Source organism: Dama dama, chromosome 23 (genome assembly GCF_033118175.1).
Source record: "Dama dama isolate Ldn47 chromosome 23, ASM3311817v1, whole genome shotgun sequence".
Lineage (NCBI taxonomy): Eukaryota > Metazoa > Chordata > Mammalia > Artiodactyla > Cervidae > Dama > Dama dama.
Window position 1 is genome coordinate 44072489 of NC_083703.1, and position 72089 is coordinate 44144577.

A 72089-nucleotide genomic window follows, 5' to 3' on the forward strand; every position below is an offset into this window, starting at 1 on the left:
TGAAAGAATCATGTGTACCCCAATGTTCATCGCAGCACTGTTTATAATAGCCAGGACATGGAAGCATCCTAGATGTCCATCAGCAGACGAATGGATAAGAAAGCCATGGTACATATACACAATGGAATATTACTCAGCCATTAAAAAGAATACATTTGAATCATTTCTAATGAGATGGATGAAACTGGAGCCCATTACACAGAGTGAAGTAAACCAGAAAGATAAACACCGATACAGTATACTAACGCATATATATGGAATTTAGAAAAATGGTAAAGATAACCCTATATGCAAGACGAAAAAGAGACACAGATGTACAGAACAGACTTTTGGATTCTATGGGAGAAGGTGAGGGTGGGATGATCTGAGAGAATAGCATTGAAACATGTGTATTATCAAGTGTGAAACAGATCACCAGTCCAGGTTGGATGCATGAGACAGATGATCAGGGCTGGTGCACTGGGACGACCCAGAGGGATGGGGAAACACATGTGGATTCACGACTGATTCATGTCAATGTATGGCAAAAGCCACTAAAATATTGTAAAGTAATTAGCATCCAAATAATGAAAATAAAGGAGAAAAAAAAAAAAAGAATTGACTCCTTGGAAAAGACCCTGATGCTGGGAAAGATTGAAGGCAGGAGGAGAGGAGGATGACAGAGGATAAGCTGGTTGGATGGCATCACCAACTCGATGGATATAAGTTTGAGCAGGCTCCAGGAGTAGGTGATGGACAGGGAAGCCTGGCGTGCTACAGTCCACGGGGTCACAAAGAGTTGGACACGACTGAGTGACTGAACTGAACTGAGGTTTTATAATGTGATAATTAGGTGTGCATATATGTGGTGTGTTGTGTTAGTTCCCGGGTCCCCATTTTAAAGTTGAAGTGAACGTCCCAGGTGATACCTGAATACTCAGTGCGTTGAGTGACCTGAGAAAAGCCTTGAGTCTAGGGATCCTGGATCAATGACTGTAGGCACTCAGCATCCCTCCTTTTCTCGGGAGGGAGGTGTTTTCTGTACATTACATGGTAGCAAACATGCCCTACATGTCTCTGCAGGGTAAGGCTATTTGTTATACAGATGAAGTTGTTTTGGATGAAGGGTAGTTAGTGCCTCTTCCTGATAGATGTACAGAAAAGTGAGAGAGTGTGAGAATTATCTCAACAGGCACTTACTAATTTCTAACAGCTAAATACTCCTGATTTCATTCATAGTCTCACCCTCCACTAGACTATCGACTCAAGAATTTAATTTGTTGTCCATTTTATTGATAAAACAGTCTTACTAAAAATATTCAATAAACTTGTGCTGAATGAATGGCTAAACATATAATAACTAATCAAAGTGTTTAGCATAAAAAAGAACGCATATATATACATATATGTGTGTGTATATATATACACATCTGAATCATTTTGCTGTACTGCAGAAATTAACACAACATTGTAAACCAACTATGTCTCAATAAAAATGTTTTAAATAAAGAACTAACAGTTTTTAAAAATTAAATAAATTGAAAAGATGTACTGCTTTATAAAATGTGTGCATACTCAGTCATTAAATCCTGTTCAACTTTTTGCCACCCCACAGACTGTAGCCTGTCATGATCTTCTGTCCCTGGGATTTCCCAGGCGAAATACTGGACTGAATTGCCATTTCCTTCTTCAGGGACTCTTCCCGATCCAGAGATCACACCTATGTCTCCTTCACTGACAGGTGGATTCTTTACCACTGAGCCACCTGAGAAGCATTATAAAAAGCTAAATATAATACCGTAACTTTTTAGTTTATTTTCTATTGAAGTATAGTTGAATGACAATGTTGTTTCAATTGCTGATGTACACAAAGTGACTCAGTTATACACATATATACAATCTTTTTCATATTCTTTTCCATTATGGTTTACCATAGATAAATATTGTTCCCTGTGCTATACAGTAGGACTTTCTTGTTAATCCTTTCCATATATAATAGCTTGCACCTGCTAACTCCAGCCTCCCAATCCAACCCTCTCCCAACCCCTTGACCCTTGGCAACCATCAGATAACACTTGATAGCTTACAAAAATCTTATGCGAAGTAAAACCTAACTATACAACCTGCATATTGAAGATAATTTCAAATTATAAACAGAAACACACGTTTGTATAGGGGAGTCATGAAGGTATGAAATAAAATTTATATTTTATGGCAGAAATTTAAATATGAAAAATTCTTCTGTGCCCTTTGCACCCCTCTTTCCTCACTGTGGGTTGTGGGTCTGCATTATACATATGCTGGACCTCTTCCATCAATGTGAAGACCTGCTCAACCATAAAGAGTCACATTTCTCCTAGCATCAATAAGATAGCTCCTTAAAAGATAAATTTCTTCTCGATCTTATAAGGGGTCACATGACTCAACGTGATGACACTTAGATGTGTATTATGTATACTGTCAATAATACGTTTTTTCATGTAGAGCCCTCTGTCTCCAAAACTTTCATCCCTGTACCTTGACTTTTAGAAGACAGAACAGCTATCAGAGTTTTCTGGGTTATAGTTCTCAAATTTGGCTCAAATACAATGTTCTATTTCTTTCTTAGATTGATTCATTTTCAACAAAGTAAAATGCACCAAATTTATTAAATGGGTTAATCGGGTTATCTTTATTTTCTATCTTTTCTCCTTTATTTTTCAAATTATTCTATTATCAGGAAAAAACTAGTACCCATATTTGAAATCTTGATTAGTTCATAAAAGATTTTTAAAGAAAAACAAGCTTTCAAAAGTTCAGACACTTAAACATCTCCACCAAGTATAGAAATGCTCTTCACAGCCCTAGAAGCAAGACGTTCAGGTAGAAGGCATGGTGGACACCTCACACAGTCAATATTCTTCAGAAAATGGATACTCAGGGTGACCAATAGCCCTGAAAGGGGAGGAGAATTGATTTATTAAATCTGTCTTGTTGTCATAAAGAGCACATTCCTCTGTTGATGCAGTCAGAATGGGTTCAAACTCGAAATCTACAAAACATTCCCTCCTTCTCCCCCAACAGGCACACACCACGTGTCTGCTTCATGTGCACACTGCACCTCCATGTCCAACCCCAACATTCATGTGTAATAATTACTCCACAGTGACTTATATAGTATATAATTGCATACAATTTATATGGGAGCACAAGACCTAGGGCTGACTTTGGAGGTCATTTCAGACACAGGTGGAACTTTCAACCCTAAGTGATGAGAATAATCACAGTTAAGGAACACCTTGCTCTTTTTCATATAAACATTCAATGAAAAAATGTTGAGCATACCCAAAATACAGGATGCCTCCACTGAGGAATTCCTATTAAACTGAAGAAATACCACATACACCTAAATAATCATACCTATAAATTGTGATTATTATTTTCTTATTTTATATGACAACACATTATTTATTCATTAGTATTACTGCTGTTATCTTTACTTATGGCCTGATTTATCTTTCTAACATGGTCCTTTTCAATTCAATTCATTAAAGAGTGCATTCAGAGCAATTCCATGTGCCAAAAGTTGTGCTCTTGACATAAACCCACAAGGATGAGTAAGTCTAGGCACTCACAGCATAGTGAAGGAGAACACAGAACACACTTAAAAGCCTTTGAGAACAGAAGAGTAACTTTCATTTATCATTATGTCTTTTCTCAGAATCATGGTATACTCGTAAACACATGTATATGTGCATATAAATATCTTCTTTAAGAGCAAGAAGGAGAGCTTTGAGATCTTTCATTTGAAACTAAATATTCATTTTATCACTAATTTGTATTTGCTTCTCTCTAAAATGTTTTCCAATATCTCTCTGGTTGATTAGCCCTCTTTCTCTTCAATCCTGACATTCTCCTGCAGTAATTAGGCAGCTGGAATCCTAGGTTTGTGACTAAGTCAAAATCAAGGAGGTAGGGGCTCCCCAGGGGATGGACTCCTGTGGGACAAAGGCAGCACTAGATTCAGTCTGGACTCAAGAAACTAGAGACCTAGATGATCTTACCAGGGTGTGTCCTGCTAAGGACACAGCAGTCACTCTCTGGAGGGTCAGTTAAGCTCATGATCTACTTGCACTTCATTTGGTGACATTACAAGGATGAAGAAATGTTTTGTAACAGAGGGGAAAGAGATCGATTTGATTGAAATGGATGGTGTCTTGGTACCAGAAATGCTCATTAGGGAGAAAAACAATAAGACACTAGGAGGAGGGGGTGCAAGCAGGCCCACTGTGACTACTCAGTAATAATGCTTGTTGGCCTTCGTGGGTCCCTCCTCCAAAAAACATCAGCAATACATTTACAATTGTGTTAGGATAAACATGTGGACTCCCGGGTGGCTCACTGTTAAAGAATCCACTTGCCAATGCTGGAGATGCTGAAAATGTGGGTTTGGTCCCCGAGTTGGGAAGATCTTATCCCCTAGATAAGAAAATGGCAACCCACTCCAGTATTCTTGCTGGGAAATCCCAGGGACAGAGGAGCCTGGAGGGCTACAGTTCCTGGGCCACAAGGAGTCAGACACAACTGACCATACACATACGTTAGGATAAACATGATCGTAATCCAAGATGGATTCTTTATTACACAGTCCTTATTTATCATTTCCTCCTGATTCTACAGCGATTTAAAGGTGAAATATTCATGTAGGTGCCTGGAAGAGCAGTGGGCTACAGGCACTGTGCTCTCGGTGTCTACTAGGTCCCTCAGCCCTGAGAGGAGCTACACCAGGCACAGGATTACAGGCGCAACGTTGTGAATTCACCACAATGTCAAATCTGGGGATCTTACTTATGGGTTGTCCTGGGCCCCAATCACATTTCTGTTGGTGATAAATGGAGCCCTGGAGGAAACCTCTGGTCTGAGGTCTGCAGGAAGACCCTGGTTTCCTCCTATGCTGGAACTCAGGACATCCTCGCTAAAACTAAGTTTTAAGAAAGCTTATTCCTCTGCTGAGCTATATGCTAGAGAAAACAGTGTGTATGTGTGATATATACAAGTCACTTACTGTTGAAAATCATGGTATCTTATATTACGATTGAGGCCATCGATTGCTTTCATATCCTCTGGAGTCAGTTCAAAGTCAAACACCTGGAAGGAAGGAAGAATCACATTAACCTCTCCCTCAAGGAGCTGGCCTCCCCCTGGGGACTGGAGGACTTCCAGATGGATGGAGACAAGAAGAGGGGACAGGGAAGCCATGTCTGTCATCAGCTTCCAGGTGAATGAGCCTGGGACCCTCTGCTGAGTTCTCACCTCTCCTTCCTACACCTTCTCCTTTTCTGTCCACCTTAAACAGATTATAGTGCATCAGTCTCTTGTCTTTCTAAGTGAATTATTTGAGACAGAAAATTAAAAGACACATATCTTATTTCAAAAACAGAGGGGCAGTTGGACCATTCAGACAAAATACCTGCATTTCACCATGCATTAAACTGTTTTTCTTCTTCCCAACACCCCCTAAATATAACTTTGAACTTAATAAGAATTGTAAGGAGGACCCCTCCCTCCGAAAACCTACCCAATAATCCCATATCAAACTTACTCATTATCTATGAGTAAATCTAACCAAAAAGGATTATGTAAAGTCTTTAAGGAGATAAATTATGAAATGTGCTTAAAATATTAAAGCACACCTAAATAATTAGAAATTCATCTCATAACCATAGCATGGAAATCTTAATTTTGAAAAGAAATCAGTTTTCTCCAAAGCATTCTAGTGTTTCAAGGCACCATGAACCTAAGACTTAAACATGCAGTCTTTTGTGAGAGTTGGGAAAGTGATACTAAATTTACATCAAGGAACAACTAGTGAAAAGTAGCAAAGATCTCTTTAAGGAAGGAGAATATACCATTCAGAAAAGCAAGACTTATTTTCCACTATAATAAGTGCAGAAAACTGAGTAGTTAAATAGAAGAGAGGTCAGAAATGTACTTATGGACACTTGATATATGACAGAGTTGACAACGAAAATCTGTAGAAAAATATGAACCTTTAGTTTTCTATTTAAATATATATATATATATATATCCCTTTTCATGTCTTATTAGACAATCAGTTCCAGCTATATTACAGAATCAAATATTAAAGGAAACAGTTTTTCAGGGGACAATTTCCCTTACCCTTGACTTAACCTGAGCTGTAACCTGCCTTGGACAGTGATATCTGTATTGGACTGTGATATTTGCCAGAAGTGGTGAGTCAGTTCTGATTCCAGACATGAAGAGGGTTTTTCCCCACTCACTGACTGCGGATCATAGCACTGTGCTGAGATGAAGACTAGGTTAGCTGACCACAGTCTAGCCAAATATATATGAAAAACTAGATGGAGAGGCGTGCAGGCTCCTCTGACAAGAGCCACATCCACCTGCTAAAGCAGAACTACCGGGCTGCTCTGCACTGAACTGCAAATGCATGAGAGTGCCCAGCCAAGAGGACGACAGCTGGGCTGAGTTCAGGCTGATCGACAAACTATGGAAACAAGAGAAGCATCACTAATCTCTGCATTAAATCCTGAAACTGGTGGGAGTTTCCTTATAGCTATGACTAAGAGTACGATAATGGTTACGATAATGGTCTCCTACACACAAGTCAAAAGAGAACTCCGCAAAAATGGGCACAGCCTTGAATAGGAAATTTGCAACAACAAAAACTCACGGAGAGTAAATGTATAAAAATGAAGCTACATTACTATCCAGGGAAATGTAAAATAAAATCATGATAATTTAGAGGTTCAAGATCACTGCCGTAACTTGTGTGTCCCCCAGATTTACATGTTGGAAACTTCACCCCACTCTGATGGTGTTAGAAATGGGCCCTTGAAGAGTGATTAATTAGGTTATGACAGTGGGGCCCTCAAGAATGAGATTTAAACAATATCATATTCATATAAGAGACTTAGGAGAGCTCTGTCGCCCCCTCCACCAAGTTAAGATACAAGGAGAAGCCTGTGACCTGGAGGAGAACCCTCACCTGACCACATGGGCACCCTGATCTCGGATCTCCACCTCTAGAACTGCGAGACTACAAAGTTCAATTGTTTCTATGCCACACAATGTGGTGTCTGTTAGAGCAGCCTAAATGATCTATGAACATCACATAATGCAATTTTGTCAATTGAGAACAAAGAAAATGAGATGTCATTTGTACAAGGTGATAGAATAAATGGTTGATGTAATGCAGAAACAAAAATCTGTTTTCTGTCCAACCTGAACACTCTCCAGTGATGCCACTTTTCCTGTTGCCATACAACACATTCATGCATTGAGAAGAATAGGTAACTTGTCTTGATTCAAGAAAAGTCTTGAGAGATGGACAAAGAATGACCCTCGTGAAGGATATTCCTTAGGAGCCCTCTGCCCACAGCCCCACTCATCACCTGTATGTTCTCTTTGATCCGCTTCTTGTTGAAACTCTTGGCCAGAACCACAACCCCACGTTGTATCTGGTAGCGAAGGGCAACCAGAGCTGGCATTTATTTGTGCTTTTTGGCAATGGCAGAGAGAACCGGGTCCTCCAAGAGAACAGGATTGTTTGAGTTCACCCTGGAAGGAAATTCAGAAATGCTGAGGAGCTGAGACTAAGTACTCAGTTCCGAACGAGGCTTCTCAAACAGACCAAGTAGGTTCACTCTAGACCTATGCTTCTCAAACTGTGCTCCCTGAGCCAGCAGCATCAGCAGCACCTTGGATCTTGCTAGAAATGCAAACTCCATGGCTTAACTGCAGACAAACTCAATCAGGAACTCAACTGTGGCACCTGGCAGTCTGTGTTTATAAAGCTCTCCCAGGCATTTGATGCATGCTTGTGAGAGCAATACTGCCAGTCTTGTGGAATTTGTTTGTTGTTATTGTTTTTACTTCTCAGTAGTTGTTTTCCTCTTATAATTACAGCTCTAAAGTACAAGGGCATGAAAAGAAAATGAGATGGAGAAGACCAGGAAAATTAAAAATTTTTGCTGTTCTCAAGTGTTGATAAAAATTGAGTTGTCCAAAAATGAGAACTATTCATTTCATTGTTGTTTGAATTATGCAATACTCCTACAAATAAATGTTTACTAAAATGATTCGACTTGTTATTTTTTGATCATCATAGACCTGGGAGGTATTTAATATTATCCTGATTTTAGACATAAGGTAAGGGAAGCTTGAAAAGTTTATTATTCATTAGTAATGTATTCATTAGTTAATAAATAAGTAAATCATGACTTAAGTTTATATCTTAGTTCTCTACTATGGAATTATATATAAATTTCTTGCAGACTTGCATTTTAACATTTTACAACAAGATACATGATATGTAAAAATTGGCTGGGTGATGGATGGGAAGACAAAAGAGAAGGGTTTCTCCCATCTCTCTTCTCTTCCCCTGCCAAATAAGAGTTATCTCCAGAGCACTGTTACATTATGATAAAGATAGTTCTTCAAAAATTGAATTTTAGAGAATCTCTTTGTTGTCTTCAGTGATGTTCATACCTTTCTGGTAATATTTGGGATCCCAGAGCAGCATAAGCAACTAGGACAATATCATGGGACTTGCAGAACTCTAACAGTTTGCTCTGGTTGAGGTAAGGGTGACATTCCACCTATAGAATGGAAGATAGATGAGTGTTAATTTATATGAAAAGAATATATTAACATTATGAAGATCAAAAGTTTAATAAACTCTAAAGAAAAAACTGTGTCACATCAAATTACAACTTAAAACATCAACCTGAAGTCATGATATTTTTTAAAAAAAGAAATTTTATTGCTGTCCCCTGAAAAGATAAAAAAAAAAATAATGACATTCTTGAGAAAAAGCAACTCTAGGAACCAGATCTCGGTTGCTGGACACCACTAGGACACATGCCTAATTCCAGATCCGGGAGAGGAAAAGAGCTCTCAGAATGGTGGACATCAAACTGTGCCAGACAGCAAGAAATTGCACAAAGGCTTATGAACAAATGACTTAAAGACAAAGGAACTGGTGACATTTGGGTAGACTTGAGCATCAGAAGGAATCATGAGTGAAAACAAGTATAGCACACAGAGTAAATAAAAATCCCAGAAGCCCTAGTGATAAGAGAGTTGGAAAGAACAAAAATATTTTCCTCCAGAGCTGATGATTATTACAATAAATCCTTTCTCAGAAACTGACAATTAGTGACAAGGAGTTAAGTTTTACCCTGTCTTGTAGGAATAAGTGTGGAGGCTTCCCAGGTGGTGCTGTTGTAAAGAACCGACCTGCCAATGTGAGAGATGCAGGTTTGATCCCTGGGTCAGGAAGATCCCCTGGAGGAGGGCATGGCAACCCACTCCAGTATTCTTGTCTGGAGAATCCCGTGGACAGAGGAGCCTGGCAGGCTACAGTCCACAGGGTCGCAAAGAGCCAGACATGACTGAGCACATGCACATGCATACTAATTAATGTCAAAAACAACGAGAAATACAATGCATCTGTCAAAAGCTCGTCTAGATATTTTGGTAACAGAATGCTTCGGTGGTCATTCTAGGTGAAAAGTGTGAGGCTGTCACGGCTAACACCATGGCAGGCAGCCTAGATTAGGAGTAGGCCTGGTTTCCCAGGGTAACATAATAATCAGGCCTCCTAGAGCCAGCCAATCAACATAAGCCTAGCCAGAGAAAAGGGAACCTATCAGGGGAAAGCTGAAAGCCCCATGTTGGGCCAACAAAAATTACCTTGCAACTGTGTAACCTATCAGCTTGCGCCAACTACCCACTGTGTAACCAATCCGATTGCACCAACTACCTGCTGCTTATTTTGACCTAATAAATACCCGAGAGAACTGGGGCTTGGGGCCTTTCGTCCTCACACACCTGGTGAGGGCGGGGGGCCCTGGCTCGAGTCAGTAATAAATTCCCCTATTGCGAGTTGCATTGTTTCGAGGAGTCTTCTTTCCCGACCGGAGACTCGGACTACGGGCAGAACAAAAAGACCTCGAGAAACGTGGCTCAGTGTGACATGGGAACCACATAAGATATAGGTCAACAAAGTGTTATAGATCTTTATTTATTAAATATATAATACATAATAAATACATAAAATTAAATATATTTATATTCCCTGTTGTAATCTTAACTCTTCTAATATCTGACATTTATCATAATAAAAATATGGACAAAATTGATGTTAGAATCACATTAATATTTTAATTTCTAAAATTGAAAAAATATATAATTGATATATGTATATTTCTTGAATTTTATAAGCTACTCAGCTTGCAAAGAATTCTGCTGTAGGAGATTCTTTATCCTTGACTTCAAGTTGTACATTAAAGACATTATGGTACATTTGGAATAAGACCATTTCACCAGGATAAAGATTACATGACATATATATCACATCTCAGTTATATATGTAGATAGGTCAAACTTAGAATTAAACATTAGAGAGATGGTCACCAGGGGTTGGGAGGAAGGAGGAATCCAGATTTGCTAATCATGCGTGTGAAGTCTCAATTATACAAGATGAATAAATTCTAGATCTGCTGTACACCACTGTCTGTATAGTAAACAACACTGTATTGTACTGAATACTTAAACATTTTTTATGAGGTTAGATCTCATGTTTTGTCACCACAATAAAGTAAAAATAGAGCCAAAAAAGGAAGAGTGCAGAAACAGACATAGACAAGGTGTGCTTAACCAGTTCATTTTATGATGGACATTGATGGGAGAACCAGTCCAAGACTGAGTAAATGATAAGATGTGCTCTAAGCTAAGTAAATGTTCCTGAGTGAATATCTACAAATAGTATCACCATAAGCCTTTAACTTCATCCATCTGACTTGACAGACCTTCATCATCTCCAGCAAACTTTCCTGTACTGTGCTCCATGATGAAGACCAATGAATGTAGAGACACCAAGACTAAGTTTTCAGGCATCCTATGGACATAGACCCCACACAAACACTTAACACCTATCTCCGCTGATTTTTCCCTTTGCTATTTACTTCTCATTCCGTGTTTTCATGGTCTTCGATCCTATACACAGTTCCCTTTGAGGCACTTTCCCATCTGATTAGTGATCAGCCTTTCAACTCTAAGGACCTGCTTCCTCTAAGTTCTGGAGGACTAGTCTAACCCCCTTTCCCTCACCTCCATTACCTTCCCTCAATTCCTACCACAACTTAGTGGGAAGTCCTCCCCATAAGTTCCACCCAGATTTTATCAAAGATACTGTTATGGATTCTATTCACACCATCCAGACAGAGGCTCAGCTGTGTAGAATCTTCTGTCCACAAAGGTCGGATGAACAGGAGGGGAGGACAGACAGACATCAAGCTCCAGTGCAAGGAGGAGGTTCTGAAGAGCAAGAGGGAGAGGAGCTGAGCTGCTCACCTGGTTGCAGACAGGCTTGTACTTGAGCCCCGGCTTGTTCAGGATCTTCTCCAGCTGCTTGTGGTTGAAGTTGGACACCCCGATGGACTTAGCCAGCCCTGTGTCCTTACACTTCTCCAGGGCCTGGGAGGGAGGGGTGGTGAACAGTCACTTGGAGTGAATGATAGATCAAGAATAAATGTTGGAAAAAATCTGTAAAAAGTGTCTCATGTCAAGAATTAACATTGATTTTAAGAAAGAAAAAAGGAGAAGAGGGTCATGACACAAGAAGAATTACCATCTCTTCGTTAGAGAAACCACAGAGAAGACATATCACAAGGAAGGAAAGAGATGTCTGTCTTCACTGCCCCATATTCTCCTCCACTGTTCTTCTCTGTGAACATTTCAGCAATGGTTCCTCCCCACAACCCCAGCATCCCAGCCCTTAAGTTCCTGAACTACTGAGTCTGATGGTCCACAGCCCATTCTCACAGGTGGAAGAAATGAAAGAATTTTCCCCCACCTAGCTCCTCATCTGGGCTTTCTTCTCCCCAGACTCACCTCCCACATGTGACAGAGATCCACCGAGTCAAATATCAGTTTTCCACTTTCATCTTTTGGAACAAATTCATTCCCTGGCTGGAATAGAAGCAATCATTGCAGAGCTGTTACCAAATGATTTCTCTACATTTAGCTAGGCTGCCGCGCATGTCTAGACCAGGCACTAAACCTCTATGAGATAGGTAAAGCAATATTCTAGATACCAATATCAGAAAAGTGATTTGCAAATGGAGTTATGAGAAATGTCTTCAGGAGGCAGGCTCCCACTAATCTCTTACACCTAATATATCTTTTAATGAATATAATTTTCATACATTGTAATGGGGGCTATCAGTGACTTATGTGAATATTTTTCTGCTTCTCATACTTTGCTCTTGGAAAATGCCTCTCATGCTGGGAATGGGAGTAAATTACATGGCTTTATTTCCAGATTAAAGATTGCAAACTTGACCTGGGCTAGATAATCAGACTTCCTTTTCCCTCTGAGCATCTGATGCACTAGGACAGGCACATGAAACAGCAAGACTCTGTTTAGGTGGATACGGAATGTAGAAGATCCAGACATGCTCTCAAATTTCATGAGTATGAACCTTGAGTTGCCCCCAAGGCTATATTTGCCACTAATGGAAAGTGTTCAGTGAAAATAAAGCAAAGCAAGAGTAATGACAGGATAACAGATTTTTTAAAAGGGTTACATTACTGAAGAGTATTGCAAATCCTTAAATCTATCCATGGCTGGGATGTGCCATCTACATAGTCAAATAGACTCTTCTGCATAGGATGGCTTGAGTAGATTTCTGTAACTTAAAATCAAGAGTTCTATGTAATACATTTATTTTGTTGTTGCTGTTGTTTTGTTTTTGGATACAGCCTGCCAGATCTTAGTTCCCAGAGCTCCTTCCCTCAACTTGACTTGCCTCAGCAGTGAAAGCATGGAATCCTAACCACTGGACTGCCAGGAAATTCCCGTTGCAGTTCTTAATGGCTAAGTACAGTCTATAATCCTCATCATGAAGTCAGGCAACAGTGTAGGCAATATTTCTTAAGTCGCTCTAAAGGCTGGGAGGTTTAGACCCACCCAGAGGGAGCACCACCAAACCTGTTCCCCTTGAAAGAGTGAAAGGGGAACAATTCAGACTGTGCAAGTGTGAGGTAGTGTCATTGCTCACCACTCTGTACCAAACTGTCTTCATGAAATCCCCAAGAGATTCAGAAGTCATAATCAGGGATGTGTGCTAAAAATGTCCATTTATATTTTCTCAAGTTTTTGAGCAAAGCACATGAGATTATTATTGAATGCCTTTCTCTGGGAGGCATGTAACAGAATTAAATATTCAAGGAAGCTCAGTAAAAAGATGATCAGAAATGATTATTTGGGGGGATTCTACTCTAGTGCAATCATCTCTTCAACCTACTAAGAAAATCTTAAGTCAACCATCCATCCAAGTTTATAAGCACTCTGAGGCAAGAAAAAAAATGATTGAATACAAAAGCAGATTGCTAACCTTCAGCACACTGGAGAATGAATAATATAGAGATCAACATAGTCCAGTTGAAGATTTTTCAGTGACTTTTCCAAGGCTGGTCGGACCAATTCTGGTCGAAGGTAAGTGCACCAAAGCTGCAGAGGTTAAACAAAGGAAGCTGCATGAAATGAGTGCTGTAGCTAATTTTTTTTGTCTCATTTCACTTAATAACTAGACATTTTTTATTGGTTAGAAAGGGATGACAACTAAAATATTGCCCCCTTTCTTCTAGAGTTCAATTTTAAGTCTACCCTACCCATGTAAACTTCATTATTTGAATTTATCATCATTCTACTCTTCACAAAAAATGAAATGAATCAAGATATAAATAACCTAATCAAATAATTACCAAGCCCACCATCTGAATTATGTTTGAAAGATATTCAGAAGACAAACAGTCTATTTTGATCAAATAGTCAATCATCTCAGAAATAATTAGTATTACATAACCTAGGGGAAGGTGCTTTGAACATATTAACATGTGCAAAACATAATTCTACATACTTTGGCTAGATCTTGTGTAATATACAAAGTGAAGCCCTAATGCTCTCTTACTGATGGAGCTGAGGTCTGAGATTCAGAATGTGAAGAAATTTGAGAAAGTCTCCCAGATGATAAGGAAACTATAATCTAATTGTACTTCTTTCTGTTTGATTCATTAATCCATACTAAATCACACCACTCTGGTAGGTTCAGAGAAGTAAAGTGATTTAAATTAAAATTAAAATTTGAACACAGCAATGATGAAATAGTTATAATCACTCTCTCTTTTAGGAGGGGGAAGAGAAGAGGATACTAGATTTAAGATGTAAATATGTGCAAAAAAAGCTGTATCAATAAACAGCATTCACCTAAGTACTGATCCTATTACCTGTCACCTTCACACAATCACTGCACACATGTGCACACACACACCACACACAGCACCTTTGAAGTGTAGAATATGTCTTCTCTCTTCACAGTGCCATCTGCAATCTTGCTTCGAATGGCCTGGCCAACCTGCTCCTCATTTTGATACAAATGAGCACCGTCTACATGGCGGAACCCAATCTCTATAGCAAATTTGGTGGCCTCCAGAGCTTCACTCTTAGGAACCTACATGAGTAAGAAAAGGAGAAGTTGAATATCCACATGATTAAGAGATTGCCAAGCCATGAGACTGATCATCCCAAGAACCAACTTTTCTTCATGCATTTGGTTCATTCTGCAAGTGTGTGGTGATGAACCCATGACAGTTTCTCTGAATGTTCCTGGTCAGTGCTTAAATGGACACCCAGGAACCCTTCAACCCCAGGTGACCAGTGGATGATCTCAGGCATCAGAGGACCCAAGACCACCTCCAGGTTCAGTCATTTGCTGATACAATCCAAAGGACTCAAAATAAAGTTGTAGTCATGTATACAGCTTACACTGTGAGATGTCTGGGGCAAAATCAACTAAAGTATGAGGGCATGGTAAAAGTATCAAAGGCTCAGCTTGTGGCTCAGCTGGTAAAGATCTGCCTGCAATGAGGGAGACCTGGGTTTGATTCCTGGGTTGGTAAGATCTCCTGGAGAAGGGGAACGCTACCCACTCCGGTATTCTGGCCTAGAGAATTCCATGGACTGTACAGTGCATAGGGTCACAAAGAGTCGAACACAACTGAGAGACTTTCACTTCAATTCACTTTAAAAGCGTCAAGAAACCAGGTGAAAGCTTTTGAGACCTCTGTCTATAAGTGCAGCCACACAGAATACACCTAAAACTATCTATTCAAGCTGTAAAAAGTGATGTTCTCATATAATTATCCATTGCAAATGATTACCACAATTAAGCTACCAGAAGATCCATAACCGCGCATACATTACTTTTGTGTGTGGTGAGAACATTTAAGATTTACGCTCTTAGCAAATCTCAAACAGAATCTATTATTATTAACTAGAGTCACCATGCTGTATATCCGGTCTCCAGCCTCATGTATCTTATAAGTGAAGGTCTGTACCTTTGACAAACATCTTTCCATTCTTGAGAGCCTTGTCCTTAGTTTCTGAGCATTATGTCTCTATGCTTCTATGAGTCAATTTTTTTAGATTCCACCTATAAAAAGATCATGAAATATTTGTTCTCTATGCCTGGCTTATTTCATTTAATGTTCTCCAGGTTCATCTGTGTGGTTGCAAATGGTGAGATTAACTTTCCTTTTAAGGCTGACTAATATTGTATGTATGTTTCTATAATTCAGAATCTTTTGTTTTCAAGGAGGTAGATGTTTGGTCTAACTTTCCTCTGTTGGGTCTCAGTCCTGGTTTTCCTTAAGATCACTTGCCTTGTGGGATGTACTAAGAAATGAACAAAAGAGCTTCAGTAATGACCGGGACCCTTCCCTCTCCTCATCACACTTTGCACTATGAATAACCAAGCCCTGTATTCTGTCTGCAAAATGTCTCTGAATATTGTCTTCTGTTTTAGAAATTAGAAAAGTGAGACTCAAAGTTTAAGGACCAGTTCCTTGTCACAGCTACATACTCTAAAGACAAGATGGACAGCAAACTTTCTGGGGTCAGGTCTAGAGATGTGTTCACTAGCACCTCTTATGCCTGAGTATTGCAGACTATAATAAAAAGACACTGAAAATCCCAATAGTTCAAAGTTGGATGTAAGATAGCTTATCCCCTCAAATGATACTAAAGCTTCCATTAGGAGATGTTTCCAAGCAGGAACAGATGTACAGGGCAAAACACAACTAGTGTATCTTTCCTGGCATGGATCAGGCACCCCACAGTAGAAAATCAATTCTTCCCATTAGTTTTCTGTCATCTCCTCTTCAGTAAATTTTACCTCAATACTTCTCTGGGTTATGTCTTTTTGGAAAGAGGAAAGAGTTCTGGAATTAATGAAATATACAGAGAAACCTGGCCATTGCAACCTCTCTCAAAGCAAAGTAGCTGACAGGCAGTGTTCTCAACAGCCAAGTCTCACCTCTTCTGCCAAGCTGGGAAAGAGACAGAAATTGGAGGGGAACTCAGAGTATTCTGCAGGTAAGCACAGCCTCAGACCCTGATGCAGAGTGGAGCCTGGGTCTTCTCTCCTGGTTAGTGGAACCATGTGATCCTCCCAGGGTCACACAGGAACTCAGTACTTGACAACCCAAATCCCTTTCCACTCATGTCACATCCACTACTATTTATATTATATCTCAACCCCAAACCACTACTCTTACCTCCTCAGGTGCATAGGTTCCAAATCCCAGGACAGGAATGAAATGGCCATCATTAAGCTTCACCTTCTGGCTTTTGGGATCCATTGCTTGTTGCTCCTCTGAGTAAGCAGACTCTGATTTTTTTCTTCTGCCTTCAGAGGTTATAAATAACAGGAAGTTAACACGCCAGCTGCACTGCCCAGTGTTTGCAGATACATTGTAGGAGGAGGAGCATGAATAAACCAATAGCTTTGGAGATAGAAGAAGATTGAAGTCAGTTAACTTGTTTGATTTTTTTTTTTTTTATCATTATAACCTTAAGTATCACATAATGATGAGATGGGCTAACAATTATTGACCATATGTTACATGGAAACTTCCACATAACAATCATTTCATTTTTCTGATTATGAAGCCCAATCTTGATTCAACACCAACTGAAACAATTATCTTACAGCATTAACACCCGCACATATACAAATCACACAGTTTAAAAGTGTTTCATATTAATAAGCATGTTTCAAAATGTAATCCCTTAATAAAGAATCAAAACATCAAATGAGGAGAAATTTGCCTTTTTATATTTCCTAACAGCAAGTTATTTTTCTTTACAGACCTGAGAAGGGTGAAAATCTGTAAAGGATTCTAAAGCTGGGCATTTCGTCAAAGTGCTTACTGATGTGTGCTGTGCCTAGTTGCTAAGTCATCTCTGACTCTTTGCCACCCCATGGACTGTAGTTTGCCAGGCTCCCCTGTCCATGGGATTCTCCAGGCAAGAATACCAGAGTGGGTTGCCATTCTCTTCTGCAGAGGATCTTCCTGACCCAGGGATCAAACCAGGGTCTCCTGCATTGCAGGCAGATTCTCTACTGTCTGAGTTACAAGGAAGTCCCCTGCAGAGAAGGGTATGTATTATAGGTATATTTACATATGGGGCCAGGGAAAAAGGAGTAAGGGTGGAGACATAGACTAGACCATGTATAAGTAAAACCCTGAGTAGAACTGGGGTGTGGTTTTGGGGATAATAAGGCATTCAAAAACAGCCACAAATTCAGGAGAATCAGAAAGCTACCCATGGGCCAGGCAAGATGTTGACTCAGGAATGAACTGAGTTGCTCTTAATTTTCCTGTTGGGCTGATGCCTGGACTAGGAGCATGGCAGGACAAGGAATCAATCTGCCAAGAGCAAGTATTTGCCTCATGTTTCAAGTAGCCAATATGAACACACACAGACACACAAGAACATTCACACTCAGCATAGAAGAAAGGAAGGAAAGGAAGGAAGAAGGGAGGAAGAAAAATAGAAAGGGAGAAAGAAATAAAGAAAGGAAACAATGATCCAGGAAAGGAAGTGTGAGGCGAGCAGAAGTAACGCAGCTTAAATTAGGAGTAGGCCTTCCTAATTGGTAAGATTATCAGGCCACCTGGATACAACCAATTAGCCAATTAGGACCAATTAGCTTTCACTTAATACTGACCACTGGTTGCCAATTAGGAAATTAGGAACGGGGCAGAAACCCCCAGGAAAGTCCCGTGCGCGCGAAAGTATTGACCAATGAAATTGCTTTGCAAACGTGTAACCAATCTGCTTCTCACCCTATAAATTTGTGTAACAGCTTGGGCTCGGGGCTCTCTGACCCGCACCACTGCGTTGGTTGCGGGCGGAGAGTCCTGACTCGAGTCAGTAATAAACTTCCCATCCTGTGAGTTGCATTGTCTTGGAAGCCTTCTCTCTTCCCGCTCGGGGATTCGGACATCGGGCATAACATTTGGGGGCTCGTCCGGGATCCCTTTACCGGGGGAAGAGAACACTTCCAGGACAGAGGGGAAGGATAGATAATAGCACCGGTGCTCAGGAAAACTCAGGGGGCCCGAAAACCCAGCACTGTGTTGTCAGCTGTCCGTGTGTTTGTCTTTGGCTCTCCGTGTTTGTGTGTGTGCCTGCATTGTCTCAGGCAGGACAGGAAGTCCAGAGTAAAACCGGGGCTCTGCTGCAAAGCAGGGAGGTACCTGGCACAGGAAAAGCCCAGAGTAATTCCAGGGCCCTGCTGCAAAGCAGGAAGGTATCTGGCACGGGAAAAGCCCAGAGTAATTCCGGGTCCCTGCTGTAAAGCAGGGAGGTATGTGGCACAGGAGAAAGCTTTCTCTAGCCGGTGTAAGGCCGAGGCCAGAGAGCGCGCTGGAAGGCAGCCGGCTCTGCGGGAAGGAGAGTTCCTCTCCTGATCCCGAGTCTGGTCTGGTCAGGGGGCCCAAAAACCCAGTGCTGTATTGTCGGCCGATGTTTGTCTGTCTGTGTGTTTGTCTTCGGCTCTCCGTGTTTGTCCGTGTTTATGTGTGTGCCGGCACTGTCTCTGGTCTCATTCCTACTCTGACTCGAGTTTCAGTGAACAGGCGAACGGTTGTGGGCGCAACTGATGAGTCCTGGCCAGGACTACACTCTGGCGGACTCTGAAGGCCCTACAATAAGTGAGCCTCAGTGACTAGAGCCCAACCAGGTGAAACTCTCCTTTCACTACGATTGTCAGCGGCTGTTGTAGGAGAAAATTCTGGCAGAAGTGTGGAAACGGGTCCCAGGGGTCAACGGGAGGCCAACCACCCAGCCTCATCTCATGGACGAGGGGTTTCCTCTGTTGCAGTCTAACTGGGATTTTGAGCGAGCGGAAGGTAGGGAGCATCTCCAAGTGTACCGCCAGACTCTGATGGCAGGCCTGCGGGCCGCAGCAAGAAAGCCGACAAATTTGGCAAAGGTAAATTTAGTAAGGCAAGAGCCCACTGAGAGCCCGGCAGCCTTCCTAGAGAGGTTAATGGAAGTTTCAGGCAATATACACCTATGGACCTCCTAGAGAGGCTAATGGAAGCTTTCAGGCAATATACACCTATGGACCCCCAGGCTGAGGAGTCACGTGCTGCAGTTCTGTTAGCGTTTGTAAATCAGGCAGCCCCAGATATTAGGAAGAAATTACAAAAGATAGAGGGATTGGGAGAACAGACGATACAGGATTTATTGAAAACAGCTGAAAAGGTATTTAATAATAGGGAGACCCCAGAAGAAAGGGAAGAACGAATTCGACGGGAGGAAAGGGAATTAGCTGAGAAGATCAGGAAGGAAGATAGAGAATATAGAACAAGGGAAAACCGGAAGAACCAGAGGGAGCTAGCCCAGATTCTTTTTGCGGGGATAAGAGCCAGAACAGAATTGAGGGAACCTCGAGACCCCTGGACGGGAGAGAAACAGAAACCAAAAAAGCAGGCCCTAAAGAAAGATCAGTGTGCCTACTGTAAAGAACAGGGGCATTGGAAAAACGAGTGCCCTAAGAGGGACCTGAGGAGAGGAACGACCCAGAGAGAGAAAATCTCCCCTAGAACTCGAGTTCTATATGCGGGGGAAGACAGTGACTGGGGGAGTCAAGACTCGGCACCCCTCCCCGAGTCCTGAGTAACCATACATGTGGAGGGGAAACCCGTTGGCTTCATGGTAGATACTGGTGCCCAACACTCTGGTTTAAATCAAAAACTGGGACCAATGTCTAAGAAAACCAGCTTGGTGCAAGGAGCCACGGGGACAAAAAGATATTATTGGACCACAGAACGAAAAGTAGATCTGGGGACCCACCAGGTGTCCCATTTGTTTTTGGTGATACCAGAATGCCCAGCCCCTCTACTTGGAAGAGACTTGTTGACCAAAGTTAATGCTCAGATTCATTTTGACCCTGGGAGAATGATGGTCACGGATGGACTTGGACAGCCGATACATGTCTTATCCCTAGCCTTAAGAGATGAATACAGACTTTTTGCGCCAAAGCCCTCAGACTATAGCACTAGATGTACAACCGTGGGTCCATAAATACCCATTGGCCTGGGCAGAAACGGCAGGAATGGGACTAGCCAAACAGAGACATCCAGTCGTCATCGGGCTAAAGGCCGGGGCAACTCCTGTGAGGGTGAGACAGTATCCCATGAGCCAGGAAGCTCAGTGGAGGATCACTCCCCACATTCGACATATCATGGATGCCGGAATTCTCAAGCAGTGTCAATCCCCTTGGAACACCCCCTTACTGCCGGTGAAGAAGCCAGGGGGGACAGATTACCTGCGAGAAGTCAACAGTGAGTGACATACACCCCACTGTCTCTAACCCGTATACCCTCCTGAGCAGTTTGCTGCCTGAGTACACTTGGTACACTGTGTTGGACTTGAAAGATGCCTTTTTCAGCCTACCCCTGGTGGCCCAGAGCCAGGAGACATTTGCCTTTGAGTGGACCGAGGGGGAAGGCTAACCGGTAATCCCACAGAGGTTCAAGAGGCTCTGAGTGAGGACCTCTACGAATATCGGACTTGCCACCCAGAGATCCTTCTGCTCCCCAGCCCTTGCCCTGCCTAAAGATGGGCAAAGGAAAGCGGGAGCCACTGCGGTAGAAGAGTACAGTTGTGAATATGGCTCCACGAAGTTTTATGCACTGTGTGGCTTTGGTGAGGTCTTAAGTTGTGGTCTGACACACACTGCTGTTTTTCCTCTGGATTTAGTGAAATGCCGTATGCAGGTGGACCCACAGAAGTAGAGGAGAATGCCTGTCTGTGGCGCACATCACTGTATTTGGCTGCCTCTGCCAGTGCTGAATTCTTTGCTGACCTTGCTCTGGCTCCTATGGAAGCTGCTAAGGTTCGAATTCAAACCCAACTAGGTTAACAGATACCATATACCGTGATGCCTCAAGAGACTTGGATTTAGAGGTGTATGGAAGGGACTCTTTGCCCGCATCATCATGATCGGCACTCTGACTGCAACATCTATGATTCTGTGAAGGTCTACTTCAGGCTCCCTAGCCCTCCTAGTCTCTGAAGAAGACACTCAGTAGATAAATGATGGACTGAATCTGCGTGTTGAAAATGCAACTGTATGAGAGATAATTCGGGCTTGCAAAGCATGCCAGCTAATGAGGGCAGAGAAGAAGCAGCACACAGGAACGAGGTATTGAGGAGAAAAGCCAGGGCAACACCGGGAGATAGATTTCACTGAGGTAAGGCCAGGCAAGTACGGGTATCGCTATCTGTTAGTTCTGGTAGATACTTTCTCAGGGTGGGTGGAAACCTTCCCTGCTAAGGGAGAGACAGCAATAGTGGTTGCTAAAAAGATCTTAGAGGAAATAGTGCCTAGGTATGGGCTGCCAATGACTATGGGCTCTGATAACAGACCTGCCTTTGTGAGCCAGATTGTACAAGGGCTGGCCCGAGCTCTGGGGACGAAATGGAAGTTACATTGTGAATATAATCCCCAGAGCTCAGGACAGGTTGAGAGAATGAATCGGACTCTAAAAGGAACTTTGACGAAGTTGGCAATAGAGACTGGTGGGGACTGGGTGACCCTCCTTCCCTTTGCACTCTTTCAGGCATGTAACACCCCTTATAAGCTGAATCTTACCCCTTTTGAGATTCTGTATGGAAGACCCCCTCCTGTGTGTCCTACATAACCATGTTTGGAAAGTGATTCAAAAGATACACGAGGATCAAAATAAGGGGGCCATCCCCTCACATGATATTGGCCCAGGTGATTGGGTTTGGGTAAAACGGCACCAATCTAAAGTATTAGAACCTAGATGGAAAGGCCCTTATGTTAGTCTCCTTACCACTCCTACTGCTTTCAAAGTCGACGGGATTGGACCCTGGGTTCACTGCAATCACGTGCGGCAAGCCACACCGGAAGAACAGGAAAAAGCGCGAGAATGGAAGGCGAATCCTCACCCGTCAAATCCTTTGAAACTGAAACTCGTCCGCCAGGAGGTCTCCTAATTCTCCTGCTGATTATGGCAGGAGCTGAAGCTGTGTAACCTCCTGTGATGGGCCCCAGGAATGGGACGTAGGAAACAGAGATTTGGTAGCCCCAAGTGTGGCGCAACCCGCAGGGCCAAGTACCTCAGATATGGGTGAACCAAGCTTTACTATCTCTGCAAGGCCAAGGGCTTTCCTCCCTATGAGCTGCTGTAGATGAAGAGAATCAGTCATTTAGAGAAGTCTTTGACTTCCTTGTCTTAGGTGGTCTTGATTAGAAAGAGAACGGGAAGCCCAGCAGAGATGGTTTGAGTCTTGTTTTCAACACTCCCCCTGGCTGACTACCTTAATTTCCACCCTCCTGGGTCCACTTATAGTGTCAGTGGCCCAGGATGGAAAAGAGGAAGATTCCTCTACTTGAACAACAGACAGGGGGGGATGTGAGGCGAGCAGAAGTAACACAGCTTAAATTGGGAGTAGGCCTTCCTACTTGGTAAGATTATCAGGCCACCTGGATACAACCAATTAGCCAATTAGGTCCAATTAGCTTTCACTTAATACTGACCATTGGTTGTCAATTAGGAAATTAGGAACGGGGCAGAAACCCCCAGGAAAGTCCCGTGCGCGCGAAAGTATTGACCAATGAAATTGCTTTGCAAACGTGTAACCAATCTGCTTCTCACCCTATAAATTTGTGTAACAGCTTGGGCTCGGGGCTCTCTGACCCGCACCACTGCGTTGGTTGCGGGCGGAGAGTCCTGACTCGAGTCAGTAATAAACTTCCCATCCTGTGAGTTGCATTGTCTTGGAAGCCTTCTCTCTTCCCGCTCGGGGATTCGGACATCAGGCATAACAGTAAGGAAATAAATCAGCACCAAGTCTTCCTGAACAATCACAGGAGCCACATTCAGTGCACAGTGAGTGTCACACACTGCCCTGGGGAGGAGCTCCAGGTGGGCAAGAGGACGCTGAGCTCAGATCCCCCAGGAGCTGAGGAACAGGGGCTCAGAGGTCCTCCCTGGAGAGACCCATGAACACCACGCAGTGGGCACTGCAGCCCTGGGATGACCTCAGGAGGTCACAGCCCCACAGCTGCTGTGAACCCAGGGGGACCCGCAGGAGGCCCAGGAGCCTGACGCCTCTCCTGAGCCATGAACCTACTCCTGCTCCTGGAATAGGCTGAGGGGGTGGCAAGACTCTTCCCAGGACTCGGCCAGTTTACTGGGCAGCCTGTGTGACCCCTGGCCAACAGATGCCCCCTCATCACCTCTGGATCCAGTTCCCAAGTGGGCAGTGGGGGGTACAGAGCCAGCTGACACCAGCAGGACATCAGGATACCGCAGTGTGGCCATCAGACAGGGGCCTAAGGAGCAGGATCTTGGGCTCTGATGGTGTGCCAGGTCTGCACCACAGGCACGGCTGCCCACACCAGGGGCTGCTTCAGCACACCTCCCTCCATCTCTGCCACCTTCTGGGGCAAAGGTGCCAGAGTGGGGGAGGGGGGTGCACTTCTACAAGTTAGAACAAAGTTAAGGCCACAGTCAGGGCTTCTGCTTCAGCGCCTTGGGACACACCTGGTCCAGTAAGGTGTGGACAGCCACAGAGCACAAGAAAAGCCTCTGCTCACACTTGGCCCTGGATCTAGCCTCCCTCTCAACCTCCCACCAAACTGCCAGCTGCCAGTACACCCTGGGAAAGGCCTGACCTTGGCCCACTTCTGCTCCAACTCTGCCCCAAAGCCTCCAGGGACACAGACTACAGACTGCACAGGGACATGTCCACACAAGAACACCCCTGCAAGACTGGTATAGGTAACTTTTTCACCTAACTTCATACAGTTGGAGGAAGTTAAGCAAATTGAGAAGACAGAGGAATTTGTTCAAGTTAAAGAATAAGAAAAAAAAAAAAAGCCCTGCAAAAATAGGTAACTCACCAAAATAATTTACCATATTTCAAAGAATTAGTAATAAGAATTCTAACTTCACAAGGGAAAAGAATAGATGAATACAATGAAGAGTGTTAAAAAGTAACTAGAAAATATTAAATACAATAACCAGTCAGAACTGAAGATTATGATAACTCAGAGAGAAAAACACACTAGGAGGAAGTAATAGCAGGCTAGGTGATACAGAATTCAGAAGTGATCTAAAAGATACCATTATTGAAATCATGCAATAAAAATAGCAAAACGAAAAGCAAAATTTGAAGAAGAGAATGGTTTAATGGGAGGGAGGCTCCAAAGGGAGGGGACCTATGTATACAAGTGGCTGATTCATTTTGTTGTACAGCAGAAACTAACACACCCTTGTAAAGCAATTATCCTCCAATTAAAAAAACAAAAAGAGAACCGTTTAAAGGACCACAGGGACAACATCAGGTATACTGACATCCACATTCTAGGAGTCCTAGAAACAGGAGAGAGAGAAAGGGGCAGAAAAGACATTTGATGAAATTATGACCCCAAATAACCAGAACTCAAAGAAGGGAAAAGTTATCCAGGTGCAGGAAGCACAGAGAGACTCAAACAACATGAAACCAAAGCTGCCCACACCAAGATATATCACAGTCAAAATGACAAAAGTTACAGATAAAAGAATTCTCAAGGCAGGAAGAGAAAAACAACATGTCACAGACAAGGAAAACCACATCAGATTATTGGCTGATTTTCCTGCAGAAACTATGTAGGCAGAAGACTATGCCATGATCTTTCTGAAGTACCAAAAGGAAAAAAAAATGCAAGATAACGTACAAGATTATCATTCAGAATTGAAAGAGATCTAAAAAACTTCGTAGACAAGCAAAAACTAAAAGAATTCATCAATAATAAAATAATCAGAAAAGAAATGTTAAAGGATCTTCTCTAAGTGGAAAAGAAGATGCTACCAAGAAGTAAGAGTTTATAGGAAAGGAAGAATATGACATCAAGAACACAAAATGCGAGAGGAGAGTAAAAAATGCAGATCCTTTAGAATGTGTTTGAATCTAAATGGCTATCAAATTAAAATGAGGACATACAGCTTGAATTTAACATATATGGACCCCACAGTAATCACCAGTCAAAAGTCTACAATCAATTCACAAAAACGAGAAAGGAACACAAGCAAACAACTAAAGAAAATCATTAAACCACAAGTTGCTGTTGTTCAGTTGCTCAGTCACGTCTGACTCTGTGACACCATGGACTGGAGCATGCCAGGCTTCCTTGACCTTCACCATCTCCTGGAGTTTGCTCAAACTCAAGTGATGTCACCCAGCTGCCTCATCCTCTGTCAGCCCCTTCTCCTCCCGCCTTCAATCTTCCCCAGCATCAGGGTCTTTTCCAATGAGTTGGCTCTTCACATCAAGTGGCCAAAGTATTAGAGCTTCAGCTTCAGCATCAGTCCTTCAAAAGAATATTCAGGGTTGATTTCCTTTAGGATTGGCTGCTTTGATCTCCTTGTAGTCCAAGGGTCTCTCAAGAGCCTTCTCCAGCACCACAGTTGGAAAGCATCAGTTCTTCAGGGCTCAGGGTTCTTTGTGGTCCAACTCTCACATCTGTACTTGACTACTGGAAAAACCATAGCTTTGCCTATATGGATGGACCTTTTCTGACAAAGTGATGTCTCTGCTTTTTAATCCACTGTCTAGTTTTGTTAGTTTTTCTGCCAAGGAGCAAGTCTCTTTTGATTTTGTGGCTACAGTCATTGTCCACAGTGATTTTAGAACCCAAGTAAAATCCAACTGATTTTTGTCACTATTTTCATTTCTCCCCATCTATTTGCCATGAACTGATGGGACTGGATGCCATAAACTGTTTTTGAATGTTGAGTTTTAAGCCAGATTTTTCTTTCTCCTCTTTTACCTTCATCAAGAGGCCAGGCAAAGGAGAATAAAAGAACAACACAAAACTAGAGGAAAGAAAACAGAAAACAAGTAACAAAATGGCAATTAGTACAATCCTATCAATAATCACCTTAAAAGTCAATGGAATGAACTATCTGGTCAAAAGATGGATTGGCTGATTGATTGAATAATAATAATAATAAAACATGAGTCCATCTATATGCTGCTTACAAGAGACTCACTGCAGACCTATGTTTCTTTAGATAAAGAGACTGTCAGCAAAGGGATGAAAAAGACATTTCATGAAAATGAAAATGATGAGACAGTGAGGGGTGGAAATACTCATATCAGACAAAATAAACTCTAAAATACAGTCTATAACAAAAGACACAGAAGAGCATTACAGAGTGTTGAAGGGGTCAATACAGAAAGAGGATATACCACTGGTTAACATATATGCACCAGGATGTTGAGGAGTATAATTGATGCTATTGCTCCATCAGCATGGCATTTTGCATCAAGTGTATCTGTGATTAAGATCATTTTTATTTTTACCTCTACTCCTTCACAGACCACAGCCTTGAGCAGTTTTCCATGCTTTGGAAAGGACAGTGGATATTGTTTTAGTTAATTTCTGAAACCCAGGTGGTCACAGACTCTTTTTTCACCTTATTTTCTGCAGGGCATACAGTTTCTGTGGCACATAAATGCTGAGGTACAGAAAACGTCTTGCCTTTTTATTGTTACATATATGTGACAGTAAATCTGGTGTTTGCTGGACGGTGAGTAATGAATGAGCTGTCTTCCTTGGATCCACCAGACCTGTTGTGTACATTAGATGTGTCAAGTATCACAAGGTCAGTGTTCTTCCCCGAAAGGGAAAACTAAAGAAGTTTTAGAGATGAAGACCACAGTCTTTACTGAAAGCAACTTCAAGAGTTTGTGAACAAATAATAAGATAAATGACTTGAATTTCTGTATATTTGAACAATAGTCCTTGATATCTGTTTCTACTGTGATTGCCAAAATTCACATGAAACCTTCCAGATACCGTCTAAGAGAGACTCTTTTGTGGTCCGGAGAATCAGAGAAGGGTCTTCTGATGGGGAGGACTTTTCTCCCAGCATGGTCCCAAGCTGTCCTCCATTCGCACACTCGTATAGGCCATTCTGTTAAAACTTTTTCCCTTGTTTCTCTTTTTTATTTATTTATTTATTTTTATTTATTCATTTTTTCAGTGGGTTTTGTCATACATTGACATGAATCAGCAATAGATTTACACATATTCCCCATCCCGATCCCCCCTCCCACCTCCCTCTCCACCCGATTCCTCTGGGTCTTCCCAGTGCACCAGGCTCGAGCACTTGTCTCATGCATCCCACCTGGGCTGGTGACCTGTTTCACCATAGATAATATACATGCTGTTCTTTCGCAACATCCCACCCTCACCTTCTCCCACAGAGTTCAAAAGTCTGTTCTGTACTTCTGTGTCTCTTTTTCTGTTTTGCATATAGGGTTGTCGTTACCATCTTTCTAAATTCCATATATATGTGTTAGTATGCTGTAATGTTCTTTATCTTTCTGGCTTACTTCACTCTGTATAATGGGCTCCAGTTTCATCCATCTCATTAGAACTGATTCAAATGAATTCTTTTTAATGGCTGAGTAATATTCCATGGTGTATATGTACCACAGCTTCCTTATCCATTCATCTGCTGATGGGTATCTAGGTTGCCTCCATGTCCTGGCTATTATAAACAGTGCTTCGATGAACAGTGGGGTTCACGTGTCTCTTTCAGATTTGGTTTCCTCAGTGTGTATGCCTAGGAGTGGGATTGCTGGGTCATATGGCAGTTCTATTTCCAGTTTTTTAAGAAATCTCCACACTGTTCTCCATAGCAGCTGTCCTAGATTGCATTCCCACCAACAGTGTAAGAGGGTTCCCTTTTCTCCACAGCCTCTCCAGCATTTATTGCTTGTAGACTTTTGGATAGCAGCCATCCTGACTGGCGTGTAATGGTACCTCATTGTGGTTTTGATTTGCATTTCTCTGATAATGAGTGATGTTGAGCATCTTTTCATGTGTTTGTTAGCCATCTGTATGTCTTCTTTGGAGAAATGTCTGTTTAGTTCTTTGGCCCATTTTTTGATTGGGTCATTTATTTTTCTGGAATTGAGCTTCAGGAGTTGCTTGTATATTTTTGAGATTAATCCTTTGTCTGTTTCTTCATTTGCTATTATTTTCTCCCAATCTGAGGGCTGTCTTTTCACCTTACTTATAGTTTCCTTTGTTGTGCAAAAGCTTTTAAGTTTCATTAGGTCCCATTTGTTTAGTTTTGCTTTTATTTCCAATATTCTAGGAGGTGGGTCATAGAGGATCTTGCTGTGATTTTTGTCGGAGAGTGTTTTGCCTATGTTCTCCTCTAGGAGTTTTATAGTTTCTGGTCTTACATTTAGATCTTTAATCCATTTTGAGTTTATTTTTGTGTATGGTGTTAGAAAGTGTTCTAGTTTTATTCTTTTACAAGTGGTTGACCAGTTTTCCCAGCACCACTTGTTAAAGAGGTTGTCTTTTTTCCATTGTATATTTTTGCCTCCTTTGTCGAAGATAAGGTGTCCATAGGTGCATGGATTCATCTCTGGGCTCTCTATTCTGTTCCATTGATCTATATATTTCTGTCTTTGTGCCAGTACCATACTGTCTTGATGACTCTGGCTTTGTAGTATAGTCTGAAGTCAGGCAGGTTAATTCCTCCAGTTCTCTTTTATATCAACAATTAGATGCTGAGACCTCAAAGCAGTAACCCTCTTTTTCCTCTGGAGCTGAGCTGACCACCATTCAGGCACCTGGACTTGAATGCACAAAGGACTTGGGACAATGGGTGTCTCTATGGAGCTAATCCCTGATGATGGGGGTGCTCCCAAGTCTTGGTTCTCTATCTAGAATAGAGTATGTTCTTCAGCTACCATTTCCATGAAAGATCATGTTTGAAATAGCCACAAAGATATCAATTCCAAGCAAAATGAAAAAACTGTGATTTCTTCACACTTATCTGAATTTGTGGGTGGAAATCATGAACACTATAGTGAGAAGACTTTTCTAGTTACCAGATCAAGAACAATAGATGTACTTGCTTCAGGACATGAAGACTGTGTTTTCAGTGAAGATGGATTGGATGAACACCCAGCAGATATTGAAATGCACGTTACCTAAAAAGAGTTCCTTGAATGCTTGTTTGAGAATCTGAGCATTTCTTATACATTATTATCAACTCCTTCTATAAAAAGATGATGTTTATTGATGTAGCACTTTATTCCTGTTGTGATCTGATCACACTTATCCCCTGATTGTGACAGGACTTCAAGTTCCCTCAAACTCTGAGATCTGGTAAGTGCAAGAATACAAAGATGAAGAATAGGTGGTGGTTCTGAGACATGGAGGGGAGGGAACAGAAGCCGGAACTGGGGAACGTGATCAAACGACCTGGGCCACCGTTACTTGGAGCTTACCATCATCCTGTTCACACAGTTACTATGGTTTGGGATGCACTGTGTAGAAAACTGAAGTCAAAGAGAAACAGAAGTTGGTACTGGAGGGTGTGGAGAGAATACAAGACAGTGTTTTGTGTGATATTTGTGGAAGAATGTGTTTCCTTTCCTGTGTGTTGGCTGTTCACACAGAGACTGTGACAGTTTCTACCATGTCCATGTCTGCTGGTTGGGAAACCCTAGGAGTAGATCAAGGTATAAATCCAAATGCTCTTAGAAAATATTTTGAATTAAGTAGGGAAGAGAAATGGCAGTAGCCAAGACAAACTCAGAAAGAGTGAGGAAATAAAAACACTTTACATTTTGCATCACTAGGCAGGGATAATCAAAAGTTTAATTATGGATATATTAAGGATTAAAAAGTAAAGAACACCAAGCCAAGCAATTTGAAATAAGATTTTTAGGGTGTTTCCAGGAATTTCCACGCTATTCAGCTTTATCAGAAATACGATTTGCAAAATTTTTTTCCCTTTCTGTGGATTGTCTTTTCAGTCTCTTGATAGTTTCTTTCATACAAAAATATTCTGAATTTTGACAAAATTTATTTATCTGTCTTTTGCCTGTGCTTATTATGAAACATTAATTCTAATGTCCTGAAGCCCTCCCTTTAGCTTTTCTCCTAAGTGTTTCATATTGTGTCTTGTATGCCTAGACCTTTGATGCATTTTGGTGTGTATGTGTGTGAGTGTGTGTGTGTGTGTGTGTGTGTGGTTTTGGGTGTGATGAAAGTTAATGGGTAGCTTCTTTATTTTGAATACAGATATGAAGTTTATTCAACACTGTTTGTTAAAAAGACTGACTTTTCCCCGTAAATGGTCTTTGCAACCTTGTCAATTATCTTATATTATGTTTGTGTTTATTTCTGTATGAGTTCTATTTCATTAGTCTTTATGTCTGTCTTTATGCCATTACCCACAGTTTTGATTACAGTGGCTTTGTAGTTAATTATGAAAGCTCAAATTGTGAGAAACCAAATTCTGTTCTCTGTTGTTTCTTTACTTTCTACTTTCCAAGATTTATTTCTTCCTTTTCAAAATTGTTTTGTCTATTCAGAGTCCATTGTAATTCCAGATGCATTTTAGAGTTAGTTTTTCTACTTCCCCTTCCTCCAAATATTGTTGGCATATATAAAGCTCAACTGAATGTGCAGATCATTTTGATTAGTTTTGTCATCTTAATGTTAAGTCTTTCATTCATGAAACATGGTTGCTATTCCATATATTTTTGTCTTTACTTCCTTCAAACAAATTTTATATTGCTAATTATTCATTTCTTTTGCGTTTTTGGTTATTTCCAAATGCATTATTTTTTCATGTTTTTTTTCCCCAGTGGAATTGCTTTACAGTTTTTCTTTTAGATTTACATACAAATTTACATTCTTAGTGTATAGAAATGTAACTGACTTTTCTGTTTTGATATTGCACCCTACACCTCTGCTAAAATTATTTATTAGCTGTAACAGTTTTTTGTTTTATCTTTATGGTTTTCTACATAAATGATCATGACATCTCAGAACAGAGATAGTTTCATTACTTTTGAATGCATATTATTTTTTGTTTCTTTCATTACTGTAGCTGAAACTGATGATTGTATGTTTACCATGAGTGGTAAAAACTGGTAAAACTTTTATATTACTGATCTAAACCAGAAATGCTTTCAGTCTTTTATCACTGAATCTGATATGAGTTGTGGTGTTTCATGTATAGGCTTCATTTTTTAAAATTTATTTATTTTACTTTACAACGTTGTATTGGTTTTGGCATACATTGACTTGAATCTGCCATGGGTGTACATGTGTTCCCCATTCTGAACCCCCCTCCCAGCTCCCTCCCCATCCCATCCCTCTGGGTAATCCCAGCGCACCAGCCCCGAGCACCCTGTCTCATGCATCAAATCTGGACTGGCGATTTGTTTCACATATGATAATTTACATGTTTCAGTGCCATTCTCCCTTATCATCCCTCCCTCGCCCTCTCCCACAGAGTCCAAAAGACTGTTCAATACATCTGTGTCTCTCTGATATCTCATATGCAGGGTTATCATTACCATCTTTCTAAATTCCATATGTATGCTTTAGTATACTGTATTGATGTTTTTTCTTTCTGGCTTACTTTACTCTGTATAATAGGCTCCAGTTTCATCCACCTCCTTAGAAGTGATTCAAATGTATTCTTTTTAATGGCTGAGTAATATTCCATTGTGTATATGTACTACAGCTTTCTTATCCATTCGTCTGCTGATGGACATCTAGGTTGTTTCCATGCCTTGGCTATTATAAGCAGTGCTGCGATGAACATTGGGGTACACGTGTCTCATTCAATTCTGGTTTCCTTAGTATGTATGCCAAGCAGTGGGATTGCTGGGTCATATGGCAGTTCTATTTCCAGTTTTTTAAGGAATCTCCACACTGTTCTCCATAGCGACTGTACTAGATTGCATTCCCACCAACAGTGTAAGAGGGTTCCCTTTTCTCCACACCCTCTCCAGCATTTATTGCTTGTAGACTTTTGGATAGCAGCCATCCTGACTGGGGTGTCATGGTACCTCATTGGGTTTTGATTTGCATTTCTCTGATAATAAGTGATGTTGAGCATCTTTTCATGTGTTTGTTAGCCATCTGTATGTCTTCTTTGGAGAAATGTCTGTTTAGTTTTTTGGCCCACTTTTTGATTGGGTCTTTTATTTTTCTGGAATTGAGCTTCAGGAGTTGCTTGTATATTTTTGAGATTAATCCTTTGTCTGTTGCATCATTTGCTATTATTTTCTTCCATTCTGAAAGCTGTCTTTTCACCTTGCTTATAGTTTCCTTTGTTGTGCAGAAGCTTTTAATTTTAATTTGGTCCCATTTGTTTATTTTTGCTTTTATTTCCAATATTCTGGGAGGTGGGTCATAGAGGATCCTGCTGTGCTTTATGTCGGAGAGTGTTTTGCCCATGTTTTCCTTTAGGAGTTTTATAGTTTCTGGTCTTACATTTAGATCTATAATCCATTTTAAGTTTATTTTTGTGTATGGTGTTAGAAAGTGTTCTAGTTTCATTCTTTTACAAGTGGTTGACCAGTTTTCCCAGTACCACTTGTTAAAGAGATTGTCTTTCTTCCGTTGTATATTCTTGCCTACTCTGTCAAAGATAAGGTGTCCATAGGCGTGTGGATTTATCTCTGGGCTTTCTATTTTGTTCCACTGATCTATATTCTGTCTTTGTGCCACTACCAGCCTGTCTTGATGACTGTGGCTTTGTAGTAGAGACTGAAGTCAGGTAGGTTGATCCCTCCAGTTTCATTCTTCTTTCTCAAGAATGCTTTGGCTATTTGAGATTTTTTTGTATTTCCATTCAAAGAGTGAAATAATTTGTTCTAGTCCTCTGAAAAATACCGTTGGTAGCTTGATAGGGATTGCATTGAATCTATTGATTGCTTTGGGTAGTATACTCATTTTAACTATATTAATTCTTCTGATCAATGAACGCGGTATATTTCTCCATCTATTTGTGTCCTCCTTGATTCCTTTCATCAGTGTTTTGTGGTTTTCTATATATAGGTCTTTTGTTTCTTTAGGTAGATTTATTCCTAAGTATTTTATCCTTTTCATTGCAATGGTGAATGAAATTGTCTCTTTAATTTCTCTTTATGTTTGCTCATTGTTAGTGTATAGGAATGCAAGGGATTTCTCTGTGTTAATTTTATATCCTGCAACTTTACTATATTCATTGATTAGCTCTAGCAATTTTCTGGTGACGTCTTTAGGGTTTTCTATGTAGAGGATCATGTCATCTGCGACAGTGAGAGTTTTACTTCTTCTGTTCAAATCTGGATTCCTTTTATTTCTGTTTCTGCTCTGATTGCTATGGCCAAAACTATATTGAATAGTAGTGGTGCGAGTGGGCACCCTTGTCTTGTGCCCACCCTTGTCTGACTTTAGGGGAAATGCTTTCAATTTTTCACCACTGAGAATAATGTTTGCTGAGGGTTTGTCATATATAGCTTTTATTATATGGAGGTATGTTCCTTCTATTCCTGCTTTCTGGAGGGTTTTTATCATAAATGGATATTGAATTTTGTCAGAGGCTTTCTCTGCATCTGTTGAGATAATTGTATGGTTTTTATTTTTCAATCTGTTAAAGTAGTGTATTACATTGATTGATTTGTGGATATTGAAGGATCCTTGCATCCCTGGGATAAAGCCCACTTGGTCATGATGTATGATCTTTTTAATATGTTGTTGGATTCTGTTTGCTAGAATTTTGTTAAAGATTTTTGCATCTATGTTCATCAGTGATATTGGCCTATGGTTTTCTTTTTTGTGGCATCTTTGCAAGGTTTAGGTATTAAGGTGATGGCGGCCTCACAGAATGAGTTTGTAAGTTTACCTTCCTCTGCCATTTTCTGGAAGAGTTTTACTAGGATAGGTGTTAGTTCTTCTCTAAATTTTTGGTAGAATTCAGCTGTGAAGCCGTCTGGTCCTGGGCTTTTGTTTGTTGGAAGATTTCTGATTACAGTTTCAATTTCCATGCTTGTGATGGGTCTGTTGAGATTTTCTATTTCTTCTTGGTTCAATTTTGGAAAGTTGTACTTTTGTAAGAATTTGTGCATTTCTTCCAAGTTGTCCATTTTATTTGCATATAGTTGCTGATAACAGTCTCTTATGATTCTTTGTATTTCTGTGTTGTCTGTTGTGATCTCTCCATTTTCATTTCTAATTTTGCTGATTTGATTTTTTTTCTTCCTTTGTTTCTTGATGAGTCTGGCTAATGTTTCATCAAGTTTATTGACCTTCGCAAAGAACCAGCTTTTGGTTTTGTTGATTTTTGCTATTGTCTCTTTTGCTTCTTTTGCATTTATTTCTGCCCTAATTTTTAAGCTTTCTTTAATTCTACTAACCCTGGGGTTCATAATTTTTTCCTTTTCAAGTTGCTTTAGGTGTAGAGTAAGGTTATTTATTTGACCGTTTTCTTGTTTCTCAAGATAAGCCTGTATTGCTATGAACCTTCCCCTTAGCACTGCTTTTACAGTGTTCCATAGGTTTTGGATTATTGTTTTTTCATTTTTATTTGTTTCTATGCATACTTTAATTTCTTTTGTGATTTGTTGGTTATTCAGCAGCATGTTGTTCCGCCTCCATATGTTGGATTTTTTAATAGTTTTTCTCCTGTAATTGTCATATAATCTTACTGCATTGTGGTCAGAAAAGATGCTTGGAATGATTTCAATTTTTTTGAATTTACCAAGGCTAGATTTATGGCCCAGGATGTGGTCTATCCTGGAGAAGGTTCTGCGTGTGCTTGAGAAAAAGGTGAAATTCATTGTTTTGGGGTGAAATGTCCTATAGATATCAATTAGGTCTAAGTGGTCTATTGTATCATTTAAAGTTTGTGCTTCCTTGTTAATTTTCTGTTTAGTTGATCTATCCATAGGTGTGAGTGGAGTATTAAAGTCTCCCACTATTACTGTGTTATTGTTAATTTTCCCTTTCATATTGTTAGCATTTGCCTTACATATTGTGGTGCTCCTATGTTGGGTGCATAAATATTTATGATTGTTATATCTTCTTCTTGGATTGATCCTTTGATCATTATGTACTGTCCATCTTGGTCTCTTTTCACAACCTTTGTTTTAAAGTTTACTTTATCTGATATGAGTTTTGCTACTCCTGCTTTCTTTTGGTCTCTATTTGCATGGAATATTTTTTTCCAGCCCTTCACTTTCAGTCTGTATGTGTCCCTTGTTTCGAGGTGGGTCTCTTGTAGACAACATATATAGGGGTCTTATTTTTGTATCCATTCAGCCAGACTTTGTCTTTTGGTTGGGGCATTCAACCCATTTACACTTAAGGTAATTATTGATAAGTATGATCCTGTTGCCATTTACTTTATTGTTTTGGGTTCAAGTTTATACCCTTTCTTTGTTTCCTGTCTAGAGAAGATCCTTTAGCATTTGTTGAAGAGCTGGTTTGGTGGTGCTGAATTCTCTCAACTTTTGCTTGTCTGTAAAGCTTTTGATTTCTCCTTCATATTTGAATGGGATCATTGCTGGGTACAGTAATCTGGGTTGTAGGTTATTTTCTTTCATGACTTTAAGTATGTCCTGCCATTCCCTTCTGGCCTGAATAGTTTCTATCGAAAGATCAGCTGTTATGCTTATGGTAATCCCCTTGTGTGTTATTTCTTGTTTTTCCCTTGCTGCTTTTAATATTTGTTCTTTGTGTTTGATCTTTGTTAATTTGATTAATATGTGTCTTGGGTTGTTTCACCTTGGGTTTATTCTGTTTGGGACTCTCTGGGTTTCTTGGACTTGGGTGATTATTTCCTTCCCCATTTTAGGGAAGTTTTCAACTATTATCTCCTCAAGTATTTTCTCATGGCCTTTCTTTTGTCCTCTTCTTCTGGGACTCCTATGATTCAAATGTTGGAGCATTTAACATTATCCCAGAGGTCTCTGAGGTTGTCCTCACTTCTTTTATTTCTTTCTTTTTTTTTTTTTTTTTTCCTCTCTGTTCCATTTATTTCTACCATTCTATCTTCTACCTCACTTGTCCTATCTTCTGCCTCCGTTAGTCTACTGTTGGTTTCCTCCAGAGTGCCTTTGATCTCATTTATTGCAATGTTCATTATATATTGACTTTTTTATTTCTTCTAGGTCTTTGTTAAACCTTTCTTGCATCTTCTCGATCCTTGTCTCCAGGCTATTTATCTATAACTCCAATTTGATTTCAAGATTTTGGATCATTTTCACTATCATTATTTGGAACTCTTTATCAGGTAGCTTTCCTATCTCTTCCTCTTCTGTTTGGTTTGGTGGGCATTTATCCTGTTCCTTTACCTGCTGAGTATTTCTCTGCCTTTTCACCTTGTTTATATTGCTGTGTTTCAGGTGACCTTTCTGTATTCTGGCAGTTGGTGTTTCGTCTTTATTGTGGAGGTTCCTCGCTGTGGGTGGGGTTGGATGGGTGGCTTTTCAAGGTTTTCTGGTTAGGGAAGATTGTGTCGGTGTTCTGGTGGGTGGAGCTGGATTTCTTCTCTCTGGAGTGCAGTGAAGCGTCCAGTAATAAGTTTTGAGATATCAGTGGGTTTGGTGTGACTTTGGTCAGCCTGTATATTGAGGCACAAGGTTATGTTCCTGTGTTGCTGGAGAATTTGCATGGTATGTCTTGCTCTGGAGCTTGTTGGCCCTCGGGCAGTGCTCAGTTTCAGTGTAGGTATGGAGACATTTGATGAGCTCCTATCGTTTAATGTTCCCTGGATTCAGGAGTTGTCTGGTATTCTCAGAATTTGGACTTAAGCCTCCTGCCTCTGGTTTTCAGTCTTATTCTTACAGTATCCTCAAGACTTCTGCATCTATACAGCAATAATGATAAAACATCTAGGTTAAGGATGAAAAGTTTCTCCACAGTGAGGGACATCCAAAGAGGTACACAGAGTTACATGCAGAAGAGAAGAGGGGAGAGGGAGTTAGAGGTGACCAGGAGGAGCAGAGTGGGTATCAAATGGGGAGAGAGCAAGCTAGCCAGTAATCACTTCCCTATGTGCTCTCCACAGTCTGGACCCCTCAGAGATGGTCACGGAGTTACACAGAGAGAAGAGGGAGGAAGGAGACAGAGGTGGCCAGGAGGATAAAGGGAGAATCAAAAGGAGAGAGACAGATCCAGCCAGTAATCAATTCCCTAAATGTTCTCCATAGCCCAGAACACACAAAGAGATTCACCGAGTTGGGCAGTGAAGAAAGGGGGACTGGGGGAGATAGAGGCAACCTGGTGGAGAAAAAGGAGAGTCAAAAGGGGGAGAGAACAATCAGGCCAGTGATCCCGCTCCCAAGTGAAAATGGGTACTGAAGATTGGGTTCTTAAAGGTACAAAGTTGATAACAAATACCAAAAAGCAAAGATCAAAAATCTTGGGTAGAGATTAGATTCCCAAAAATACGATATTAAAAAAAGAAAAAAAAAATTAAATCAAACAAACAAAAAACAAAATCACAGAAATTATAATATATATATATATATATATATATATATATATATATATATATATGAAGTTTGTTTTAGAAATACGGCCTTTCTTTTCTTTTTTTTTTTTTGCAAGGTAATAGTAGGTTATAAAAATGAAAATTAAAGGAGTAATGGGAACTTAAAAATAAAAAACTAGAATAAAAAATTTTTTAAATTTTTTTTCTTTTAAAAAATGATAGTAGTAAAAGTATATCTAAGACTTTCTCTGAAGCTGTTGCAGACAGTGTGGGGTCAGTTCATCTTCAGATAGTTCCTTTGTCCGGCTTGTACTTCTCAAGGTCTATAGGCCCCTTCCCTTGTAGTCGGTGCTAACTACAGGATTTTAATCTATTGCACCTGTCACTTCCAAAGCGGTTCCGTCTGTTTATTTTAGCTTCTGTTTGCTGGTCTCTTCAGAGTCTAATTCCCGCCCTGCAACACCGGGCGTGGTGGTGGTCACTTTTTCTTTTTTTTTTAGGTTCGCTTGCTCAGTCCTGCTTTGGGAAGGGAGGAACACTGTGAACAAATATCACTGGCATGTGCTCACAGTGATTCAGCCACACTGGGTTTGCCCCTGCTAACGGGATATGTGCTTTCCCAGTCTACACTGCTCAGACTCTAGGTTGCTCTGCCAAGAACTGTCTGATGCGGGCCCTGGTTCACATGCACTTCCCAGGTCTAAGCCGCTCAAATTCAGGTTCTCGGGTACTCCACAAAGGTGCAGGTTTGGTTGGGCCTGTGTTTTGCACCCATCCCAGGTCCGAGCAGCTCAGGTGACCAGGTCCTTGGCATGTGTAGTCGCCCCCAGTTGAAGGCTGTGGCTTATGCCCTCCCCCATTCTAGCCACTCAGTTTTCTGGGTGTACAACCGGCACACCTTCTTAGGTGTGCCATGTGTCTATTCTGGGGAGCTGGTCTCTGGCTGCAACCCTCCCTGCGGATGTCAATCATCTGGAATCCCAAGAAGTCTTGGTTAGCAGAGAAGCCTGCTTGCAGTTTGGTATAGGATGCCTCTCTGGGGCCGCAATTGCCCCCTTCCGGCCTGCCTGTCTCCAGCGGGGCATGGGCCGGTCCGCAGCCAGCTAGCTCTGCTCAGTCCTTTGTTCTGTGAGCGTGCCTGGCGGTGTCTTAGGTTAGGGCTTTTCACGGGATTGTGGTATAGCTATCCCACAGTCTGGGTTGCTATCTCAAGCTAGTTCCCTCAAATTGCCCTCAGGGTATTCAGGCCCTGTCCTTACCCAAAGCCATGCAGTCCGCTCCTCGCTGTCCCTTTCCCGCTTGCTATTGGGGGATGAGAGCGTCTGGGCTGCTTCTCCACTGGGAGTTGCTGTTAGGCAGGTAATCTGTGGGTTTTAATTATTTATTTATTTTTCCTCCCAGTTATTTTGCTCTCTGAGATTCCAAGGCTTGCCACAGACCCGCCGGAGAGAGTGTTTGCTGGTGTTTGGAAACTTCTTTTTTAAGACTGCTTCCCTGGTGGCTCAGAGGGTGAAGCGTCTGCCTACAACGAGGGAGACCAGGGATCAATCCCTGGGTTGGGAAGATCCCCTGGAGAAGGAAATGGCAACCCACTCCAGTACTCTTGCCTGGAAAATCCCATGGATGGAGGAGACTGGTAGGCTACAGTCTATGGGGCTGCAAAGAATCAGACACGACTGAGCAACTTCACTTTCACTTTCCCAGGATCGATCTCTGTCTCTACCTCTTTTGTCTCTCTCTTTATCTTTTATATTTTGTCCTACTGCCTTTCGAAGACACTAGGCTGCCTTTCTGGATGCCTGATGTCCTCCGCCAGCATTCAGAAGTTGTTCTGTGGAATTTGCTCGGTGTTCAAATGTTCTTTCAATGAATTTGTGGTGGAGAAAGTGGTCTCCTCATCCTATTCCTCTGCCATCTATTTATAGGCTTCATTATGTTGAGAAAACTTCTTTCTATTTCTGGTTTATTGGAATTTTTTTTATCATAAAAGGATATTGAGTTGTGTCACGGTGTTTGTTCCACATCACTTGTTATTATCATGTGATTTTCCCCCTGATTTTTGTTAATGTGGTGTATTGCCTTTACTAAAATAAATATGTACACAGTTGTTGCCCAGGAAAGAGTCTCATTTGGTCATGATGTATAATTTTTAGTATGCTCCTGAATTCAATTTTCCCATATTTTATTGAGAAATTTTGTAGCAATCATCATCTGAAACACCTGTCTGTAGTTGATTTTTCCATAGTATCTTTGTCTGGGACTGGTCTCTGGCTAATGCTGGCCTTGATAGAATGTGTTGGAAAATATTCCTTCCTCCTGAATATTTTTTGGAGAATTTAAGAATGATTGCTGTTAATTCTGCTTTAAATGCTTGGTAGAATTTACTAGTGTGGTCATCTGGCCCTGGGTTTCTCTTTCTTGAGAGTTTCCTAATTACTGATTCAATCTGCTTGGTAGGAATAAGTCTACTCAGGCTTTCTGTTCCTTCAGGATTTTGTCTTCATAGACTGTTTCTCTAGAAAATTTTCATTTCAGCTAGATTATTTAGTGTGTTGGCATACAGTTGTTCAGAGCATCTCTTTCTATTTCCTCGTTGGTCTTCTGTCTAGTTGTTTTATTGATTATTGAAAGTAGATATTAATGTCTCCAGCTAGTGCTATAGTGGTGTCTATTTTCCTCTTCATTTCTATCTATACTGGCTTCATCTATTTTGGAACTCTGATGTTTGGCCCTTCTATGTTTGTAATTTCTCTATATTCTTGGTGGATTGACCATTTATCAGTATAGAATATCCTTCTTTGTCTTGTCACAATTTTTATTTTAAAACCTTTAAATTTTCTGTAATACACAGAAGAATTATAGAAAGAAAGATCTTCATGGCCCAGATAACCATGATGGTGTGATCCCTCAACTAGAACCACATGACCTGAAATGTGAAGTCAAGCAGGCCTTAGGAAGCATCACTATGGACAAAACTAGTGAAGGTGATGGAATTCCACTTGAGTTATTTCAAATCTTAAAAGATAATGCCGTTAAAGTGCTTCACTCAATATGCCAGCAAATTTGGAAAACTCAGCAGTGGCCACAGGACTGGAAAAAGTCAGTTTTCACTCCAATCCCAAAGAAGGGCAATGCCAAAGAACATTCAAACTACCACACAAGTGCACTTATCTCACATGCTAGCAAAGTAACACTCATAATTCTCCAAGCCAACCTTCAATAGTGTGTGAAAGGTGAACTTCTAGGTCTTCAAGCAGGATTTAGAAAAGGCAGAGGAACCAGATATCAAGTTGCGAACATCCAATTTGATCATCAAAAAAGCAGGAGAATTCCAGAAAAGCATCTACTTCTGCTTTACTGATAAAGGCAAAACCTTTGACTGTGAAGATAACAACAAACTGGAAAATTCTTCAAGAGATGGGAATACAAGACCACCTTACCTGCCACCTGAAAAATCTATATGCAGGTTCAGAAACAACAGCCTTCAACTAATAAAAAGAAATGAAAAAAAAAAAAAGAAAGAAAGAAAGAAAGAAACAACAGTTAGAACCGGACGTGGGACAATGGACTGGTTCCAAATTGGGAAAGGAGTGTGTCAACATTGTATAATGTCACCCTGCTTATTTAACTTATATGCAGAGTATATCATGTGAAATGCCAGGCTGGATGAAACACAAGCTGGAAACAAAACTGCCAGTAGAAATATCAATAATCTCAGATACGCAGATGACACCACCCTTATGGCAGAAAGTGAAGAAGACCTAAAGAGCCTCTTGATGAAAGTGAAAGAGGAGAGTGAAAAAGCTGGCTTAAAACTCAATATTAAAAAGGGTAAGATCATGGCATCCAGTCCCATCACTTCATAGTAAATAGATGGGAAACAATGGAAACAGTGAGAGACTTTATTTTCTTGGGCTCCCAAATCACCACAGATGGTGGCCGCAGCCATGAAATTAAAAGACACTTGCTCCTTGGAAGAAAAGCTATGGCCAACCTAAGTAGCATATTACAAAGCAGAGATGTTACTTTGCCAACAAAGGTCTGCCTAACCAAAGCTCTGATTTTTCCAGTAGTCATGTATAGATGTGAGTTACTATAAAGAAAGCTGAGTGCCAAAGAATTGATGCTGTTGAGCTGTGATGTTGGAGAAGACTCTTGAGAGTCCCTTGGATCCTACCAGGCCATCCTAAAGGAGATCCATCCTGAATATTCAATGGAAGGACTGATGCTGAATCTGAAACTCCAATACTTTGACCACCTGGTGCAAAGAACTGACTCTTTGGAAAGGACCCTCATGCTTGAAAAGATTGAAGGCAGGAGGAGAAGGGGAATACAGAGGAAGAGATCATTGTTGGATGGCATCATCAACTCAGTGGATTTGAGTCTCAGAAAGCTTTGGGAGTTGGTGGTGGGCAGAGAAGCCTGGCATGTTGCAGTTCATGGGGTTTCAGAGTCAGACACGACTGAGCGACTGAACTGAACTGAGTGTGGTCACACCAGCTCTCTTTTAGTTACTGTGTACATAGAATGTCTTTTGTCACTCTTTCCTTTCAAAGAATTTGTGTTCTTAGATTTACAGTAAATCACATATAATGACAGAAATGTGATATATTTTTTAAAAATCTATTCTGACAAAATATACTATTTGAACATGGAGTTTAATTTATTTACATTAAAAGTAATAACTGACAGGAAAATACTTTGTCTTTTTATATTTTTTGGTGTGACTTAGTTCCTTATTTCCTCCATTACCACTTTCCTTTACGTTCAAATGATTTTTCATAATGACATCTTTGATTCTCATCTCTTTTATATTTATATTCCATATACTCTATTTTATTTTCTTAGTTGTTACCATAGGAATTACATATAACATTGTTAAGTTACAGTAATATATTTTGAAAAGACTAGAGAAACACAGTGAGAACTTCAACAAAGAGCTAGAAAATATAAAAAAGACTCAATGAGAGCTGAATAACACAATAAATGAAATGAAAGTACTTTTGAAAGAGTTAACAACAGTTTAGCTGATACAGAATAATGTGTAAGCAACCTAGAAGACAGAATAATGGAAATCACTCACTCAGAACAGTAAAAAAAAAATCAGTCTTTCACAAGCGTGGTCTCCTGGGACAACATCAAGTGTAGTAACATTCACATAGCAGTAGTCCTAGGAGAAGAGTGAGAGAAAGGCACAGAGAAATGCATTTGATGAAATTATGACAGAGAATTTCCCAAACCTAAAGAAAGGAAAAGACATCCAGGTGCCAGAAATACAGAGAGTCCCAAACAAATGAAACCGAGGAGACCCACACCAAGACTTACAGCTGCCAAATATTAAAGAGAAAATTTCAAAGGGAGCAAGAGAAAAACTGAGTCTCATGTAAGGGAATCCCCACAAGGCTCTCAACTGATTTGCAGCTGAAATATTGAGGGCCAGAATGGAGTTACATAATATATTCAAAATATTGAAAGGATAAAAATATCTACAACCAAGGACTTTCTACCCAGTAATATTGTCATGCAGAATTGAAGAAGAGACAAAGAGTTTCCTAGAGAAGCACAGCTGAGATCCTCACTAAACTGACCCTACAGTAAATGGTGAGTGTCAGCCTCTCAGTCACGTCAGACTCTTTGCAAGCCACCCCATGGACTGTAGCCCACCAGACTCCTCTGTCCATGGGATTTCCCAGGCAAGAATACTGGAGTGGGTTGCCATTTGCTTTTCCAGGGGATTTTCCCAACTCAGGTATCAAACCCGGGCCTCCTTCATTGCAGGCAGATTCTTTACCAACTGAGCTATAAGGGAAACCCATATCTTTCAGAGTGAGCATGAACTTAAATGACATCTGTTTTAAATAGATAGATACAGTTATGAAGGACAGTCTTTTCAACTACCAGTGATGGGAAAACTAGGTATCCACATGCAAAAAGAAGTTGGGAGTTGACCTTATAGAAAAAGCAACTCCAAATGCTTCTGAGATCTAGACATACAATATACAAGTATGAAATTTGCAGAAGAAAACCTCTGGAAAAAGTTTCTCATCATTGGATATGGTCACAACTTGGGGGATTTGACACCAAAAGTACAGGCAATAAAAGAAAAAATTATTATTAGTCTTTATCCAAACTCAAAACTGTTTCGCACTGAAACAAATTACCAGAGGAGGGGAAGACAAACCACAGGATGAAAAAAAAAAAAAATTGCAAATCATATTTGTGGTAAACCTGAATAGAATAACATTTTCTGTCAACACTTTACCACACATTGTCTTTGTTCAACTGACAGACATTGCATGGTATCCCTCAGTCATTTTTGTTTACTATTTCCATAATATTTTTCCTGGTTATGCCTCCCTATTGATACAACATTGAGATATTTTATAGTTAATCACTATAATTGAGTTTATCTTGAATACCACCTCTTCTCTCTTAAACTCAGAATGTTTTCTATAGTGTTTGGATTTATGCCTTGAACTAATCCTTGAACTAATCTTCGGCCATCTAGGGTTTGGAGTTGAGGTTCTTGCAGATCTCCTTTGGGTCCCCCTGGGTTCACTGTAGCTATGGGGTCGTGACCTCCTGGGGTCATCCCAGGGCTGCAGTGCCCAGTGCGTGGTGTGCATGGGCCTCTCCAGGGAGGACCTCTGAGCCCCTGTCCCCCCATTTCATCTGGGGCCCTCCTGGGGGCTCAGTCCTGACCTGACGGCTTCTCCTCCCTTCCCACCCAGCTCTGGGAGGACAGTTCTGTACAGCCTTGGAGTGGACGAGGCTTCCTGCTGGTGTCATGTGTTTTCAAGAGATGTGACCCTGATGTGCTTCTGGGGGAGCTGAGCTCAGCGTCCTCTTGCCCACCTGGAGCTCCTCCCCAGGACAGCTTGTAACACTCACTGTTTGCTAACTGTGGCTCCTGTGTCTGTTCAGGAAGAGTCGGTGCCAATGTATTATCTTCCTTTCCTGGACCATGGTTTCCTTTTTCTTTCTTTCTTTCTCCTTCCTTCCTTCTTTTCTTTAGGTCGTGTGTGTGTGTGTTCCTGTGTGTATGTGTGCATTCATCATTGGGTACTGAAACAACAGGCAACTACTCACTCTTGGTTGATTTCCTCCACGTCATGACTGGACTTCGCTAGTTAACTTGGCAGTCTCCTTGCCTGGGATCAGTCCAAAGGAAAGCTAAGGGCGGCTCAGTTTATTTCTGAGTCAACATCTTGCCTGGCCCATGGGTGGCTGTTTTATTCCCATGAATGTATGGCTGTTTTTGAATGCCTTATGTCCCCCAAATCCACAGGCCATTTCTACTCAGGATTTTACATAGTCTAGTCTAGGTCTCCACCCTTAATCCTTTGTCCCTGGTCCCACATATGTATAGTCCCCCTGCAGCTGTAATGAGACATGAGAGCTGCTCTTCAGTTTAAGCTTGTTTAGGTAAAGCAGACATTCATCTTCCGGCTGTCCCCAAGTAGGTTGGAACATTGCGTTAAGGTTTTCTGCCTCAAACTCTGGTTTGAGGGAGCTGAGCCGCTGCTCTTTAAAGATCAAGATTGCACTGCCCCAGGCAGGAGGAGGGTACAGGTGAGTAAAACCACTGCGAAATGTCCTTTCATCCTCTTCTGGATTTTTCATAATTATGTGTTCACTTTGTTGCCATAGATTTTGTTTGACTGTTCTCTAGCGCTCATATGACATTTTTCATCTGGGTTCTGATTGTTTTCTCATGTTTCTAAGGGAGAATTCAATACATCCTAGCCCACCATTTTGCTCACGTCATTCTGTTAAATTTTATTTCGTTTCACAACATTTCACGATATCAGTGCCCCACAATTTCCCTTACTCATCCCAAAGTTGTTACAATTTAACTTGCTTACAAGTTTTTCTTTCATGGGTATGGTTGAGCAAAATAGCTCAAGTATATAAAATATGTATAATTTACACTATGATAGCTTTCTAAAAGTTATATAACTAAGTTCAAAGTATAAACCCTCTAAGAGTCTGTTTGCACACTGCACATGGTATCCAAAAACTAGCCAGAATGTGTGGTTTTGGTGTCCTTTTCAGGATTTCACAACCGTCAGGTCTGTAAAGCAAAATAATTTTGCTGGTGGGAAAAATAAAAGACAAATTTATTTTCATTTGAAGTTTTCATTCCTTATGAAGGGATAAGATTTTTAAAAATGCTTATTAATCATTCCTTTAAATTGTGTGACTCTCTGTGTGTATTTGTACTGTAAGATTCAGCTTCATAATTAGAAAAATGAAAAAAGATTGCTATGTGGAAGTTTCTAGTCTAATATACAGTTAATGCTTGTTCAGCCAACCTCATCGAAATGTATCTTAAGATTATACTGATAAAAAAGCCCAAGCAAGTTAACTGGCTTTAATTCTCTTCTCACTCCATGGGAACTGATTTAATCATGCTCCTCCTACAATGTATCTGCTAACATTGGACAGTGCAGCTCGGGCGTTACCTTCCTATTATTTATAACCTGTGAAGGCAGAAGAAAAAAATCAGAGTCTGCTTACTCAGAGGAGCAACAGGCAATGGAAACCCAATGTCAGAGAGTGAAGCTTAGTGATGGCCACTTCATTCCTATCCTGGGATTTGGAACCTCTGCACCTGAGGAGGTAGGAGTAGTGGTTTAGGGTTGAGATATAAATAGTAGTGGATGTGACATGAGAGGAAGGGGACTTGGGTTGTCAACCACTGAGCTCCTGTGTAACTCTGGGAGGATCACGTGGTCCACTAACCAGGCTAGAACCATGCCCTGTGAAACGGGAGAGAGCATCCAGTCTCCACTCCCCATCAGGGTCTGAGGCTGTGCTCACCTGCAGATTTCTCCGGGTTCCCCTCCAGTTTCCATCTCTTTCCCAGCTTGGCAGAAGAGGTGAGACTCCGCTGTCAAGAACACTGACTGTCAGCTGCTTTGCTTTGAGGGGCATTGTAATGGTGGGGTTTATCTGTATGTTTCATTAATTCCAGAACCCTTTCCTTCTTCCAAAAAGACATGATCCAGAGAAGTATTTGAGGTGGAAGGTCCTGAAGATGAGGTGACTGAAAACTAATGGGAGAGATTGCTTTTCTACTGTGAGATACCTGTTCAGTGCCAGGCAAGAAACACTCCAGTGTTTTGCCCTGTACTTCTGTTTCTGCTTGGAAACTTCTTCTAATGGAAAGTATAGCTTCATTAGAGGGGATAAGCTACATTCTTTCAGGAAAGGTTTCAATTGTAGCATTTGCATTTTATTCTTACTATACTCTTCAGTCCTTCTGCATAAGAGGGCCTAGTGGACAAGACTCTAGACTGGAAGCCAGAAAATTGGCTGTTCATCTTGTCCTTAAGAGTATGTGGTTGTGACAAGGAACTGGTCCATAAACTTTGAGTCCCACTGTTTTCATCTACAAACAGAAGGAAATATTCAGAAATACTTTGGAGATAGAAGACAGTGCTTGTTTACTTTGTAGAGCAAAGTGGAATGAGGGTAGGAAAAGGTTCAGGCTATTATTGAAGCTCACCATTTCATTACTCAATACACCCCTGAGTGCCCCTGCATTTAAGGAAAACCGGGACTAGAGCCAAAAGAGGGCAATTAGACCAAGGATCTATCTCCTTTAAAAAGGAAAGATTCTAAGTCACATAAAAACAAATGGAATATTATTCAGCCTTTATAAAGAAGTTATCCTTTTTGCCATTTGCAACAACGTGGAGGAACCTGGAGAATGTTAAACTAAGTGAAGTAAGCCAGAAGTAGGAAGACAAATACTGCCTAATCTCTTTGTTGGTGATATCTAAACAAGTGAAACTCAGAAGCAGAGAGTAGAGGAATGGTGACCAGAAACTGAGTACATGCTGGGGAAAATGGCAAGATAATGGTCAAGGATACAGACCTCCAGTTATAAGGTAAGTTATGAGATGTAATGTACAGCATGGTAAATATAGTTTAAAAATGGATTCTATTCATGAGATTTGCTAAGAGACCTGATATTAAGTATTCTCCCCACAGCCAAAAGTTACCCATGTGCGGTGACAAATCTATTATTAGCTTGATTGTGTTAATCTTTAGCAATAGATACTTATATGAGAACATCGCTTTGTACAACTTGAATAGATACAGATTTTAATTGGTGTATTCTATGTGGCTTCACTTAGACAGAGGTCCCAGAAGCTTTCACCTGGTCTCTTGATGTTTTTCAGCTCAGTTTAGTCACTTAGGAGTGTCCGACTATTTGCGACCCCATGGACTGTAGCATGCCAGGCTTCCCTGTCCATCACCAACTCCTGGAGCTTACTCAAACTCATGTCCATCAAGTCAGTGATGCCATCCAACCATCTCATCCTCTGTTGTCCCCTTTTCCTCCTACCTTGAATCTTTCCCAGCATCAGGGTCTTCTCCAATGAGTCAGTTCTTCACACCAGGTGCCCAAAGTATTGGAGTTTCAGCTTTGACATCAGTCATTCTAATGATTATTCAGGACTGATTTTCTTTAGGATGGACTGGTTTGATCTCCTTGCAGTCCAAGGGTCTCAAGAGTCTTCTCCAATACCACAGTTCAAAAGCATCAATTCTTCAGCACTCAACTTTATTTATAGTCCAACTCTCACATCCATACATGACTACTGGAAAAACCAGAACTTTGATAAAACAGACCTTTGCTAGCAAAGTAATGTCTCTGCTTTTTAATATGCTACTTACGTTGGCCATAGCTTTTCTTCCAAGAAGCAAGCATTTTTTAATTCCATGGCTGTATTCACCATCTGCAGTGATTTTGAAGCCCAAGAAAATAAGGTCTGTCACTGTATCCATTGTCTCTCCATCTATTTGCCATGCAGTGATGGGGTCAGATGCCATGATCTTAGTTTTTTGAATGTTGAGTTTTAAGCCAGCTTTTTCACTCTCCTCTTTCACTTTCATCAAGAGGCTCTTTAATTCCTCTTCACTTTCTGCCATAAGGGTGGTGTCATCTGCATGTCTGAGGTTATTGATATTTCTCCTGGCAATCTTCATTCCAATTTGTGCTTCGTGCAGGCCAGCATTTTGCATGATGTACTGTGCATATGTTATATAAGCAGGGTGACAATATACAGCCTTGACGTACTCCTTTCCTTATGCTTTTACCAGGTACTTTATACCTTTGTGGATTTTGCTTCAAGCATCTCATGGTATAAATTGTACCCATGACTACAACTTTATGCTAAGTCTTACAATTTTTTCCAAAAAAAATAACTGAATCTGGACTTTTTCTTGAGGTCGTCTGGTACCTGTGATCAACCACTGATCGCCTGGGATTGAAGTGTTCCTGGTCATCCATTTAATCACTGACCAGGAACATTCAGGAAAGCTGTCATGGGTTCATCACCACACATGCAGAATGAACCAAAAGCACAAAGATAATTTGATTCTTAGGAAGATAAAATCTTGTGGCTCAGCAATTTCTTAATCATGTGGATGTTCAATTCCTACCTTTGTTGCTTTGTTCCTAAGAGAGAAGATCTGGAGTTCACCAAATTCACTTTAGATGTTGGGTTCCGCCACACTGACTGCACTCATGCGTACAAAAATGAAGAGAATGTTGGCCAGGTCATTCGAAGCAAGATTGCTGATGGCACTGTGAAGAGAGAAGACATATTCTACACTTCAAAGGTGCTTTGTGTTTTGTGTGTGTGCACATGTGCACAACCAGTTGTATGCAGGTGACAATTATGTAATAGGATCAGTAATTAGGTGAATGCTGTTTATTGATACAGCTTTCTTTCCACACATATTTATATATTAAATGTAGTTTCCTCCTCCTCTGCCCCAAAATAGAAAGTGATAGCAACTTTTTCTTCACTCCCATGTTCAAATTTTAAAGTCACTTTCCTTCTCTGAGCCTAGACCAGAGGAGTGTGATTTAGTATGGTCTAAGGATTCATACAGAAGTGTGAATAGATTATACCTTTCCTTATCATCTGAGTGAGTTTCTCAAATTTCTTCACATTCTGAATTTCAGTTCTCAACTCCAAGAGTAATAGAGAACATTAGGAGAGGCACTTTGTATATTACACAAGATCTAGCCAAAGTGTCTTGAATTATGTTCTTCTCATGTTAATATGTTCAAAATACTTTTTTCCCTACAGTTGTGTAAACAAAATGCTAATTAATTCTGAGAGGACTGATTGATTGAATTAGACAAAGTTTGTGCTTTTACGCTCTATCAAACACAATTCAGATAAGCATGGTAATTATTTTATAATGTTATTTATCTTGATTAATTTCATTCTATTATGAATGATGTACTGATGATAAGTTCAGTCAAATAATAAAGTTTGCATGGGTGGGTTAGATGAAAAATGGAACTCTAGAAGAAAAGGAGTATTTTTCCCAGTGGTCATACATGTCTAAATTGTGGGTAGGAACTGAGGGAAGTGAAAGGGAGTTAGACTCAACACCCAGAACTTAGAGCAAAGGGTTTTTCCCCTGAGCTTAAAGCATGACCAGAAATCAGATGTTAAAGTGTCTCAGAGGGAACTATGTACATTAAGGAAACATGGAACAGGAAGTAAACAAAGAGAAAAATCAGCTGAGATGGGTGTTAAGAGTTTGTGTGGAGTTTGAATGCCTGAATCCTTTGTCTTAGTTTCTCTGCATTTACAGGTCTTCAGCAAAGTTTGCTGGAGGCTATGAAAGCTCATCAAGTTTGATGAATGAAGTTAAAGGATGATGGTGATACTAGCCACTGATGAAATATACATTCAGGGATACTTAATCATAGAGCACACCTTGTGATTTACTCAAGCTTGGACAGGTTCTCCCATCAATGTCCATCACAAAATTAACTGATTAAACTCACTTTTCTATTTCTGTTTCTGTACTCGTACTTTTTTGGTTCTATTTTTTACCTTATTGTGGTAAAAGAAGACCATGAGACCTAACCTTATAGCAAGCTTTTAAGTATCCATATAATATCCATATAGTACAATACCACCTTTGGAGAAGGCAATGGCACCCCACTTCAGTACTCTTGCCTGGAAAGTCCCATGGATGGAGGAGCCTGGTAGGCTGTAGTCCATGGGGTCACTAGAAGTCGGACATGATTGAGCGACTTCATTTTCACTTTTCACTTTCTTGCATTGGAGAAGGAAATGGCAACCCACTCCAGTGTTCTTGCTTGGAGAATCACAGGGACGGGGGAGCCTGGTGGGCTGCCGTCTATGGGGTCACACAGAGTCAGACATGACTGAAGTAACTTAGCAGTAGCAGCAAAATATAATACAGTGTTGTTCATTATAGGGACAGTATTGGAAGCAGATCTAAAATTCATTCATCTTGTATAATTGAGACTTCACATCATGCTGATCAATTCCAGATTCCCCCCTCCTCCCAGCCCCTGGTGACCATCTCTCTGCTGTTTAATTCTAACTTTGACAGATCAAGATATGCCATATAACTGAGATGTGATACATATGTCATATAATCTTCACCCTTCTGCAATGTTCTTATTTCATATGCACCATAATGTCTTTAAGTTACAAGTTGGAGTCATGAAAAAAGAATCTTATGTGGAAAGTGTAGCTTACAGAATTCAAGAAATATGTGTGTATGTATGTGTATATATATCTAGTAGATATAAAAGTTAAGAGTTTTTTATAAAAGTTTTTTTAGTTATATAAGTTATTGTGATTCTGGTATCAGTTTTACTTCCATGTTTTTATTGTGAATAATTTCAGACATTAGAACACTTAAGGATACAACAGTATATATATATATATGTATATATATATATATATATAATTCTATGGATTTATATAATAAATATATATATATTATGTTTTCATGGCCTGGACCTGATATGGTTCACATGTCACTTTGAGTCATATTTTTCATGGTTTTTAACCTAGAATGGTCACTCAATCATTATGTCATGAAGATAGTGAGACAAATTCTCAACAACATACTGTATTTATCATCATTACTTTGTGACATTAATTAACTTGTTTGTCTGCTTCTAGTTTATGTAAATTAGTAGTTAAATCTGAACTTCTTACTACATTAAGTTTAAGCATTTGACAAGAAAATGTCCTTTTTTTCCCCCTTGTTCTGATGGGCAGGGTCATTCTCCATAAATCTTTACTTTTTTTATAATTTATTTTAATTGGAGGCTAATTACTTTACAATATTGTGTTGTTTTTTGCCATACATTCACATGAATCAGCCATGGGTGTCCTTTGAGTGCTGTGCCTCTCACATACACCCAAGTAGGAAGCATGTGATGACAAGTTGTCCTTCTGTGAGTAGTGGTATTTTGTTCTCCTGGTAAAGCTACTGGTAGCTAGATTTCTTTTTTGGAAGTGTGCATTTTCCTGTTGAAATTATCGAGTCATCTGTCGGATAATAACTTTCGTCAGGGGAATTTTGATTTCCCCCAAATTTTCACAAAATGGTTGAGAATCCTTCAATGACTTCCACCTGCATTAATTATTTCATTGGGATGTTTTTCAATATTTTCAATTTTAAGCAATATTTTTAATCTCCTGACCTGACTGACATTTTATTGTAAAGACAAAATTCCCTCATTAAGTCAACATAAAATGCACTTATTCTTGTAAGACAGGGTAAAAACTTAACTCCTTCCCATTAACTGTCAGTCTCTGAGAAAGGATTTATTGTAAAACCATCCATGGAGGAAAATAGTTTTGTTCTTTCTCCCACTCTCATCATTAGAGCCTCAGGGATTTTTATTTACTCTGTGTGCTAATTTGTTTTCACTCATGATTCTTTTTTGATGCTCAAGTTTACCCAATTGTCACCAGTGGGGCCTCCCCCTCCCATCACACTAGATCCCCTCCCATCACATTAGATCCTATAGTCCCAAGATTTTAACAGCTCTTTTTCTGTCTCCAGTCTGGAATTAGGCATATGTCTTGGTGGTGTTCAGTAGTATTAATAACGAAGATCTGGTTCCTAGAGTTGCTTGTTCTCAGGAATTATTATTATTTTTTTAATCTTTTCAGGGAACAGAGATAAATTTTTTTTTTTTTATCATTACTTGAGGTTGATGTTTCCAGTTGTAATTTGATTTGCACAGTTATTTTTCTTTAGCATATGTAATTTTTGCTTTTAAGCTTCCTCCGGCATATTACCTTTTCATATAACTTGACACTCTTGTCTGTTGGCATTCTACAGGTGGAATGTCACCCTTATCTCAACCAGAGCAAACTGCTGGAGTTCTGCAAGTCACACGATATTGTCCTAGTTGCCTATGGTACTCTGGGATCCCAACGGTTATCAGTGGTATGAACATTACTGAAGGCCACAGGAAGTTACTCTGAAACTCAATTTTTCAAGTCTTTATTGAATTTATTACAGTACTGTTTCTGTTTTCTGTTTTGGTTTTTGGACTTCAAAGCATGTGGGATCTTAGCTCCCTGACCAGGGATCAAACCCTCAACTCCTGGATTGGAAGACGAAGTCTTAACCACTGGACAACCAGGGAAGTCCATAAAACTCAAATTTTGATGAAATTTTTTATAATAATGTACACAGTGCTTTTTTCATACTGTTCATGGGGTTTCACAAGACTGGAAAAGGTCAGTTTCCATTCCAATCCCAAAGAAAGGCAATGCAAAAGAATGCTCAAACTACCACACAATTGCACTCATCACACATGCTAGCAAAGTAATGTTCAATATTCTTTGAGCTAGGCTTCAATGGTACATGAACTTCCAGATATTCAAGCTGGATTTAGAAAAGGCAGAGGAACCAGAGATCAAATTGACAACATCCATTGGATCATTGAAAAAGAGAGTTCCAGAAAAACATATACTTCAGCTTTATTGGCTATACCAAAGCCTTTGACTGTATGGATCACAACGCTGTGGAAAATTCTTAAAGAGAGAGGAATACCAGACCACATGAACTGCCTACTGAGAAATCTGTAGACAGGTCAAGAAGGAACAGTTAGAGCTGCACATGGAACAAAAGAATGGTTCTAAATCAGTAAAGGAGTACATCAAACCTGTATATTGTCACTCTGCTTATTTAATTTATATGCAGAGAACATCATGCAGAATGCTGGGTTGGATGAAGCACTAGCTGGAATCAAGATTTCTGGGAGAAATATCAATAACCTCAGATACTCAGATGACACCACCGTTATGCCAGAAAGTGAAGAGGAACTAAAGAGTCTCTTGATGAAAGTGAAAGAGGAGATTGAAAAAGTTGGCTTAAAACTCAACATTCAGAAAACTAAGATCATGGCATTAGGTCCAATCACATCCTGGCAAGTAGATGGGGAAACAATGAAAACATTAAAAGTCTTTATTTGGGGAGGCTCCAAAATCACTGCAGATGGTTACTGCAGCCACAAAATTAAAAGACCCTTGCTCCTTGGAAGAAAAGTTATGACCAACCTAGACAGAACATTAAAAAGCACAGACATTACTTTGCCAACAAAGGTCCACCTAGTCAAAGCTCTGGTTTTTCCGGTAGTTATGTAAAGATGTGAAAGTTGGACTATAAAGAAAGCTGAGTGCTGAAGAACTGATGCTTTTGAACTGTGATGTTGGAGAAGACTCTTGAGAGTCCCTTGGACTGCAAGGAGATCAAACTAGTCCATTCTAAAGGAAATCAGTCCTGAATATTCATTGGAAGAACTGATGCTGACGCTGAAACTCCAATACTTTGGCCACCTGATTCAAGAACTGACTCACTGGAAAAGCCCCTGATGCTTGGAAAGATTGAAGACAGGAGAAGGGGACGACAGAAGATGAGATGGTTGGATGGGATCACTGACTCAATAGACATGAGTTTGAGTAAACTCCGGGAGTTGGTGGTGGACAGGCAGGACTAGCATGCTGCAGTCTAAGGGGTTGCAAAGAGTCGGACATGACTGAGTTACTGAACTGAACTGAACAGAACTCAGTGCTCTGGAGATAACTTTTAACTGACAGGGGAAGAGAAGAGAGATGAGACATAATCCTTCTGTTTTGTCTTACTATAACAAGCCAAACTGATTTTTTTTTTTTTTTTACATTTCATATGTCTTGTTGTATGTAGATTTTGATGCAAGTGTCTCTGCATTGAACGCTTGAGAGATAAACTTAACTCATGACTTACTTATTTTTTAACAAATGAACACAGTGCTAGTAATAAACGTTTCAAGTCTCCCTCACCTTATATCAGATTCAAGTGAAAAATCTGGTTTTGAATAACCTTGAAAGATTGGTATCCATCATATCTTCCTGGAAGCATCAACGAAGGTCAATGAATAAAACTTCTTTTGTAACATCTGGTCATGAGTTTAAGAATCAATAAGCTAGTTATTCTATTGCTACAGCCCTCTGCTTTATCTTAATTGGGCAGAAAGAAAGGCTAGTCAAATAAAAGTCAATTCTTATATTATCAGTCCAAAATTTTGAAGAAATGTATGGTTTTCCAGAAGGAATTAAAGCCTCTTCAAACCACAATAAAACAAAATAAAATAAAATAAGGATAAGAAATGTACCTCCCAGGGACTGCAAGGAGATCAAACCAGTCAATCCTAAAGGAAATCAGTCCTGAATATTCATTAGAAGGACTGATGCTGACTGAAGCTCCAATATTTTGGCCACATGATGCAAAGAACCAACTCATTAGAAAAGACCTTGATTTGGGAAAGATTGAAAGCAGGAGAAGAATGGGATGACAGAGGACAAGATGGTGGGATGGATAACTGACTCAATGGACATGAGTTTGAGCAAGCTCCAGGATATGGTGAAGGACAGATAAACCTGGAGTGCTGCAGTCCATGGGGTCGCAAATCGTCAGACATGACTGAATGATTAACAACAACCCAGATCTATGATGATAGAAAATATAACAAATAGAATCATTTTAGTGAAAATTTATTTGTAGGAGTATTGCACAATGCAAATAATGATGAAATAAAGAGTTCTCATTTTTGGACTACTCAATTTTTATCAACACTTGAGAAAAGTGAAATTTAAAAACAAAAACATTTCCCTGGCTCCATCTCTTTTTATTTTATTGCCCTTGTACTTATTTTAGAGCTATGATTATTGAAGAAATATAACCACTGAGAAGTAAAACAGAAAAAAGAAAAAATCCACAAGTTTGGCAGTACTGATCTCAGCTCAAGCATGCATCCAAATGACTGGGAGACTTTGTAAATGCAGATTGGGAAATGACACAGTTGAGGTTCTGATTCAGTTTGTCTTCTGCTAAGCCATGGAATTTGTATTTCTAACAAGATCCCAGGTGATACTCATGATGCTGGTCCCTGGACCACACTTTGAGGAAGCACTGGTCTAGAGTAGACCTACTTTGTGTGTTCGAGAAGACTCCTGAGAAACTGAGTATTCAGTCTCAACTCCTCAGCATTTTTGAATTTCCTTCCAGGGTGAACCCGAACTACCCTAATCTTTTGGAGGACCCGGTTCTTTGTGCCATTGCCAAAAAGCACAAGCAAACCCCAGCTCTGGTTGCCCTTCGCTACCGGGTACAACGTGGGGTTGTGGTTCTGGCCAAGAGTTTCAATAAGAAGTGGATCAAAGAGAACATACAGGTGATGATGAGTGGGGCTATGGGCAGAGGGCTCCTAAGCAATAGCCTTCACAAGAGTCATTCTTTGTCCAGCTCTCGGACTATCCTTGAGTCAAGACAAGTTACCTGTTTTTCCCGGTGCATGAATGCCTTGTGTGTGTTTCTGATGGTTTTCTCCTCCTGCCGTGGCAACAGGAGAGGCGGCATGGCTGGAGAGGGTTCAGGTTGGACAGAAAATAGAGATTTTAGTTCCAGCACTGTGTCTCTAATTTATTCTTGTACAAATGACATCTTATTTTCTTCATTCTCAATTGACAAAATTACATTATTTGCTTTTCATAGACCACTTAGTCTGCTCTAACAAAATACTTGAGATCAGGTGTCTTGGAAAAAACTGTTTGTTTCTCACAGTTCTAAAGCTGGAGGTCTGAGGTCAGGGTGCCTGTGTGGTCAACTGAGGGCCCTCCTCCAGGTCACAGGCTTTCCCTTTTAGCTTTAACATTGTGGAGGGGGCAACAGAGCTCTCCCAAGTCTGTTATATGAATATGATATTGTTTAAATCTCATTCTTGAGGGCTCCACCCTCATGACCTAATCACCCTCAAAGGCTCCAATTTGTAACACCATCTCAGTGGGGTGAGGTTCTAGCATGTGAATTTGGGGCATACAAATTATAGCAGTGATCCTAAACTTAACAAACCACTGTGGTATTGTTTTGCATTTCCCTAAATACTAATGTTTCACTTTCATGCATTTAATATCCTTGAGTTTCTGCTCTTGCAAAGTTCCTTTTCAAGACTGTGCCCATTTTTGCTGAGTTGTCTTTTGATTTGTGTATAGGAGACCATTATTGTACCCTTAGACATAGCTGTACAGGAAACTCTCCCAAATTTCAAGATTTAATGCAGAGATCAGTTATGTGTGTCTCTTGACTCTGTGGTTTGGCAAACAGCCTGCACTCAGCTTTGTTGTTGTCCTCTTGGCTGGGCTTTCTCGTGAATTTGCAGTTCAGTGCAGAGCAGTTCAGCAGTTCTGCTTTAGCAGGTGGATGTGGCTCTTGTCAGAGGAGCCTGAATGTTTCTCTGTCTATATTTTCAAATATATTTGGCTTAACTGTGGCAACTAACCTATTCTTCATCTCAGCACAGCACTATGCCCCCTCATCAGTGAATGGGGAAAAATCTTCACGTCTGGGCTCAGAAATGACTCACCACTTTTTCTGGGAGCAGATTCTCAGTCTGGAGTGTCCAAAGGCTGTGTGTTTGGAAAAACAGTTTAGTTTGTTTTCTGTCTCAGCTGAAGCACTGTAATGTTTGTGAGGTGGACAGAGAAAGAGAAGGTGTGGGAAGAAGAGGTGAGAACTCAGCAGAGGGTCCCAGGCTTGTTCACCTGGAAGCTGAGGACAGACTCAGCTTCCCTGTTCCCTCTTCTTGTCTCCTCCGTGGAAACTCCTCCAGTCCCCAGGGGGAGGCCAGCTCCTTGGAGGTGAGGTTAATGTTATTCTTCCTTCCGTCCAAGTGTTTGACTTTGAACTGACTCCAGAAGACATGGAAGCAATTGATGGCATCAATAGAAATATGAGATATTATGAATTTCTACCGTAAGTGACTTGCAGATGTTTCACACATACACTGTTTACTCTAACAGGCAGGTCAGCAGGGGAATGAGGATTTTTAAAAGCTTAATTCTAGGAAGAGAGTTCTAATTTCCAGTGTAGGAGTAAACCAGGTGCTTCCTATAGACCTCAGACCAGAGGTTCCCTCCAGGGCTGTCTCTGACTAACAGAAATATAATTGGGGCCCAGGACAGCCCATCAGTAAAATCCCCACAGTTGACACCGTGGTGAATTCACTACTTTGTGCCCCTAATTGCTGTGCCCGGTGTACCAGCTCGCAGGGCTGAGGGACCCAGGAGACACATGGAGCACAGTGCCTAGTACTTTAAAGCTCTATGAAACAATGTTCATATTTAATTCTTTTTAAAATTGGGTGAAATGGTCAGATTAATAATGACTGTAATAATGAACAACAAAAAAAATAATGAATCTGTCCTGGATTATAATCTTGTTTGCAATTGAAAATGAAAGTGTTAGTTTTTCAGTTGTATCTGACTCTTTTGTGACCCATGGACTGTAACCCCACCAGGTTCCTCTGTTCATGGAATTCTCCAAGCAAGAATATTGGAGTGGGTTGCCATTCCCTCCTCCAGGGGATCTTCCCAACCTAGGGATTGAACCCTGGTGTCCCATATAGCAGGCAGATTCTCTACAGTCTGAGATACCAGAGAAGCCCATATTCATTTTTATCCTAACACAATTGTAAAATGCCATGTCAATGTTTTTATGGAGGGGAGCCCATGAAGGGTAACATGTATCAATGCTGAGAATTCACAGTGGACCTGCCTCCACCCTTCCTTCTAGTGTCTGATGGATTTTCTCCCTAAAGGGCATTTCTTTTTCAAGACACCATCCATTTATGTCATGTTTATCTCTTCATTGGGCTTTTTCCCCTATTACAACTCCCATGTCCTCATCCTTGTTATCTCACAAAGCCGAATTTACCTGTAGATCATGAGCTTAACTGACCCTCTAGTCAGTGACTGCTGTGTCCTTAGCAGGACACACCCAGGTAAGATTGTCTGAATCTCTGGTTTCCTGAGTCAAGACTCACCCCAGTATAGCCTTTGTCCATCAAAGGTCCAAACCCTGGGGAGACGCTGCTTCCTGGATTTTTACTTATTTAATAATGCAGAATTCCAGCTAATTACTGCAGAAGGATACCAGGATTGAAGAGATAGAAGACTAATCAGAGAGAAGCTGCAAGGGAGTTTAGAGAGAAGGGAACACAAATTAGTGATAAAATGAAGACAGTTTCAAATGAAAGATCTCAAAACTCCCCTTCTTGTTTGTAAAGCTATATCATAATTCTAAGAAAACACATGATAAATGAATAAAATGTGTAAAGCTACTTTTCTGTACTCGAAAGATTTGAAGTATAAATCTATGTTCTCCCTCATTAGTCTTGAATGCCTAGACTTATTTATCTTTGTGACTTTATGTCAATAGCACAGCTCCTGGCACATGGATTTGCTCAGAATACACTTTTTAATGAATTGAACTGAAAAGGACAAATTTAGAAAGAAAAATCAGAACATGAGAAAAAACAGAAAATAGCAGTACTACTAACAAATGAATAAGAAATGTTCTCATAAATTATAAATTAAGAAAGCAGTAATCATATTTGATAGTTATGATTATTTAGGTGTACTTGGTATCTCTTCAATAAATTGGAAATTCTTTAATGGATGCACCCTGTATTTTGAGGTGATGCTTGATATTTTTTGATGGATGTATGAAGAAGAGCAACTAATTCTTTAACTGTGATTATTCTCATCATTTTGGGTCAAAAGTTACACCCAGGACTGAAATGACCTCCACAGTTAGCTATAGGTCTTGTGCTATCATACAAATTGTAACCTGAGTCAAACTACCTGTCACTGTGGAGTGAAAATTACATGTGAATGTTGGGACTGGATGTGCAGGTGCCGTGTGCACATGGAGCAGACACCTGCATGTGTGCTTGCTGGGGGAGAAGGAGGGACGTGTTTCATAGATTTCAAGTTTTAGCCCATCATGACCACATCACAGAGTAATACTCGCTATGACAACATGACTGATTTAATAAATTAGTACTCCTCTTTCTCTTCCAGTGTTATCGATCACCCTGAGTACCCATATTCTGAAGAATATTAGCTATGAGATTAGCTACCAGGCATTCTACTAGAATTTCTGGCTTCTAGGGCTGTGAAGAGCATTTCTGTACTTGGTGGAGGTGTTTAAAAGAAGTGTCTGAACTTCGGAAAGCTTGTTTTTATTAAAGAAAAAAAACATTTTGTGAAATAATAAAACTTCAAAATAAGGATATTAGTTTTTCCTGATAACAAAATACTTGGAAAATAAAAGGGAAATGATAGAAAATAAAGATAACCTCTGATTAACCCATTTAATAAGTTTGGTGTGTTTTCCTATGTGGAAAAATGCATCAGTCGACCTAAGAAAGAAACAGAAAATTTTGTTCGAGTCAAATTTGAGAACTGTAACCCAGGAAGCTCTGAGAACTGTTCTGTCCTCTAGAAGTCAGGCACAGGTATGGAAGGTTTTGAGACAGAGGGCTCTGCATGAAAAGACGTTATTAACAGTATGCATAATCCATATCTAAGCATCAATATGGTGGATCATGTGAGCCCTTACAAGGTCGAGAGGGAATTTACCTTCTAAGGAGCTGTCTCACAGATGCTGGGAGAAAGTTGCTTTTCATGGTTGAGCAGGTGTTCCCACTGATGGGGGAGGTCTGGTCCATGCGTAATGCAGACACACAACTCACAGTGAGGGAGAAATGAGGCCAAAGGGCAGAGAAGAACTTTTATGCTTAAAATTTTTTGTCATGAAATAAATACATTTCATTTCATACTTTGATGACTTACCTATACAAATGTGTGGGTGCTTATTTAGAATTTGAAATCATCTTCAATAGACAGGTTGTACACTTATTTTTTACTTAACATAAGTATTTTTGTAAGCTATCAAGTATCGCCTGGTGGTTTCCAAGGGGGAAGGGAGTGGGAGAGGGTTGGATTGGGAGTTTGGGGTGAGCGGATGCAAATTGGTATATAGAATGGATAAACAACAAAGTTCTACTGTTGTAGGAGCTATTATAATCACATAGGGAGCTATTACATATTCAATATCCTATGGTAAATATAAATGAAAAGAATATGAAAAAGAATATATATATATATATTTTTTCATGTATAACTGAATCACTTTGCTACACAGCAGAAATTAATACAACATTGTAATTCAACTCTCTCACAAGCTGTAACTGAAGATCCTGCATGCCCCAATGAAGACCAAGTGCAGCCAAATAAATATTAAAAAAACCAAACCCCAAAACTATTAGAAGTTCTTTATTTTAAAAAGTTATTGAAGTATAGCTGACTTACAATGTTGTGTTAATTTCTGCTGTACAGCAAAGTAATTCAGGCATATGTATCAGTCAGTTCAGTTCAGTCACTCAGTCGTGTTGGACTCTTTGTGACCCCATGAATCGCAGCACACCAGGCCTCCCTGTCCATCACCAACTCCTGGAGTTTACTCAAACTCATGTCCATCGAGTCGGTGATGCCATCCAACCATCTCATCCTCTGTCGTCCCCTTCTCCTCTTATATATATATATATATATATATATATATTTTTTTTTTTTTTTTTGCCCAGTATTTTAGTTAGTTCTTACATGTTTTGCCATTCATTGATTTAATCAGCAAACTTTACTGAACATGCTTTAGTAGGACATTGTTTTATCAATAAATATCAATAATTAAAATAAGAAATGTCTTTAGTTGATAGTCTAGTGGAGGATGAGACTATGAAATCAGGAGTATTTAGCTGTTAGAGATGGGTAAGTGCTTCTTGGAGATGATTTTGCATAGTCCCTCATATTTCTGTACATCTGTTAGGCACCAACTAGGCTTCATCCCACACAACTTTTCATTTGTACAAGAAACAGTCATGAAACAGAGATAGTAGCTCCCTTCATTTCTCTGGAACAGAAAATACTAAGTTCAGGAAGAAAGAGTGTTATGTAACATTTAAGGGCCAGCAAGTCAGCTGATGTGGGTGGGGTTTAGTGAGGTGGGGAGATACGAATTGAAGATAAGGCCTGAGGACCAGTGGGGCCAGTGGGCCTGTGTCATTAGACTTTAGAAAGGAGTTTAGTCTCAGAGAAATGGAAAATAATACAGGCTTTGAGCAGAATAGCTACATGAGCTGACTGGTTAGAAGGACTTTAAGATAAAAAGTTAAATATCTTTATCTTGGAAATGAACAGAGATCATTCTGTCATTTTTGAGATTGCATCCAAGTACTGCATTTTGGACTCTTTCGTTGACCATAATGGCTACTCCATTTCTTCTAAGAGATTCCTGCCAACAGTAGTAGATATAATGGTCATCTGAGTTAAATTCACCCATTCCAGTCCTTCTTAGTTCGCTGATTCCTAGAATGTCAATGTTCACTCTTGCAATCTCCTGTTTGACCACTTCCAACTTGCCTTGATTCATGGACCTAACATTCCAGGTTCCTATGCAACATTGCTCTTTACAGCATGAGACCTTGCTTCTATCACCAGTTACATCCACAAATGGGTATTGTTTTTGCTTTGGCTCTATCCCTTCATACTTTCTGGAGTTATTTCTCCACTGATCTCCAGTAGCATATTGGGCACCTATTGACCTGGGGAGTTCCTCTTTCAGTGTCCTATCTTTTTGCCTTTTCATACTGTTCATAGGGTTCTCAAGGCAAGAATACTGAAGTGGTTTGCCATTCCCTTCTCCAATGGACCACAATCTGTCAGACCTCTCCACCATGACCCGCACGTTTTGGGTGCCCCCACCTCCACACACACACACAGCATGGCTTAGTTTCATTGATTAGACAAGGCTGTGGTCCGTTTGGTCCTAGTTACCTGTGATTATGGTTTCAGTGTGTCTGCCGTCTGATGCCCTCTCGCAACACCTACCGTCTTACTTGGGTTTCTCTTACCTCGGACGTGGGATATCTCTTCACGGCTGCTAGAGCAAAGCACAGCCACTGCTCCTTACCTTGGACGAGGGGTATCTCCTCACGGCCACCCCTCCTGACCTTGAACGTGGGGTAGCTCCTCTCAGCCCTCCTGCGCCAGTGCAGCCGCACAATGATCTCTGTTTGTTTCCAAGGCAAATCATTCAATATCACGATAATCTAAGCTTATGCCCCAACCAGTAATGCTGAAGAAGCTGAAGTTGAACAAGTTCTATGAAGACCTACAAGACCTTTTAGAACTAACACCCAAAAAAGATGTCCTTTTCATTATAGGGGATTGGAATGCAAAAGTAGGAAATCAGGAAACACCTGGAGTAACAGGCAAATTTGGCCCTGAAGTACGGAATGAAGCAGGGCAAAGGCTAATAGAGTTTTGCCAAGAGAATGCAATGGTCATAGCAAACACCCTCTTCCAACAACACAAGAGAAGACTCTACACATGGACATCACCAGATGGTCAACACCAAAATCAGATTGATTATATTCCTTGCAGCCAAGGATGGAGAAGCTCTATACAGTCAGCAAAAACAAGACTGGGAGCTGACTGTGGCTCAGATCATGAACTCCTTATCGCCAAATTCAGACTTAAATTGAAGAAAATGCAGAAAACCAGTAGACCATTCTGGTATGACCTAAATCAAATCCCTTATGATTATACAGTGAACGTGAGAAATAGATTTAAGGGACTAGATCTGATTGACAGAGTGCCTGATGAACTATGGATGGAGGTTCATGACATTGTATAGGAGACAGGGATCAAGACCATCCCCATGGAAAAGAAATGCAAAAATGCAAAAACGCTGTTTGAGGAGGACTTACAAATATCTGTGAAAAGAAGAGAAGTGAAAAGCAAAGGAGAAAAGGAAAGATATTCCCATCTGAATGCAAAGTTCCAAAGAATAGCAAGGAGAGATTTGAAAAAAGCCTTCCTCTGTGATCAATGCAAAGAAATAGAGGAAAACAACAGAATGGGAAAGACTAGAGATCTTTTCAAGAAAATTAGAGATACCAAGGGAACATTTCATGCAAATATGGGCTCGATAAGGGACAGAAATGGTATGGACCTAACAGAAGCAGAAGATATTAAGAAGAGGTGACAAGAATACACAGAAGAAATATACAAAAAAAGACCTTCGTAACCCAGATAATCACGATGGTGTGATCATTTACCTAGAGCCAGACATCCTGGAATAGGAAGTCAGGTGGGCCTTAGAAAGCATCACTACAATCAAAGCTAGTGGAGGTGATGGAATTCCAGTTCAGCTATTTCAAATTCTGAAAGATGATGCTGTGAAAGTGCTGCACTCAATATGCCAGCAAATTTGGAAAAGTCAGCAGTGGCCATGGGACTGGAAAAGGTCAGTTTTCATTCCAATCCCAAAGAAAGGCAATCCCAAAGAATGTTCAAACTACCACACAATTGCACTCATCTCACACACTAGTAAATTAATGCTCAAAATTCTCCAAGCCAGTCTTCAGCAATACATGAACCATGAACTTTCAGATGTTCAAGCTGGTTTTAGAAAAGGCAGAGGAACCAGAGATCAAATTGCCAACATCCGCTGGATCATAGAAGAAGCAAGAGACTTCCAGAAAAACATCTATTTCTGCTTTATTGACTATGCCAGTCTTTGACTGTGTGGATCACAATAAACTGGAAAATTCTGAAAGAGATGAGAATGTTAGACCATCTGACCTGTCTCTTGAGAAACCTGTATACAGATCAGGAAGCAACAGTTAGAACTGGACATGGAACAACAGACTGGATCCAAATCCGAATAGGAAAAGGAGTACCTGAAGGCTGTAATTGTCACCCTGCTTGTTAAACTTGTATGCACAGTGCATCATGAGAAACACTGGGCTGGAAGAAGCACAAGCAGGAATCAGGATTGCCAGGAGAAATATCAATAACCTCAGATAAGCAGACGACACCACCCTTACAGCAGAAAGTGAAGAGGAACTAAAAAGCCTCTTGATGAAAGTGAAGGAGGAGAGTTAAAAAGTTGGCTTAAAGCTCAACATTCAGAAAACTAAGATCATGGCATCTGGTCCCAACACTTCGTGGGAAATAGATGGGGAAACAGTGGAAACAGTGTCAGACTTTATTATTTTGGGCTCCAAAATCACTGCAGATGGTGATTGCAGCCATGAAATTAAAAGACACTCCTTGGAAGAAAAGTTATGACCAACCTGGATAGCATATTTAAAAGCAGAGACATTACTTTGTCAACAAATGTCCATCTAGTCAAGGCTATAGTTTTTCCAGTAGTCATGCATGGATATGAGAGTTGGACAGTGAGGAAAGCTGAGTGCTGAAGAATTGATGTTTTTGAACTGTCGTGTTGGAGAAGACTCTTGAGAGTCCCTTGGACTGCACGAAGATCCAACCAGTCCATCCTAAAGGAGATCAGTCCTGAGTGTTCATTGGAAGGACTGATGTCGAAGCTGAAACTCCAATACTTTGGCCATCTCTTGCAAAGTGTTGACTCATTGGGAAATACCCTAATGCTGGGAAGTATTGGGGGCAGGAGGAGAAGGGGACGACGGAGGGTGAGATGGCTGAATGACACCACCAACTCGATGGACATGGGTTTGGGTAGACTCTGGGAGTTGGTGATGGACAGGGAGGCCTGGAGTGCCACGATTCATGGGGTCGCAAAGAGTCAGACAGGACTGAGCGACTGAACTGAACTGATCTTTGTCTTATATAGAAAAAGAAATTATCTGTAAAGATAATTAAGATAAAAAAAGATTGGAATGTTCCTGGATTACCTGGGTAAACCTAGTGTCATCATGAATCTCTTATATATGGGACCTGGGAGGGTTACTATCACAGAGGAGATGGGAATATAGGAGCTTCAGATGAGAGACTCAAAGAGGCAATCAGTTCAGTTTAATTCAGTCGCTCAGTCACGTCCAACTCTTTGCAACCCCATGGACTGCAGCATGCCAGGCCTCCCTGTCCATCACAAACTCCCGGAGTTTAATTAGACTCATGTCCATTGAGTCGGTGATGTCATCCAACCATCTCATCCTCTGTCGTCCCCTTCTCCTCCTGCCTTCAATCTTCCCCAGCATCAGAGTCTTTTCAAATGAGTCAGCTCTTTCCATCAGTGGCCAAAGGATTGGAGTTTCAGCTTCAACATCAGTTCTTCCAATGAACACTCAGGACTGACCTCCTTTAGGATGGACTGGTTGGATCTCCTTGCAGTCCAAGGGACCCTCAAGAGTCTTCAACACCACAGTTCAAAAGCATCAATTGTTCGGCGCTCAGCTTTCTTTATAGTCCAACTCCCACATCCTTACATGACTACTAGAAAAACCATAGCCTTAACTAGATGGACCTTTGTTGAAAGTTATGTCTCTGCTTTTTAATATGTTGTTGAGTTTGGTCACAACTTTCCTTCCAAGGAGCAAGTGTCTTTAACTTCATGGCTGCAGTCACCATCTGCAGTGATTTTGGTGCCCTCCCAAAAAAGTCTGACACTGTTTCCACTGTTTCCCCATCTACTTGCCATGAAGTGATGGGACTGGATACCGTGATCTTAGTTTTCTGAATGTTGAGTTTTAAGCCAACTAAGTCAAAGAGGCTATGCAGATGGCTTTGAAGATGGTGAAATAGTCCCCAAGGCAATGGATGATGGAGATCTCTAGGAGCTGGAAAAGGCAACCAAGTAGGTTTTCCCCTAAGAACTCAAGAAGAAATGCAGACCTGCTAGCCCATTGAATAGGATGTTGAATTTCTGACCTTGAGAAATGTAACAGTATTGTTGCTTCACACCACAAAGTTTTTGGTCATTTGTTGGAGCAGCAACAGTAGCTAATGTGGATGTGGTTCAAGTCAGCCCACCTCCATCTGCTGCATCATAGGTTTTCCCTTATCTGGGGACTGTTCATCTGATCTCAGAGGCAGGCAGTCATCTCCCCTAACAAGGAAACTCGCCTCTTGATTCCACTTTCTTCTTCAACAACTGCCAACACAGTATCAGCCCACTCACACCACTGAAAACCACTAAATGAGACCACCTCCTAGAGACAAATAATACTGGCCTCAAATTTTTATTTCTTAAAAAAATCCACATCAACATACCATTTGATGAGCAAATATTTGCTGTTCTATGTACACTGATGAGTCTCTTCAAGGGCGTGATTGAGGAGAAATAAAAGTAATTATTTACGTGTGGCACAAGAGAATGCTTGTGTATAATTCAAGACTCCTCTCTCCTCCCTGACTTCCTCTTGTCCTCTTTCTTCACTCTGAAAAGCATTTCTTGTTAAGATGAATAATATGAAAATTTACTTGCATGTGTCTCTTCTAGTCAACATAGAATTGGTAGTTTCAACTAAAATAAGAAAACAAACAAAAAAGAAATACTATACTTCAAAATAGCTAAAATTATCTCTGTTCTGAGATGACATAATCATGTGTGTAGAAATCCATAAAGATAAAATTAAAAAAAAAAAAAACTGCTTAGAGCTAAAGAACAATTACAACAAAAGTGTAGGATAAAATGTCAACACAGAAAAATAATTTCCATTCTATATACGAATGATGAACAGGCCGGGAAGAAAGTTTAAAAACCAATTTCATTGAAAATATTATCAAAAATACTCAGAAATAACCAAAAGAGAAAAGAAATGTGTCATCTTAAAATTGTGTTTGAAGAAAATAAAGACGCAAATATTAGCAAGTTAACCACGTTCATGAATATTAAAATGACAATACTAACCAAAGTGATCTATACATTTGATAGAACTTTATATATACCCCCAGCAAGTCTTGGAAAGGAAAAAATAAAAAGAGAGCACATTTAGATTTCTCACAATTACAGATTTCATAACTTACAGCAAAGCTATTATCATCAAAATAACATGAATAATGGCGTAAAGTCATATAGAAAGACCAGTGAAATAGAACAGAATACAAAAATTAACACAAATTAATGTTGTTTGACAAGGTTGCTTAAGACCATTTATGGGAAAAGTGAAGTTTTTTCAACAAACAATGCTGATAAAACTACACATCAGTCTACAAAAGAATAAAGTTAGACCACTCTACCTTAAACCACACAGACACACGTTCACATAGAAACCTCAAAATGCGTCTAAGACCCAAACTTGCAAGATACAGGTATGAAGCACTTAGAAGAAAACATTGAGGAATGGTTTCATGACACTGGATTTGGCTATGATTTCTTGAGTATATCACCAAAGGAAAAACTAGATAAATTAGCATTTGTCAAAATTCAAACATTTTTCATGTCAAAGGAAATTATGAAGAAAGTGAGAAATCAATCCACAGAATGAGATGGAAAATTCTTTGCAAATTATATTTCTGATAGAGTTGAATGGAGTGGAACTTCTTGGAAACACCCTAAAACTTTCGCTCAAATTGCTTGGCTCAGTTGCCAAGTCACCTGGTGATCTTTGCTCATCAAAGCTTAATATTTCCAAAATTAATCTTTTGGTTATCCCTCCTGGTGGTGCAAAATTTAAAGTTTTCTCTATTTCCTCACTCTGAGTTTGTCTTGACTACCACCATTTCTCTTCCCTACTGAATTCGAAGTGTTTCCTAAGAGCATTTGGATTTATATCTTGAACTGGCAGACTTAGACATGGTAGAAATTTGAACAGCCGACACACAAGAATGGAAACACATTGTTCCACAAACAGCACACCAAGCACTCTGGTGTATTTTCTCCACACGCTTCAGTAGCCACTTCTGTTTCTCTTTGACTCCAGTTCTCTACATAGTGCATCCCAAACCATAGTGACTGTGGGGAGAGAATGATGGCAAGCTCCAGGTGATGGTGGCCCAGGTGCTTTGGTCACATTCCCCCAATCCTGCTTCCATTCCCTCCCCTCCACGGCTCAGAACCACCACCTGTTCTTCTTCATCTTTGTATTCTTGCACTTACCAGATCTCAGTGTTTGAGCAACTTGAAGGCCAGTCACAGTCACAGAATAATTGTGATCAGATCGCAACAGGAATAAAGTGTTACATCAATAAACATCATGTTTGTTATAGAAAGTGAAAGTGAAAGTTGCTCAGTTGTGTCTGACTCTTTGTGTTCCCATGGACTATACAGTCCATGGAATTCTCCAGGCCAGAATAATGGAGTGGGTAGCCTTTCCCTTCTCCAGGGCATAATCCCAACCCAGGGATCGAACCCAGGTCTCCCACACTGTGGGAAGATTCTTAACCAGCTGAGCCACAAGGGAAACCCAAGAATACTGGAGTGGGTAGCCTACCCCTTCTTCAGCAGATCTTCCTGACCCAGGAATCAAACCGGGATCTCTTGCCTTGCAGGTGGATTCTTTACCAACTGAGCTACAAGGGGTTGATAATAATATATAAGAAACGCTCAGATTCACAAGCAAGCGTTCAGGGAGCTCTTCTCAGGTAACATGAATTCTAACATCTGCTGGGTGTTCATCCACTCCATCTTCAATCAGAACAATTTCTTCAAGTCCTGGAGCAAGAACACCTATTGTTTTGATAACTAGGAAAGTCTTCTCAATATAGTGTTCATGATTTCCACCTACAAATTCAGATGAATAAGAGAAAAACAGTTATTTGTTCTTCTTCGAATTGATCTTTCTTTGAAAATTGTAGCTGAAGAACAAACTCTAGTCTAGATATAGAACCAAGACTTGGGAGTACCCGATTCATCAGGGACTAGTTCCACAGAGACAGCCATTGTCACAAATCCTTTGGGTATTCAGGTCCAGCTGCCTGCATGGTGGTCAGCTCAGCTCCAGAGGGAAAAGAGAGGTTACTGCTTTGAGGTCAATGTTTAATTGTTGATACAAAACAGAAACAAGAAAAAAGCTTACCATCATGGCCCATTGTGAATGGAGGACAGCTTGGATCTGTGCTGGGAGAAAAGACCTCCACATCAGAAGACCTTTTTCTTATTCTCCAGAGCACAGAGAGTCTCTTTCAGACAGTATCTGGAAAATTTCACGTGTGAATTTTGGCATTCACAGTAGACACAGATATCAAGGACTATTGTGCAAATGTACAGACATTCAGGGTCATTTATCCTATTATTTGGTCACAAACTTTTGAAATTGCTTCTAATCAAGCCTTTGTTCCTTATCTCTAAAACGTCTTTAGTTCTCTCTTACAGGGAAGAACCCTGACCTCATGGTTACACAACATGTCTAAGGTACCCAACACAACTGGTGGATCAAAGGGAGATGGCTCACTCATTACTCACCACCCAGTAAACACGAGATTTACTGTCACACGTATGCAACATAATAAAAGAGAGATGTCCCAAGGTCTTGGGACAATGGTTGTCTCTGTGGAGCTAATCCCCGATGTTGGGGTACTCCCAAGTCTTGGTTCTGTATCAAGAATAGAGTATGTTCTTCAGCTACCATTTTCCAAGAAAGATCAATTCCAAGAAGTACGAATAACTGTTTTCTTTTCTATACCTCAGCATTTATTTGCCACAGAAACTGTATATTCTACAGAAAATGAGAAACAGATATTTTGGTTTTCTATCTCTTCAGAGATTAATTAAAGTTACAACTACAAAGCGTGGAAAACTGCTCTTCTCATGCCTTAGATCTGTGAAGCAGAGAAAAAAAAAAAAAAGAAACAAAAATAATTTTAATCACAGACACACTGGAGCAGAAATATTGTGTTGATGAAGCAACAACATCAATTATATTATCCAATAGTTTGAGTGATTGCTATTTTCCAGGCAGCAGTCTCAATGACTCAGACACCCTATGAATTAAGTTCAACTATTATCTCATTTTACAGATAAAGAAATCACAGAGGTTATTGACTTGTCCAAGGCCACATGGAAAGTGATTGTTTTTATTTTTTTAAACCTGAAGAAGGACTGTATTATATAGATGGTTACAATTTTCCCCTCCTTTTCTACTTCTTGCTTCCCCACTTATCTGATAACAGTGTGGGTACGGTGAATAATTTTGAGAAGGGGCAAGGGGAACATTGGCAGAAATCTTCCTGCCTTACATGTCAACTTTATGGAAAATAGGCAGCTACTTGAAGGAAGGGAGATGGTTGGAGCTCTGATTTTCCAAGTTTTCCCAAGGGCACCTCATGGTTAAGATGAGCACACCTGTTCCAGCAGCACACCTGGATTGACACTGCAGGTTGAGCAAGATGGGCTTGGCGTTTGACACATATGTGCATCATGCCATGTACAACTCCACTCTTCTCCCAGTGGAGCACCTGCACCAGCATTTAATGACCCTATGGAGAGTCACCATGTCTGGCAAGGAAGTTACACAGAACTAGGTGGTCCTAGTGTCTCCCTCCTATGAAGTACAGTCAGAATTTTTTCCATGATCTCAATTATAGAGACCACAAATGGATGTGAGTAGGGTGAAGAATGCACAAGGTGCCAATTCGGGAATAAAGCAATGAAAATAAAACTAACATATATGTTGAGAGAAAAAAAGAGAAAGAAAAGAAAGAAAGAATAGACATGCAAAGTTGTATAGAGGTAGATAAAGAAGACTTTTATACATTAAAGATTAAATACAAGGGGAAAAGAACAGTAGGAAAAGCAAACAAAGGAATAAATGTAGAAAAAATAATAATAGGTTTAAAAAATTAAACATTAAAATTTTAAAAAGAGAAAAGAAAATAAAAGAGGAAAACTCCAAAAAACTGCAAAACCCCAACGTAGAGGCAGAGGTTTATGACAACAATAAAAACATGTGACTGAGGAAAAAGAAAATAAAAGCTCAAAAGTTTGATTAAATTTCTTAGTGCCAATAAAATTGACAACTACAACAGAGGGGGCAAAAAAGGAAAACAAAGAAAATCCAAAAGAATCTACAGAACAAGTTAAATAAATAAGAATAATAAATGCTTTTCTTGAGTCACTGCTGTCAGAATCCTTCCCCTTGCTGGAAATCACAGTCCACCTCACCTCCCTAGGATGCCCTCCAACACTGTACTGATCTCTGGACCCACTGTGGGGGCTGCTCAGATTCTAATCTGGCCCTACTCCTGTGTGTTCTTGCCTCCAATGTCCACAGCTATCAGAGCTAGTGCGTTTTCTTTTGTGGGAGCTCTCAGTGGCCTTTTATGTATTCCACAGACACAGAGTCTGCTTAGTTGATCATGTGGATTTAATCTGCAGCTTGTACAGCTGGTGGGAAGGTGCTGAGTCTTCTTCCTTAGCCACACTGTCCCTGGGTTTCAATTGTGGTTTTATTTCCACCTCTGCATGTGGGCCGACCACTGGGA

General features: G+C 40.4%; 1 protein-coding gene and 1 pseudogene across 1 annotated transcript; one reads left to right on the forward strand and one right to left on the reverse strand.

The window, feature by feature from the left end:
* Positions 1-2703: 2703 nt before the first annotated feature.
* Positions 2704-16727, reverse strand: LOC133044375 (prostaglandin F synthase 1-like; annotated as a pseudogene).
* A 29506-nt stretch (positions 16728-46233) lies between these two features.
* On the forward strand, positions 46234-59961 carry LOC133044262 (prostaglandin F synthase 1-like). The gene is made up of 8 exons (XM_061125664.1): positions 46234-46317; positions 48108-48116; positions 49174-49332; positions 52855-52952; positions 53373-53381; positions 56068-56243; positions 57729-57810; positions 59919-59961. The coding sequence occupies exons 1-8, from the start codon at positions 46234-46236 to the stop codon at positions 59959-59961; spliced, it is 660 nt and encodes a 219-aa protein (XP_060981647.1).
* The last annotated feature ends 12128 nt before the right edge of the window (positions 59962-72089 follow it).

Excerpts from the sequence above, each read along its gene's own strand:
- LOC133044262 (XM_061125664.1), top strand. The coding sequence starts at position 46,234 with ATGGAAACCCAATGTCAGAGAGTGAAGCTTAGTGATGGCCACTTCATT. Across the intron at positions 49,333-52,854 it reads ACATATTCTACACTTCAAAG|GTGGAATGTCACCCTTATCT; the intron begins GTGCTTTGTGTT and ends GGCATTCTACAG. Across the intron at positions 57,811-59,918 it reads AGATATTATGAATTTCTACC|TGTTATCGATCACCCTGAGT; the intron begins GTAAGTGACTTG and ends TTTCTCTTCCAG.